The sequence below is a fragment of the Lactuca saligna genome, chromosome 9 (assembly GCF_052625555.1).
Source record: "Lactuca saligna cultivar CGN05327 chromosome 9, ASM5262555v1, whole genome shotgun sequence".
Lineage (NCBI taxonomy): Eukaryota > Viridiplantae > Streptophyta > Magnoliopsida > Asterales > Asteraceae > Lactuca > Lactuca saligna.
In genome coordinates, this window is record NC_136425.1 from 169,670,406 (window position 1) to 169,742,494 (window position 72,089).

The 72,089-nt window shown below is 40.1% G+C and overlaps 1 long non-coding RNA gene across 5 annotated transcripts; it reads left to right on the forward strand.

Moving 5' to 3' along the window:
* Window positions 1-7,722: 7,722 nt before the first annotated feature.
* On the forward strand, window positions 7,723-13,146 carry LOC145013984 (uncharacterized). 5 transcript variants are annotated; one of them, XR_013665365.1, is made up of 12 exons: window positions 7,723-8,370; window positions 8,453-8,494; window positions 8,614-8,744; window positions 8,991-9,153; window positions 9,269-9,442; window positions 9,701-9,792; window positions 10,109-10,940; window positions 11,176-11,335; window positions 11,444-11,485; window positions 12,227-12,623; window positions 12,763-12,826; window positions 12,908-13,146. It is a non-coding gene; the product is annotated as an uncharacterized LOC145013984 (long non-coding RNA). The 5 variants fall into 5 exon arrangements; XR_013665367.1 differs by having other exon boundaries at window positions 7,723-8,343; XR_013665363.1 differs by having other exon boundaries at window positions 7,723-8,494.
* Window positions 13,147-72,089: the final 58,943 nt, after the last annotated feature.

A 72,089-nucleotide genomic window follows, 5' to 3' on the forward strand; every position in this document is an offset into this window, starting at 1 on the left:
GTGGAGTTTGCTTTCAAATTTCAGTGGATTTTGAATATGTGTGTTGCTTAGTATGTTACCAAAATAAGAAAATAGTTATATGTACTCTATGTATTATGTCAGAATTTATTCTATGTATTCTGTCAGAATGTATTCTATGTATTCTATCATATTTTATGTATTATTCCAAAATATATTAAGTGACAGGGATTGCAAGTAACATGCATTTAACCATTCTTAGTCTTTGTTTTATTTGTGATAGGAATGGTTGGAAGAATGGGTTGAAGAATTACGTTCTTACGATAATACATCACATCTTCGTAAGAATAGTTGGAATCAAGTCGATTATGTGGACCATTGAAGAAGATTAAGTGCATTTGTTTAATAACTGTTTGACAAGATGAATGGGGCTACATTAGTTGCTATCATTGCGTTGAAGACCTAATAGGAATAACTTGAAGAAATGAATAATGTTTAATCATATTCACAATTTTAGAATGTTGATAATTTTTATGAATTATATTCATTTTTATTGATATTCTTTTACAATATGTATAATTATATTAAAATGTATAAGACTTTTAATCAGTAAAATATGTATGAATTTGTATTTAACTTCGAATATATAAGAATATATATTAGAATGTTGTTATTTTTCAACTTCGGATTCAAGAAGGTAGTCATTATTCAATAATATTCTAATAGAATAAAACTATGAAAGAACATCATTCTAACAAAAAAAATATTCTAATAGAATGAAATTGGTTATGAATAAAAACCACGTTAGAATTAAAATTGAATTAATTAAAAAAAATTCAGATTTTTAAAATTAGGAGAATTAATCATTCTTAAAAATCCGAAAATTTCATTTTATAAATGTAGTTAATTGTCCAAAATACCGTTTTGCAAAAATTTGTATGATTATATAGTACATATTATCCCATTGTAATATCATACACCCTCAAAATATGTTCATTAACTAATTTCATCCATTGGTCAAGATTTGTGCATTCTAACAAACAATAATTTGTAAAAACAAAATAACCTAAGCCTATATATATATATATATATATATATATATATATATATATATATATATATATATATATATATATATATATATATATATATATATATATATATGTTCGTTAGGAAGAGTAAAGTTGTATGGTTTTTGTTAATTTTGTCATTTATTCTTTTTCCATTTTGACAGTTTTGATATTTGCAATCAAAACTTTTACGATTTTTGGAACCTTTTAATATTTAAAATTTGATCAAAAAACTTTAGCGAATTGATAACTTTAGTTTATTTTCTAAAAACTTGTTAATTCCAACCCCTTTAATTCTTTAGCTATTTTGACAATTTTGGTCTTTACAGTTAAAACTTTACATCATGTTTTTTGTCAACTTTGCCTCTCATTCTTTAGCCGTTTTGATATTTTTTTGTCATTGCAATCAAAATTTTTTAATTTTTTCAGAACCTTCTAATATTCAAACTTTTGTTACAAACTTTAAGGAATTGAAAACTTTGGTCCATTTTCTTAAAACTTGCTAATCCCAACCCCTGTAATTCTTTAGCCTTTTTGATACTATTAATCATCGCCATCAAAACTTTTATATCTTTTCATAAAAAACAAAAAAAATTGCCCCTAGGCAAAGCCTAAGTTTTTTTCGCTAAAAGAGTCAACGAGTTAGGAATAGTGAAACTCACGTTTTTTTGATTGTTTTCATCATTTTTGTATATTGGTCCTCATATTTTTCCCCCTGCCCACTATGTATCGGTCTCCGACTGTTTATCTGTATGAAAATAATCCAAAATCAATTAAAAAAATCAACAACAACGCCTATTAATCTATAACAAAAACGAAACTCAAATCAAATTCACACCGCCCATGCAGAGCATGGGCCAACATATCTTGTTTTAGTGGTTAATTTTATACTAGTAACACCAATTTTTAATATTTAGGTAAATTAAAGGTTTACGAATACTAATTAAGGCCTCATTTTGTTCAAAATATATAACTGACGAAAGCTCTATTTCAAACTAGAACATCGCAAATATTATAAACTTGTTACATATTATATCTATTTACGAAAATTAAAATTTATCTGATTTAGATAAAAGTATATATTTTATTTCATATTTTGTAAACGAAAGATACAAAATATATCCTATAAATAATATATAGCTTTTTGGTAGTTTCATAAGGCGTCTACCCTGTGCTTCGTGCAGTCGGGAATTAAGATGACTCGATCTATAAATTTGCGTGCTACGTGCAGTCGGGAATGAAGATGACTCGAGCTTTTTGGTACCTATATTTGGTTAGATTTTTAATTTTGGTCTAACATTTAAAAATGGACAAGACACATACTTTAAAATATTCATATTAAAAATACTCGTTTACCCTTACTAATATACTTTTTTTTCTTTTTTCATATTTATTTATTTTTATCTTTTAATAATAGAAAATCAATAAGTCCCACCTCACCCCACCCCTAACCTTCATCAACGATCACACACACACACACACACACACACTCTCTCTCTCTCTCTCTCTCTCTCTCTCTCTCTCTCTTTGTGTGTGTGTGTAAACACTCGATAAGTATACCCACGTGAAGTTTCTCAAATACAAGATTGTTTCACAAATATTCATCATGAGATCAAAGAAAATCCTCCACAATTGTTTAATAAATCAACACAAGATTATTTCTCTCCTCATCCATCAAATTTTTGATGAGATTTTAAGAAGCATATACCATTGTGGATATGTGAATGACTTAGATTATGTTCATCGTATAAAAGGGATACACTCACAAATATTAGTGGGGTTTTAAAGGGGATCCACCATATGTGTTGCTCTTAACAATCAATGAATCTTGTGGGTTAAAAAGCATCCATATCGTTGTATTATACAATTGTAAAGGTAGGCAATGCATCAAGAAAAAGAGTTATACAACCTTAAGATCATATAGTTAATCAACCATTAGAAAATTGACTTTAACATCAATTCTAAAGGTAAACATTGTACCTATAGGTTCTATTTCATAATAATCAAAATTAAACCCTAAAACATCCATGGTAGTTGCTTCGTCAAAGCTCATCCTCCTCTAAGTTGCGCTTATGGAGATACTATTGTTGGTTGCCGAAAATTCAGAACTAGAAGAAAGCTTTGCAATTGAGATATGAGTTTCCAAAGTTGTTTGTGGGTATGTGTTAATTTGTGTATATTAGTAGGTTAAAGAAAAAGATAATATGACAAAGGTGGAGAGATAGAGATAGATAGATAGATAGATAGATAGATAGATAGATAGATAGATAGAGAGAGAGAGAAAGAAAGAAAGAGAGGGGAGAGATAGTGGCGTTTATGAGTATGGGTGGTTATGCTACGCTTCTCTCTCGATATTGCTTCTTTTAATCTATGGATTAAAACAAAAGATGTTAGGAGTGATACCACTGTTTCCCACGATATTACTCTCCGATGCTTAAGTTAGATATGAGTTGCATGTTGCCTATATTATCATTAACGACCATTTTTGGTTGCATAGAGTGATTCTAACCTTCCTTCTTTGATAATGCCTTGCTTTTATAAGCTCTTGAGGAACAACTGGGATAAGCCTATTAACCGGTCTCTTGCAAGATTCGGGGTAAAACAAGTTGTCACTTGTACTCCTCGTGATTTGTTTATTACGAGTATTTGTACCTTGATTTTTTCTCGGGATATGTTTGCTTGAATTTATTGCTTGATGTATATTGCTATGTATCTGAGTATATAATTCTGTTCGGGGAAATAATGGTTCATGTTATTGCATTTGGTTACCCGAGTGGGTACTATTATGTCGACATGGGTACACCATTAAGTCTTTAGTCTAAAGGATAAAAATGGGAGCCTTTTTTCATATGGACTAAGATCACTGCTAAAAATCGAAGTGTCACATGTGCATTGGTTTCCTTTGTAAAAATGTTTCTCAATTTTGACTAGTCACATTTATTACTACTAAATCTAATATCATCTTTCAAACCAATGATCCTAGCTTGTTGATTATGCTTAACCCTACCCAGAGCCTTTGTAAGAGGATATGTCGGATTGTCTTCTGATGACACTCTATTTACTATGAGATTATCTTCTTGAACTCTATGTTTGATATAATGGTATTTTTTGTTGATATGTATGGATTTACCATGATCTCTTGGTTCTTTGGTAAAAGCAACCACTCCTTCATTATCGTAGAAAAGTTCCATTGGCTCCTGAATGGTCGGACTACTCCGAGATCGTTGATGAAGTTCTTCATCCAATCCACTTCCTTTTATGCTTCACTTGCTGCTATGTACTCTGATTCACAAGTAGAATCAGCCACTGTGTCCTGCTTGAAAATTTTCCAAGTGACTACTCCTCCATTTAGTAAGAGCACCCAACCAGATTGAGTCCGAAGGTTGTCTCTGCACATTTGAAAACCAACGTCAGTATACCAACTCACGCTCAACGTATCACTGCCACCAAGGATTAGAACCAATTCATTTGTCCTTCACAGGTGCTTGACAGTATTCTTCACTGCTATCCAATAAGGTATGCCAGGATTTCCCTATAAATGACTAACCATGTTCAAAGCAAAAGACACATCAGGGCAACTACATGTCATAGGCGTACATGATCGATCCTACAACCGAAGCATATGGGACTCGACTCATTTTTGTTATCTCTTCATCTGTACTAGGGCTTTGAGTCTTACTCAATTTGTCATTGCCCTGAATATGTAGCTCTCTTTTCTTGGAATTTTCCATACTAAAACATTTTATTACCTTGTCCAAGTATCTACTCTGATTAAGACCAATTAGTCTTTTCTTTCTATCCCTTAAAATTTTTATCCAGAGAATATAGGCTGCGTCTCCTAGATCCTTCATAGCAAAACACTTTCCAATCCAAGACTTTACTTCTTGTAGAGTTCGAATGTCGTTTCCCATAATGAGTATGTCATTAATATACAATACTAGAAAGGTTATTATACTCCTACTATCCTTGACGTACACACATGACTCATTCTCACTCTTAGAGAAATCAAATTCTTTAACATTCTCATGGAAGCAAAGATTCAAGCTGCGAGATGCCTGTTTTAATCCATAAATGGATTTCTCAAGCTAACACAATCTATTAAGAAACTTTGCATCTACAAAACCTTATGGCTAACTCATGTAAACATTTTCAACCAACTTCCCATTAAGGAAGGTGGTTTTGACATCTATCTGCCATATTTCATAGTCATGAAAGGAAGCTATGTCGAGCATTATCCTCATAGATTTTATCTTAGCCACTGGTGAGAAGGTTTCATCATAATCAGTCCCTATGGTTTCAGTAAAGCCCTTCACAACCAGTCGTGCCTTGAAAGTGTGAACCTTTCCATCCATGTTAGTCTTCTTCTTGATGATCCATTTCTAACTCACTATCTTTCGACCAAGTTCTTGATCAACAAAATTCCAAACATGGTTATCATACATGGACTTGATCTCACTGTCCATTGCCTCTTTCTACTTGGTATCTTTAGGGTCTGCCATCGCTTCCTCATAGTTAGCTGACTCATCCACATTTACAAGTGTACGATCATTAACAAACGTGTCACCATCTGTAGTTATATGAAAACCATAGAACTCAGGCAGTACGCTAACTCTACTAGAACGTCAAAGAGGTAATGACTAGTTAATTGGTTCAACCTGAGTCTCATCCTCTGGTTGAGTGTCAATATATTCTTAGGTTCCTTCACAGGATGACTCTTAAATCTCTTCAAGGTCAAGTGTACTCCCATTATTCTCTTTGTATATGAGCTCTATCCTGCGAAAGACTCACATTCATGATATAAAGACCACATTCTCACTAGGTTTGTAGAACAAATATCCAAAAGACTATTATGGGTAACAAATGAAAATACATCTCACTTCTAGGTTCTAACTTCTCATAAGTATCTCGTCTAACGAAAGATTCACAACCCCAGACCTTGATGTGTGTTATCAAGGGAACATTAGATGTCTAGATCTCATGAGGTGTTTTGGCAACCTTCTTGGTAGGGATAAGATTGAGGATATGTGCGGCTGTCTCTAAGGTATTCCCTTAGAAAGAAATATGAAGAGAACCTCGACTCATTAGTCATCATGGAACGAATCATGTCTAATAAGGTCTAATAATCCCTATCAGCCACACCATTAAATGGTAGTGTCCTGGGAGGAGTCAGCTTTGAATTTATTCAACATTCCTTGAGATAGTCGCGTAACTTGATACTAAGATACTCTCCACCTCTATTAGATCGGAGCCACTTTATCTTCCTGCCTAATTGATTCTCAGCGTCATGTTTAAACCTTTTGAAAATTTCAAAGGTCTCTGATTTATATTTGATTAAGTAGATATAACCTTATCTGCTATAATCATCTGTAAATGTTACATAAAATCGATTAGCATCCCTTGTGGTGGATCTGAAGGTTCCACACACTTATGTATGTATGACATCCAATAATCCTTTAACTCTTTCACAAGATCCAGTGAAAGGTGATTTTGTCATTTTTCCCAAAAGACATGATTAACATTCATCATCTAGCCTTAAGTCAAATGATTCCACCACTCCATTCTTTTGGAGTTGGGCGACACATTTCTTTTTAATGTGCCTAAGATGACAATGTCACAAGCATGCCTTATCTATACCATTAGATGAATCAATATGGAATACACTATTATCTAATATATCAACACAAATCATAGCTTCATATACACCATTACAAGGTAAAGCTTCAAACGTAAAATTATCAGTTTTATAAACCAATATTGAATCATTCACATCATTAAATGAATATTGAAAACCTTGTATAAATAATGCATGAAAAGAAATAATGTTTCACATCATTTCTGATGAATAACAACATGCAACTAAATCTAATCTAACATCACCACCAAGCACAAGGCTTTAAATTCCAATCTTGGTAACATGAGAAGATTACCTATTGCCCATGATTAGATTCAACCTTCCATTCTCCACCTCCTCACTTTCTCTTAGCCCCTACAAATCAGAAATAATTTGAAAACCACGTCTTGTATCAAGGGCCCAAGAACGATTAGATTGTGAGTTACTAGTTTGAATAATGTAAATACCTACCGACAATGGCTTCAATTTTCCATCCTTGATATCATGCAAGTACTTGGGGAAGCTTCATTCCAAATGGTCCTTTTCATTGGAATAGAAGCGAGTAGTCTCTCTGGGATCACTAACATAAGGAATGTAAAAACTGGGATTTACTTTTGGGCCATTACTAGATGACCTAACATGGGCCTTGCCCTTCCAGTTCGTTTTAGGAGCACCTTTTGTCTTCTTTCCTTTGTTTTGCACAATGCAAAGGATAGGAGCACTAGTAGGAGTAGAGTTTTTATTTTTCTTTAAACCTGACTCACCCGTCTGCAATAGGTTGTGGAGTTCACTATAAGAAAAGAACCTTTTACGACGCGCAAACAACGACACTCATTGATTTATGTTACGCAAAAGAGAGTGACATTAAAAAAGCGTTGTCTCTTCAAAAAATTTAAGGATTTAGGTCACGCATTATTGCATGCCCTTAAATTAGTTTCTAAACAAAAAAAACGGAGGGCACCTATAATAAAATGTGTGTCGTCTAAAGACGTCGCTTTATAAATTTTAATGGAACGCGTGTTCCATCAGGGGCAAATGAAATCCTAAAAAATTAAAAAAAACCCATCTTTTTCTTCTTTCCCTCTTTCCCTAATTATCGACGCTCCTTCCTTTCCCTCTTGTCTCTCTCGGTCACTACCTAGGGTTTTTATTGAAAGCTTGAATCGATCGACTGATGTAACCAAAGGTTAAGCGAACCGGGAAAGGGTTTTCAGTGAAATATACTGTTACTCTTTGAAATCGGATCCAATCCTACCTTCACCCCATCTTTCTTGTCTCTATCAGTTGCTACCCAGGGTTTTTCGTGAAAGCTTGAATCGATCGACTATGGTAATTAAAGGGTAAGCGCATCGCGAAAGGGAAGCAATAAATCCAACACTCACTCTCAAATTGTTTCTACTAGACAAGGTTTCAATTTGGGGCCCTCTACATTCTCATTGATTCTACTTTCTTTCAAGATTACCTTGGTTTTTTTTGGTATCTAGTAACCGAATTTTACATTCTCATCGATTCCACTTTCTCTCTCTGAACAAAAACATCTCATATTCTCTAAAAGCCCTAAACCAGCCACCCCTGGCTACCACCTCCACCATTGTTGATGTCGTCCTACTTCCCAGATGGTATGTGTGTGTGCACGGAAAGACTAAACAAAAAATGGGAAAGAAAAGAAAAAATGAGCAAAAAGAGAGAGAAGAGAGTTTAAGGGTGAGAGGAGGATGCATCGGAGTTGTGGTGCTGTTCTTAACGTCTTTTGAAAATACAGTAACCTTATTATGGGCTTGAAGAAAAAATGATCGTTTCCTTTGTTTTGCAGTTCTAGATGGTATGGGTTCACCCAGATATACTTTAGAGAAGTGTACGTTCATCTCTGAAGATCATAATCATACATACCTTATTTTGAATTTTGCTCTCTCTATCTCTTTCAACATTTCCTCTCTTCTTTCTTTCTAAAACCCTAGCCTATCATCATTGTAGATGAATTTTTGTGTTGTTTTCCACCATATGTGCTGGACCAGACCAGTTTTCACTTGACCAAGCTTTGAGTTGGAAAAAACGAATTGTGGTATTCATGGTGTGTTCTTAACAAAAGTTGCGAAATTATTAAGGTAAGCTGATTCTCATTGATAAATTCGAGGTATATATATATATATATGATAAGTATAATAAATGAAATGATAATATGATTATACATGTGTTATAAGTTCGATTTTGAGTTATAGATTGACAAGAGGCGGAATGCAAAACCATGATTTTGACCTAAAATAGTCAACTATGTGAATTGTTCATTATAGATTGGATGGTTAAATTAATCGTTTTTGATGATGTATTAACATTGAATGTCTTGTAACTAGGCTGTAGCCTTAGAAAGAATCCAACACAAATGTAGCTATTCCTGGAATACGTTTTAAAGTTCTATCAGACGGCCAACCAGCGGATCCAGAGCACCGCAAAGTCATGAGGATGGTGGAAGGTAAAGAAGTGAACAATCCTTATATTAAACCGCCTCTATACCAGGTGAGTAGTTAGTCACATCATGCAAATGTCTATTTAATTTAATTGTTTTGGCTGGCTTTCAGACATGTGTTTATTGTCTTCTTGTTCAAGTTTTTACTTTTTACTTTTTTCTCAGCTTTGGAGATTTAAAATTGCAAAACCCAGAGAACAAAGCTTTTGCACAACACTCCTAGAAGAACTATGCGGGAAAATTTCTAGAATGCCATCTCAACTTGTTGAATGCACTGCGTATTGGTGACTATCTACCTGATAGAGTTTCCAACCTTATTTTGCAATACATGAGCAACAGGTCTGTTTCATTTCATGTAATCCATGATTTAATACTTTCCTTTCCTTTTCTTATCATATTCCTTTTGAAATCATCAACTTTTGTCCATCAGTCTTTCCAAGACTACAATGTACTATCTGCTCCAACCAACACTTGATGTTGTTCTGTTTGAGATTATCTTTCCACTTATGTGCTTCAATGATAATGATCAATCCCTTTAGGAGGAATGTCCTTCTTACATATCCATAAAAAAATGAGATTTTTTTTGTTCTGTTGCAGGTTCTCGATGGGGACGATGAACAATGTCCTTCTTACTTATCCATATTCTTCTTCTTTCAATCTCGAGCCTGAAATTGAAAACGAAGCAGCAGGTGGGTCAAAGTATCAATAGTGATGGTGTTTGGAACCAAAAAACAAAGAACAATAGCAAGTATCGAAGATTAACATTTGATATGATGCTTGCTTGGGAAATTCCAGATTCTGCTAGCCAGCAAACCATAAATTTATGTTCTTTTGTACTGTTGTACATTCATTATATAATGATGATATCCCCAACACATGTATAGTTAGAAAATAGCTTTTTATCAGTTTACATGTTTCTAAAGCTTCTCAGACTTATAATTTCAGTTTTTCATTCATTCACAGTTAAGGTAGACCTTTGATTGAACAATTTGGATCACTGTGCAGATAGATGAGGATCCAACAGTAGGGAGAGAGGCCTTTTCCAGTTGAGCTCCATATGTGCCTATTATTGTAAATGTGATTGTCAGAAGTTACATTATTGAGTTTCTTACTACATCCACTGGAGGCTGGCTTCAGTATTCTACATATGAGAAATATCTTTCTGCATTGGAATGTACTCAAAATACTTCTGCAATATGCTCTTATATTTGCATTAAAGATCTCGTGTTCCATGTTCTTGGGAACGTTGTGAATGTAACAAGATTGACCATTCAACATGTTTATTAAAAAACTTAAATCACAAATAGAATTATCTCTGCTTTCATCTCAACGAGCTAAAAGAGGGGAAAGGATTCTTGAAGTGGATGGAACAATGACCACACAACCTGTTCTTGGGTTCTTGAAAGGAGATGCAACCGGTTTTGTTTTCGGAGTTGGTTGAGGTGGTCTTGGCTTAAAGTGAAACAGGGGTATTTGGGGTGGTCACGTTTGTAGAGAAGGTGGTGTAAACGGAGAAAGGAGGCTATCCGGTTCTCCTTTTTTTTTGTTGTTACAGGTCAAGAGGATGATTAATAATGAAGAACAGATACACATTATACACTTACATCGTATATTACAGTAGACTTCACTTGTTATCACCAAGAACGTATAAACCAGTTCCATCAAACCACCTTAAAACCTCATGCATGAAGAACACGTAACACCCAAGACTATTCATCATCTTCCTCATAAACCTAACCCCCTTATACCTCCATTTTACCCACCATAAACTCTTCATCTGTTAGCACAACATGTTTTCCCCGAGTTTGCCAGTCCTGTTGGTCATCTCAAAGCAAAGGTGAGCTAAGTTTCATAATACTTTATTTTCTATTTTTTCTTTCCTTTCCACTTCATTATATTATATTAATATTAATAAACAATAAAAACAGAAAGTTTCGTTGCTGCGTGGAAACTTTAAAAAGTTATTTAATGTTGTGTGTGTGTATGTTGGTTGATGCTTGATGGTCATTATCTTGTTGTATCCCTATTTGATGGAAACTTTAAATCTAAAAAAAATTATTTTCAAATGTTAGGCTGCGTGGGTTGCAGGACAATATGCCTATAGAAGTTTCTCTAACCCAGATAATTTCCGAAAAACACTACAAAGTGTCATTGCTGGGATGCATGACCCTGAGCTTCCAGTTCGTGCTGATTCTGTTTTTGCATTGCATTCTTTTGTTGAATCCTGCAATGGTAAAATGCACAACTAGTTTAACTGATCTTCTTTTATATTATGATTTCTTTCTTTCTTTCACACATATACAATTTAATAAGCCTGGAAAATATTTCTCTAATTTGCAGATGTTAGCGAAATAAGGCCAATTCTTCCACACCTACTTGATGGTATCCTACTTTTGTTTCTTCCCATTACAGCATTGTACCTTTCAGTTTTCACTGCTATATTTGGATAGATTTTGTATTTCCTAATAAGAAAAATATTGAATGTACAATGCGATAATTAGGTAAATTATATGAAGTACAATCTCTTAGAGCACCCACGGTAGTTAACCTTTCTTATTTTTTCCCCATAATATTTTCACCAACTTTATTTAAAAAATACCTATCTTTACATATCATCTCCAATGCAAAACCTTTTTTTAACAATTACATGTGTATCCGCATCTATTTGAAATATTGTTTAAAGACCCTTATCTAATTTGTTGTTTTTGAGCACATGCCATTTGATATTGATCATCTATGTAGTTCCAATACAAAAAATGTTCAATTTTATTTTGCATATTTAACAAAATAGATTTATTAGTCAAATATAACAAAGTTTAAAAAATGACTAAAATGGTTGGATAAAATACCAAAAAAAACATTTTCCACTCCAATGGTCAACAAAGACTTGTTGAAATAGCAATAAGCTATAAAATAACCTTCCATTGGAGATGCTCATAACAAAAATATTGGAAGTAGAATCCTGTATGTACTAAAAAGTTGTGAAAGTAGCTACCAATGTAGGATGTTATAATAAATAAATATATAAATGGAAACATGTTGCTACATAATCAGTCGTATATATGCAGAAAAAGAAGTTGTACTGATTCATGGCTTACATTACAACACATGGTTTGTTTTCAGATTTTTTTCAAGCTAATGGATGAAGTTGAAAACGCGGATCTGGTGTTTACACTTGATACAATTGTTGATAAGTTTGGAGAGGAGATGGCACCCTATACTATTGGCTTATGCCAGAGTCCGGTGATGTGTTTTTCTAATTGAAAATGTGAAGTTGCTCCTACCCATTATAACTTTAAAATTTTTTGATGTGAATTCAAGCTTCTGCATTTTGGATGTGTATCAATACTTCAGAAGCTAATGATGAAGCGGATGATCCTGGTGCTTTGGCAGTTGTGGGTTGTTTACGTGCCATTATTACCATTCTTGAATCACTGTGCAGGCTCCCTCACATTTTTTTCTCACATTGAGCCGATTCTACTACCAATAATGCTTCAAATGCTTACAACTGATGGGCAAGGTAATATTATTTGTTGCAGAAAAAGGCTTTAATTGCATTAGAAAATGTTGGGATTTTTACATCGGGTGGTTTGGTTAAAGACAAGGTAAAAAGTAAAAATAACATTCCTTGTTTGATATGTATATGTGCTTGTGTGTAGGTTGGTGTCAAAAAGCTTGCAAATGTTCACTTTTCCCTCATTTGACCACTAACATTTGGCACAGGTATTTGCAACTAACATTCCTTGTTTAATTCTTCTATTAATTATATTAGCATATTAATTTTTTTTACTTTTATTTGATCAGGTCACAAGAATTATCGGAGCAAGGGTTCATTAGTCTTAAAGAATTATGAAAGGCAAGATGCAACTCTACTTAATTGGAATTTGATGTTTATCATCTTTTTGTATATCTTTTTAGTTTGTATAGCTTTACTTTGAAGAAGGTGTCCCTTGATACGCAATGTAGTATTAGGTTATATAGTTAGGGAAAACCACTTAATAACAATGTACAATTAGACCCCTTAATATCAATGTATTACAATTTTTGGCATGATGTTATTTGATATAATTGATTGTTTTGGTATATATTTGTTTATAAGTTTTTATATTATGCGTAAATGAGTATCATAAAGATGCGTCACAAATGCATATCGTAAATGGTTATTGAAGTTTATGACATGCAAATGCGTGTCATCTTTATTTATGACAGGGGCTTCCTTGATACGCATTGCGTATCATAAACACACGCATCGTAAAAGTGTGTCGTCTCTTGTTATGACAGGGCCTTCCTTGACACGCATTTGCGCGTCGTAAAAGCTTGTTTTTCTAGTAGTGGTTGGGCCAATGTAGTTTCGGTATTGTTCATATGATAAGCTAATATAAATTGATGATATCAAGGTGGAAAGGAGTTAAGGACCATGTCAATGGCCAACTCCTTATCGAAATTCACATTAAGCCTTTCAAGGCGCTCTATATACCTTTGCATCCTTTGCATTTGGTTGCAGACGAACTCTCCTTCCTTCAACTTACAAGCCATGAGGGCCTTGACGGCCTCATACTTTTCTTAACGAGCTTTCTTATGATACTTTTCCACAAGATCCATGTTCATCTAATAGGTCCAGTAGTCCTCATAGAACCTTTGTAATCATGTAACCATGGTGGCGACCATGATGCAAGCAACCATTGTTACATCGTCGTAGTGTTTCTTATAGGAGAGAATTTCTTCAAGAGTAGCAATGTCCTCATCAATCTCAAAAAGTTGTTTTTCAAGGACATACTCTTTTCCATTGTATCGAAGAGCCATCTTGATGTTGCGCTCCCGATCATTGTAGTTGGTTCCATCCAATGTCACCTTGCACATAATCAAGAGCAGCAAGAAGTTGTGGGAAGAGTTTTGAGAAGCAGAAGAATCACCAAGAGTAGACATCTATAGAGAAAAAGTAGTTTTTGTTAGATGAGAATATATCCTTAATATTTTAAGCCATAATAAATATTTAAGGATAGGATTCCAAAATAACAATTTACAACTAAGAAGAGGGATGCGATAGTCTTATTGCGAAATTATGAAGGTATGTAAAGGCAATTTACCAATTTCAATCAAACTGAAATTCATAGATCTTTGGAGATTCATTGAATCTTATTAATGGCATGTTTAATCTCAGATTATGTTATTCTATTTGTCACTAGAATACCAAGGATCACAAACAAGATGTGAATAACCATGCAAATATGCTTGGCAACCTCAACGTCATTTATCATCTCTAATTAATGTGTCGGTTAACCACACGTGCTCCATTAAGAATGGTAATTTTTGATATGCCTATTACTACTCTTTATAGTCATTATTAGTATATCGGTTAGCCACACATACTCTACTAACTACATATAAAGCACAATGTCCAATTTCACGGATTAGCATATTTTTCACATTTGTCTGAAAGTAACTAAGAGTGAGATTTAAAAAAAATAGATACTTATATGATTATACTTACCAATGAGATTATGTCCTATCAAATCTGTTCGGCTAACGGCTCTCCGCCACACAGGAGATCGGTAGGTGAGAATTTGACACCCATTTAATGACCATTTTATAGGCCACTTCCTTATACCCTCTTTATAGCATGGTTTCGTGAATGAGGTGTACTAGCGATTTGACTGATTTTTCTTAGACATATAATATATTAATCCTTAAATAATATAAGTATAAGGTGTATTTTAAAATTTTTCTATAATACTAGGTTTAATTTAAATTTTCAAAAATTAATAAAAAAAGTAAATTAATTTAAAATATATGATTTAATCTTTATCTTTTAATCAACTATTAATTAAATTAATTTAAATCATATTAGGAATAAATGATTATTTACTATTAAACTATTAATTAAATAATTTAATTTAATCCTAATCCTTACCCTACTAGATTCTTGAAAATTAAGGGTATAGAGATTATCTAATTTTAATTATTTTATTTTAATCAATTAAAACAATAACTATCATATAAAGGAAACCCTAATATCCTTACCATATTTTCGAAAATTAAGGAGGAGGCTAGGGTTTCCAAAAACCCTAGCCCAAGTCGAAAATCCCTTCTTTTCAGGTTTAATTTCTATAAACCCTAATTTAATCTACTGAAATATTATGCATATCAATTGAAAACATTGTGTTCTGATGCCACCGATAGATTTTATAGTTTACAAAATCATGTGGTAGAAAATAACTTAACTCTTAAGTTCATATGCAACCTAATTGGATTTATGTTTTCACCATAAAATATGAACATCATACAATCCTATGGAAAATATAATATATTTGAAATACATAAATAAGTTAGGTTTTACATACCTTTTGATTATTCTTGTAAATAATCAATGAAATCATTCTTTAAATGCTCTTGGAATCTAGCACCAGAAATCTCGTGCTTGTGATGGTTCATACCCAAACCCTAGAAACAAATGAACTTAAAGAGAATGGAGAAGGGAGGTAAATTTTCGGCTATTCTCTTGGGAAAAGTGATGGCTGAAAATATGAAGGCTAAAGTCCATATTTATAAATGATATGAAAACCTTAGATAACCCTTACACTAATTCAAATAATTTTAATTCAAATGAGGTAATTATCCAGTTTCTCAATTATCCATATTATCTATATGGAATATTCTAGAAACCCTAAGATAACTCCTTAAAACCTTCTAATACCATGAAAGGTTCTGGAATCCATTTTGTTCAACTATTAAATAGTTACAGCTTAGGTTCTTGCACTTTTAATTAATCCCAATATTAATTCTAATTAATTTCTTATTAATACATAATAAAATAATATAATTTCTAATTAATATATTATTCTCATAATATATTAATAAATCATTTATTGCTATTTGTTAATTATATAATAAAAGAATAAATCAGTCTCTCTCTTCAAAATCATCCTATTCAATTACCAGGTTTGAGGGCAACTTGAAAGGACTTTGCTTATAACTCAAGTATATACCTATTTAGTTATTGGCTTAGATACCTAATCCAACGAAACTCACCTTACAGACAAAGAATAAAACCTTTACAACTTGACACACATAAAGGTAGGCACAACAACTACCTAAATAGGAATTCAAAGGTCAAACCTCACCTTATGACCTAAAACTCTAAAGTTTGACCTAAGATCAAACTTAGTCAAAACTCAATCATCAATTTGAACAGTCAAGTCGTTGGCGCTGTGGTCAGCACCATGGCCACACTTTGGTGGCTAAAAGATAAAATACATGTTTTACAACCTATCACTGCATCATGGTATATTCTTCGATGCGTCGTGGTAATGAGAGACAGATCAGATGCGAATCTTTCTCTCACCGCACCTTGGTCAACCCCTAGCCACTTAGCAGTTCACCCATAATACTTATTTCTTTATTAAGTTATTAATTCGTTAAGACCAACCCTAAAACTCTCCAAAAGGATTAATCATATGAAAATATGTCATAAAAATTATAAGTTTATTGACATACATAACCCATGTATGTTCTAAGCCATTTTAGGTAAAAATGGTAAAATATGTAACCTTTAACCTTTGCACGGCCCCAAATCACCCTTTAGCTCTGGATCTAAAATATAAAAGAATCTAAGGACAATCAAGGTTGATAAAGTTGAAAGCTTTATCTGGAGTTCTTCTCTAAACTCCCACAAAACCGTAAAAGGGACTCAAAATGTTAGATCTATGAAGTTTTGACCATCAAGCTAGGAACTTGAAGACTTAGAAAGATACAGAAGGTGAACAAGATGTTGGATCTCTTCAAGAAACACTCTCAAAATCCAATAGGGTGATGCTCTTCCTTCAGCAATACCAAAAAACACAAAAAGAGGCTAAGAGCAAGAAAGGGATGTTAGGATTTTGGAGGATACTATCTAGAGAGATAGAGGTTGTGGTTGGGGAAAATCCTAGCCCCATAATTCTTTAGAAAGGTCTCATGATCTAAGGTCTCAGGTTTTGATCCCAGAACGATGTTGTTTCGTGGTCTAATTAAATGTTATGTAGTGGTGACGAGGCATTACCATGCCATGGTAAGCCCATTACTACACTGCGGACTAGGCAAAACATGAAAACCCAACTCTCTTAACTTATCATACAAAGATTGAATTCATACATTGATTAGATGTCAAAAATCTCCATCTACTTAAATCAAGTTTCTTCTTGGATATTCACAGTGTTGAATAAATGTGGATAGTGCTCACGCATCTCCTCTTTGGGCTTATAAGTCCACTCAGAGCCCTTTCAGTTCCGCCACTTCACCTTCACTAAATCCACCTCCTTGTTGTGTAAGAAATTAGTCCTTCTATCTGAAATGGCTACTGGTCTCTCCACATAGTTCAGGTACTCATCAACTTGAATGTCGTCTAAAGGCACCACCAAAGAATTGTCTACTAAACACTTTTCAAGATGAGAAACATGGAAAGTGTTATGAATCTAACTTATCTCCTATGGTAATTCAACTGGTAGACCACTTTGCCCACCCTGGAAGTCACTTAATCAATCTAGATCCTAACTTGCCCCGCTTCCTGAAACGAATAACACCCCTTTATAGTGAAACCTTCAGCGATACCATATCTCCAACATGAAAATCCAAATCAGAACAACGGTTGTTAGCATAATTCTTCTGATAGCTTTGTGTTGTTTATATCCTATGTTTAACTTGCTTAATGAGCTATGCCGTCTTGAGCACCACCTCAGTGCTCCCCATGACTCTCTGTCCTGCCTCTCTGATATGTCCTTATTTAACTATATATTTTAGGCCATTATCTTAGTTAATTAATCTAAAATGTTATATTTTATGATATATGATACTTAGTGTATTTGAAATGTTCATATATAATTAAAGTCATAGATAGGACAAAAAAGGAAGAGAACGGAGCTGAAATGGATGAAAATCGAGCAAAAACCAAAAAAGATCCTAACTCGTTGACTAGATGTTAGTTTGGATGCGGAGTTTAAGTGGACTACTCGACGAGTCGAGATCTTGGACGAGTAGAGCTGCCAGGAGGAAACCTTAATCCTTAGGGTTTTCACCCTATTTAAGCATCATATCGGGCCTCCACCCCAGCCTCCATCACCTTCACACCCTACTCTCGAAACCCTAATCAACCCTTGAGTGTTCTTGAGCTTTTCCTTTCTTTTTGTGTGATTTGAAGCTAGAAGAAGGAAGGAAACCCTTGGTGATTCAAGAAGAGGCTATAGATCTAGAACTTGTGATGCATTTCTGACCCTTTTGAGGTATAAAGCTTATACCTTGGCTTCTTTTCACTTAGATCTTCTTCTAGGCTTGCATGATGTCACTTTTGGACCTTTTCCAAGGTCATTTCTAAGATTTGACCTCTTGGTGATGTAAGGACTTCATATTTGGGCACTCTTGAGCTCTAGAAGCTCAAAGTTGCAACCTTTATTCAGCCATGGCCCTATTCTATGATGTATACCTCCATTTTTCTTTGGTATTGATGTTTTAGCTTTATAACATAATGCATGAACGTAAAGTTGGCAACTTTACGTGTAATTCTAACCTAAGGAGTCCAAATATATGAGTTGGAAGTGTTGGAATTTATTAGAGTCGACTGTATGGATTTGTCATATGGGGGACTCAACAGTTTTCCGTGTTACTCGGCGAGTCGAGTCATGGTTCCCCCAACTTTCTCTGATTTTGAGTGAACCATTGAGTTTAGGAAGTGAATGAGCTAGATGGATGTGATTAAGGGTAGGAAACTAAAGAACTCAGTGAGTCTACGAAGGGACTCGACGAGTTGATTCTTTTTATCCCAATTCTAGACGAGTCTGTGAAGGGAATCAATGAGTTGACTTAATTTATCACGGGACAAGATTGTATAGAACTCGACGAGTTAGGGAATAACTCGATGACTTGGGTTGACTGGGAGTTGACCTTGACTTTAACTTTGACCAAGGGTAAAATGGTCATTTTACCGTGAGAAAGATTATTAGATCCTAACTAAGTATTATTGTGATATTGTTAGCCGGGGAGTCATTGGAGTAGCTACCAGATATTCCTCACCGCAAGATTTTGCAGACAACTGTGCGAGGTGAGCTTTCTCCTGTAGGAACAGGTCTAAGGCACCAAGGCCTGCCCATTTAGATAGTAGTACTTCCGGACTACGGTTCAATGTCGGGCGATGCCCAAATTTGATTTATATGCTTTTCCGGATCTTGATCTGATGTCGGGGCGATCCCGAGGAATGCTTGTATGCTTGTATACTTGATGTCTTTGTGATTCTTGCATCTTTTTGTTATGTGTTAGGGGTTTGGGTGTAACACCCGGATATCCAGGTATTACATTTTATATTCTTATGTTTTATTTTTGAGCTTAAAGGGGTGGACTCGACGAGTTGAAGCATAGACTCATCGAGTAGGGTTGCGTGTGATGACTGGATTAATGAAGGAACTCGACGAGTCGGAAGGGGGACTCGACGAGTCCGCTCCGTAAGATGAAACCCTAATTCCCCGGGCATTTTGCCCTATTTAAAGTACATTATAGCCCTTTTGTGCGGCTACCAGTCTACAGAGAGTGCCCCCTAAGAGCTTGAGCGAGTTAATAGAAGGATAAGGCTATATTGATTGATTTTGGTGTGTTCTAGCTAAGGAGAAGTTGTTCCAAGAAAGAGGAGGTCAAGGGAGCTGTAGATCTAGAGTTTTCAAGCCCAGATCTACACTATTGAGGTACCAAATCGAGTTCCTTTCTATTTTGTGTTAAGATCTATGACCTAGGATTTTCTATACCTTCTTTTGAGCTTGTTATGTTGATTTCATGGTCCCTTGTGGTGTTAGACTTCGGATCTGGACCCATAAAACTCCAGAGAGCTTTCCCCAACCTGCTTTATGTTGGGTTAAGGAATAAAAGAGTCTAGATTGCCATTATAGAAAGCCTTGTGGCCAAAATAGCCTGGTACACATTACATGTGGGTCAATTTTCGACCTTTACGTGGTTATTGGTCGTGGGGAAGCCAGATCTATAGCTTAGGGAAACAGATCTGACCTTAGGAGGTCATTTTAGTGTTTTCATGGGAGCAACTCACCGAGTTCATAAGAGGACTCGACGAGTCGAGTCGGGGTTATCCCGCGATTCGTTGCTGAGTAACCCGACGAGTGGAGAGGGAACTCATCGTGCCAAGTGAGGCTTAGAAGACTTCAGTGGACCACTGTGGACTCGCCGAGTCGCCTGAGTGCACTCGACGAGTCTGGTCAAAGCTTGACCGTTGACCAAAGTTGACTTCGTTGACTTTTAGGGCTTAGTCAATGTTTGGATTTATGAGCCATTAGAGGGGTAGAATGGTCTTTTACCCTTCTTAGAGAACTTATAGAGAGGGGTTAGCCTGTCCTTTAGGAGCTTTATTAATTAGAGTAATTATTTGTATGAATAGGCGGGGGCCAGAGCAGTATTTCAGAGTTCGAGGTTTACTGAGTATCCGAGGTGAGTCTTCTCACTATACTTTACATAGAGTGGTAATCAGAGTTATGTGACAGTGTATCTTGTATGCTATTTATGTTTTGTGATTTCTATGTGATATGTGATATGCATGATTCATAGTTTTCAGAGTTAGGACCAGTGGGTCCATAGAGTTATGAGACCAAGAGGGTCCCACAGAGATATTCGACCAGAGGTTCATCAGAGTTACCGCCTTGAGTGGCTGATATGTGTCTATGTGGTAATTTGGGTAACTCACTAAGCATTTTTGCTTACAGTGTTTTGTGTTATGTGTTTTAGGTACAGTGAGGATCGCGGGAAGGAGTCAGCATGATCAGTACACACACATGAGGGGATTTTATACATTACGATCTTTGGATGTATTTATGGATTGATATGCGAACAATGAAATTTTATATTATTAATGAATAAAAATATGTTTTAAAAATAAAATATGTTTCGAAATTACATTGTTACATCGGGACTTAGGTCCAATGTCGGGGAAAGCCCATGGAGTGTCTAGTTAATATGTTATGGTAGTATGTTTTCGGAATCCGGTTTGATGTCAGTGCGGTTCTCGAGGAATTTTAGTATGCTTCCGGATCTCGGTATGATGTTAGGCGGAGCCCGAGAAGTGTTTACATGTTAGTATGTGTGTATGTTATATGTTAGTTGATATATTCATATGTATGTCGAGATCTTCTCGATGAACAAGTAGCTATAATTCGATCAACAAGGATATTATTTACTATAAATCGTACTATTAATATGAGATATAGCAAATAGATTTCAAGAAATACCATTTTTCTTAAATAGACATCTACTTGAAGATATCCATATAGATTAGCCTAGATGTTTTCTTAATCCATGTTATCCTAACAAAATATATGAAGCTTGAGATCCACTTCTAGATATAAATAAAAAATCTCATGGTCGCAATCATAATTTTAACATAAAACACATGGTATGATTTTATATCAAAACGAATAGAACATGTGTTTTTACTAAGAACTAGTGGGAGCATAAGCATATTCCTAATCTTGTATGAATGAGACATACTTAATCTTTAGAAATTACATTTTGACCATGCCAAGCCTTTTCATATTGACTCGTAATGTGTTTCTTAGATGAAAGACTAAGGAAGGAAAATATACATTCTTGGAATGGAAAATCTATAGAGATAGATAAAATGAACTTTAAAAGTTATATATCTTCGTGCATATATTGATAACATCTTGAAAGAGATCTAGATAGATGATTCCTTTGGTGGAACCTTAGAATTGTCACATGATGCCTAGTTTAAGCCAACCTCAAAAGGTAGTAGCTCATAGGTTTGAACTAGCTGAAAGGATTTATATTCGATTTAATTGGAAAATGAATCCATCACTTATTCCATATTATGCATAAGACCTGGTATATTATCATGTTGTGAGCATGTAATAAGATACCAATTAGATACATTGTTAAGTCATAGGATAACTATGAGAACATTTTAATAGTATTTTAGAAAAAAAGAGAATATATACTAGATAATCATTTTAGAAAGGATCTTCATGTAAAGAGATACAAAAGATGTTGATTTCTAAACAAATATAGATAATTATGAATTATAATTGGATTATGACTTCATTATGGAATGAAGAATATGTTTAGTGGGAATGAGGTCCAAGTAAAATATTATGACACAATTTATTCCAAATTAAGAATACATTACTTTAGAAGTTGAAATCAAATATGATTGGATGAATAAGTTCATTAAAATCTATGTTCTTTTCTTCCATTCAAGGATCTCACAGAAATCTTTGTGACACAAAGAATATATTTAATCAAGCTAAGAAACTCAATGTCATGAAAGAACATCGATCATATTCTCCAAGATATTTAACTATAGTTATAGTAAAGTCAAATATGGAGATGATAGTATTCGCAAAATTCACATAAATTAAGTTTAGTCGAACCCATTAATAAAGTTCTTCTTTTGAGATAAGTATGAGTAGTCACAGTTTAGCTGTAAGACTTTATTGTTTTAGAAATGGATTTTGATTTGGATTTTGATTTGGTTTTTGGATATTGGAACATTGTAACAACAACTATTATATTATGTTTTGATATATTAGGATATAATCATAACGTCAATACTTGTTGTGCCATGTTTAATCCAAGAATAATTTTATTATTCTAAAGGTTTATAGTTGGTTATAATTGTGGGAGAAATTATAAAGTAAGCCTAATATGAATTGGATTGGTTGACTCTCACCAGATTAAAGTAAGCAAGTGGTTGTAACCAAGTTTCATATGTACATGTCAGAGAACTAGTATTGAACTTGTAACGTACCATATTTCAACCCATTTTTTTCAATTAAACATAAAGTGTTTATTTAATTTACAACAACAAGGATCTAGATAAATCCATTTGATTCAAACATTTATCTAATTATCGATAAATATTATCATGTGCAGAAATATTTAACGGATGCAATACAATCGATCCATACCCCACCTTTATATAAGAAAACTTTAAAATATTTAACTGTAAGCACAAAGCTTAGTGAGTTCCCCAAAATACAACATACAACACAACACCAAATAAACATTTATGGGTTATTAGCAACCCTAGAGAATACCCAAAGTCCCTGTGGACAAACATCATGTCCTATGGGTTATCAGCAACCCACGAGACTACTCGAAGTCTCAGCATACACAATATCTTATCTCTAAGTAATAGTAATTAAGACCCAGCTCATCAACACGTATATACTCCCACACAAAAAAGCATGAAAGACACACAAAGACAACAAGCATCCTACATACACAATTTAGTGGGCCAACATTGGTGCCTTCGACCTATGAGCATAGTGAGAAGATTCACCTGAATCGAAGAACTCTGAAATACTAATGTATGATCCTTTTTTGCGGTGCTTGCACCCACATATCCACTAACACTAGAACCAAATAAAATCTTAATTAATAGCCCAAAATCTTCAAGTTTGACCTAAAGTCAAACTTGGTCAATATGTTAATGGTCAATAGAAGTCAAAGTCAACAAGTCAAGAAGTCAAACTTCAGGATGAGTATACCCAACGAACTCAACTCGTACACATGGCTTACTCACCATCCAAAAATAGAACCCATACGAGTAAGTGCAGCATACTCAAAGGTATGCCAACATACTCGGTCAGATGACACTTTTCCATTAAGTGTTTATTCACTTAAGTCCTTTCATCCAACACTCAGAGCTAGACTCATAACTTCATTCTAAGTCATAAAGTTTCCACCTTTATGACTTTGCAAGCCTAAATAAGGTCCACAAGCCAAAACCCTAACTTATTAATCCATTAAGACATCATAACTCATGCATGGAAGGGATAGAAGGAGCAATATCACATTTTTAATGTTCCTTCTAGCTCCACAAATGATAAATTTTCCAACTTTATCCATTAGAATGGTCCAAACCACCCAGATCTATTCTTTAAGTCTCAAAGGGACCAAAAGTGCATCTTTTTTTTTCAAATTAATCCATTAAGTCCAAGTCTCCAACTTTTAGATCTAAACCAACAAGATGTTTAGATGGATTAAAGTTCCAACTTTATCCATTACAAGGCCACAAACTTTCAAGATCTAAACGTTATGCATTAAAGTGACCAAAAGTTCTCAATACCCAAGACTCGTTAGATCTAACAAATGAATCATCAAGATTGAAGCTTTATACCCCAGAAGAAAGATGAAGGTCAACAAGGCCTGGATCTACAAGCTCCAATAGCAACCAACACTTCTCCAATGAGTTCCTTCTACTCTAAGATACACCAAGCACAATCCAAAGCACTCAAAAAAAACTTCTTTAGCGAACAAGGCTCAAAATAGGGTTAGGATTTCATGGATGGATGTCTAAGGGATGGAGGTTCAAAATATAAAGGGTTTGGGCAGTTAAGGGGGTGAAATAGGGCTCAAAACACTAAAATTAGGGTTTTGGGTCTTATTGCGTACGCCCAACTTACCAAATGGCACGCCCAACGTACGCTCTTGAATACGTGTCTTGATCAGCTTGTACGCCCAACCTACTACTACTTCCATTACTAGATTCAAATTGCTATAAGCTCTTTGTTTCAACTCCGATTTTGGCTTTCTTAAAATCCACAGAAAGATCTTGAAGAGACCCACAATATTATCTAGATATCTTGGCCTAAAAACTTCTCGAACAAAAATCCATATTTCGTGAAAGGCTCCAACCTATGACTTTCCCTTTTCTACTCTTTGGCCCAAAACACAATTCAAAGGTTAGATCCCTCAACCATCATTAAGGACTAAAGCCTTTAGACAGTCGACTTCCAACCCACAAACCTGAACCATAGAATGATCCAAATAGGGTGTTAAATGTAACATCCCAAAACTACGGTCTAAAAATTTTGTTGAAAATCATTACTAAAACATAATCATCCATAATTAAAATGAAAACAAGTGTTGTGTGTCTCAAAATATCATATCGAACATTGTTTCAAAAACTGAATAAGAAATGATAAGAGTCAATACATCCTAGGAGAAAAGTTGTGGTATGTGTCGTGCCATCAACTCGAGCCCTTCCCTTTGCTAGCTGAAGTACCTGAAACCAAAACTAAAACTGTAAGTAGGAAGCTTAGTGAGCTCCCCCAAGCTACCACATACCATACACATATAACATGCAGTTAGGAGATACAGGCCTAACCCACACTTATGGAGATACGGGCCCCGCCCACACTCATTGAGATACGGGCCCCGCCCACACTCTGCTAACTCTGAGATACGGGCCCCACTCACACTCAGCTACTCGAGATAAGGGCCCCGCCCATACTCAGCTGCTATATGATATGGGCCCCACCTACACTTAGCTACTAGGTAGACATACAAGCATCACACAGACAACACGTATAACTAGATCTATAATTCAGATGTATATCATAATCAAACTTTGATCATAAGAGATACGGGACCCGCCCACTCTCATCTACTAATCATAACATACTACGGGTCGGCCCTGGTGCCTTAGACCCATTCTTACAGAAGGAAACTCACCTCATAAGGCTGACTGCTGAAATGCTGATCGGGAACTGTCTGACTACTCCTCCGGTAACTCCCTGACTACAATTCCCATAAAGACACTTATACAAACACATATAACTAATCTGAGGGTAAAATGATCATTTTACCCCTGGTCAAAGTCAATATCCTGGTCAAAGTCAACTTCCAGTTGACCTGACTCACCGAGTTGGGCCTCCAACTCATCGAGTCCCTATCCTTTCTTTTATCCTTCTATCCGACTCTACACGTCGAGTTTAACAAAGACTCGATGAGTTCCCCTTCTAGAATGACATCTAGTCAACCTTCATCTGACTCGTCGAGTTGTATGAACAACTCGTCGAGTCCTCCTTCATCATATGAACATGTTGAGACCATGACTCGCCGAGTTTTATGAACAGCTCGTCGAGTCTGTTTTTGTGGGTAAGGAGATTGCCTTGGACTCGCCGAGTGTGTTCTAACACTTTTCGAGTCCCATGGTTTCCAGATTATGGCTATGTCTCAATACGTCGAATCGCTCCTCTAGACTTGTCTAAATCCTTGCTATCACTCAGCTGGGTTCCTTTGAACCACAACATATTGGGGACTCAAGCCCTATACTCGCCGAGTTTCAAGAATAAATCGTCAAGTCGCCAATTGTTTAAGTCTATAACTCGATTTCTGGTGTACAACTCTCATCCAAAAGGTAGATCTAGGCTTCTAAGGTTGATCTAACACGTAAACATATGAACTTTACGTGCATGCATGTATCATTGGTGCTTAAAAGGCCAAAAATGGGGGTTTTAGCATGCATGGGGTTCTTCTGGCCCTAAAGATGGCACCATTATCCCAGGAGGACCCTTCAAGGTCCTAGATTCGATGGTGAATCCACTTGGGACTTCCAAATCCCAAGACTCAAACTTCTTAAACCAAGATAACCATAAGAAGATATAGGAAATCACAAGTCAATAGGGAAGGTTTATTAGCAGAAAGTGAAGAGAAACTGATGTTGGTCTTGGATCTACTTCTTCTCCCTTGATTCTTCTTCCTTCCATCTCTTTCACTAGCTACAAGATGCACCAATAACTCTCAAAATCACCAAGTAAGCTCAATCTCTCTTATGAGGAATTAGGGTTTCGAGATTAATGCTCTAGAGGTGATGGAGGTTGGACTAGAAACCCATAATGTTCCTTAAATATGGTGCAAATCCAAAATATTAGGGTTTCGCCCAGACTGGCTTGCTTGTCGAGTCAGGCATGGACTCAGCGAGTAGATCACTTAAAATCCGCGTCCACTCCTTGCATGCACTCAATGAGTTAGGGCTACTACTCATCGAGTTACTCTTATAAAAATGATATAAATACATTAAGTACGTACTAGGAATGGGGCGTTACAATTCTCCCATACTTATCTTAGACTTCTTCTTCGAAGTCTGATGCCCCTGAAAACAACTCTGGGTAGTGCTCTCTCATCTCCTCCTCGGGCTCCCACGTCTACTCCGAGCCCTTATGATGCTTCCATCGCACCTTAACTAACCTTACCCTATTGTTCCTCAACTCCTTTACCTTGCGATCCAAAATCGCCACTAGTCTCACAATATAGTTCAGGCTATCATCAACCTGAATGTCCTCAAGGAGTACCACCGCTGAATCATCCACTAAGAACTTCCGTAATTGAGAAACGTGGAAAGTGCTGTGGATATGGTTGACCTCTACTGGAAGATCTAGCCAATACAAAACCCAACCCACACAGGCCAAAACCCTAAAGGGACCAATGAACCTAGCGCCTAGCTTGCCCCTTTTCCAAAATCGGATGACACCCTTCCAGGGTGACACCTTCAAAAGGACTATATTGCCCACTTGGAACTCCAAGTTCGAGCGCCACTTATCGGCATAACTCTTATGCCGACTCTGGGTAGTCTGAAGCATGCTACGGACCTGCTATATCAACTTTGTGGTCTTGAGTACTACCTCCGTACTCCCCATGACTCTCTGACCAACCTCACCCCAATAGACTGGGGTCCTACACTTCCTCCCATAAAGCATCTCAAAATGAGGACGGTTAATACTAGCGTGGTAACTGTTGTTATACGAAAATGCCGCTAATACAAGATACATATCGTAACTTCCACAAAAATCTAGGACATATGCCCGAAGCATGTCTTCGAGAGTCCGAATCATCCTCTCGCTCTGCTCGTCTGACTGAGGTTGGAAAGTGGTGCTGAAATGAAGATGAGTACCCATCTCGTCATGAAACCGCTTCCAAAACCTGGAAGTGAACCAGACGTCTCAGTCTGACACCACTAAAACTGGCACTCCATGATGTGCCACTACCTCTCACAAATAAATATTGGCTAAATTCTCAGTTGAGATAATCTCCTGGATCGGTATAAAATGCACACTCTTGGTCAACCAATCCACGATGACCCAAATTGAGTCAACTCCACATGCCGTCTTGGGAAGCGTAGTAATGAAATCCATGGTGATATCCTCCCATTTCCACATGGGAATATCCAATAGATGCATCTTTTCGTGGGGTCTCTAGTGCTTTTCCTTGACCTTCCTGTAGGTCAGGCATCTCTCTATATACCATGCTACATCCCGCTTCATGCAGGGCCACCAATAATCGAATCGAAGATCTCTATGCATCTTCGTCGCCCTTGGATGGATGGAGAATCGAGACTTGTCGGCCTCGTTCATCAACACTTTCCGTACCCAGCCCTAGTACGGATCCTAGACCCTCCCATGCAGAGTCAACAATCCTCGATTGTCATAATCGAAAGAAGCTACTCGGCCTACAATTCTCTCACACTTTTGCCTTTCCTCCTTCAGGCCCACAATGTGGGCCTCCTTGATCTGCTCCAACAATGGAGTAATCATTATCATCCTCAGACATATATCTCTGATCAGGGCCGCCACTGCCTTGCAGCTCAGAGCATCGGCCACAATGTTGGCCTTGCCCAGATGGTAAAGGATCTCACAATCGTAATCCTTTACCACATCCAACCATCGATGCTGCCTCATGTTCAGATTTGGCTGATCTATAAGGTATCTCAGACTCTTGTGATCCGTGTAAATGGTACAACAGACCCCATAGAGGTAATGTCACCAAATCTTGAGGGCGAATACCACTTCCCCCAACTCTAAATCATGCTTCGGGTAGTTAGCCTCGTGAGGCTTCATCTGTCTAGAGGCATAAGTTATGACATGCCCCCTCTGCATCAACACTACTCCCATACTTGTGATCGAAGTGTCACAGTATAATACAAAGTCATCCACTCCCTCTGGAAAAGGTAAGAATCGGTGCCTCGCATAGTCGCTGCTTGAGCGTCTCAAATGTTGACTGCTTCTCAGAACCCCAGCGAAACGCCACTGACTTCTTAGTCAGTCAAGTGAGTGGTACTTCTATCTTGGAAAAGTCCTAAATGAATCTTTTATAATACACTGCTAGACCTAGGAAGCTCCAAATCTCAGATGAAGACCTCGGGACCTCCCACTGCATCACGACCTCTATCTTGGCCAGATTTACATGTATACCCTTCTGGTTGATGAGGTGTCCAAGGAATAGCACCTCGCGCAACCAAAACTCACTCTTAGAGAACTTCGTGAAAAGTTTCTCCCTCCTCAGTGTCTCTAGCACCTCTCTCCGGTGCTCCTCATTTTGATCCTGAGTCTTGGAATAAACCAAGATGTCATCGATGAACACTATCATAGACCGATCCAACATCAGCCTGCATACGCGGTTCATGAAATCCATGAACGCGGTTGGAGCATTGGAGAGCTCAAACAACATCACCGCAGACTCATAATGACCATAGCGGGTCCTAAAAGCAGTCTTATGTACAGATTCATCCTTGACCCGCATCTGGTGATATCCCAGCTGCAAATCAATGATGGAAAACAAAGATGCTCCCTGAAGTTGGTCAAACAGATCATCTATCCTCGGAAGTGGGTAACGGTTCTTCACTGTTACCTTGTTCAACTCCCGGTAGTCTATACACATGTGATGCGACCCATCCTTCTTCTTCACAAACAGGATCAGGGATCCCCACGGTGAACTGCTCAGCCTGATAAAAACCATGTATAGCAACTCCTGCAGCTGCGTAGACAACTCCTGCATCTCTGGAAGAGCCAACCGATATGGTGCCTTGGCTATCGGAGCCGCATCAGGAACCAAGTCAATCCTGAACTCAACCTGTCTCTCAGGAGGTATTCCAAGCAAATCATCTGGAAACACATCTGGGTACTCTCATACCACCGATACATCGTCAACTTTCGCCTTACCCTTCTCCTGGGCATCCATCTAGAAACACATCTGGGTACTCGGGATGTACCTCGCGCAACCCTGCTAATAGTAGCGCCTCACTCTCGCTGCAGAGCATAGAATTGGTCCGCGTTGTGGCCTCTCGCCCTGAATCACTAACTCTCCCCCACTAGGAGTGTGAACCCTCACTAACTGTAGCTCACAATTGATCACTGCCCCATTGGGGCTCAACCAATCCATACCTACTATAACCTTATTCCCTCGCATGGGAATAGGAACCAAATCCACGGAGAACATTTCATCAAATAACCGCAACATACATACTCTATGAACCCTCGCGACCGTGATGGTCCTGTCATCCGCTATCTCCACATCGAGTGGGCAGTCTAGCTCCCCTGGAGCTCTACTAAATCACTTTCTAGGTGCAAGCGACACAAATGATCAGGTAGCCCCCGAATCAAACATTACCATAGCTGAGTTGTCGTTCACTAAGAACGATCCTATAAACAACACAAAATATGAGCAATAATAAGAAATAAATAAGAGGTAATGGAGAAGGTACATACCTGTAACCAGATCAGGAGCTGCACATGCCTCCTCTGCAGTCAACTGGAAGGCTCTGCTCTTTGCCACTGGCATCTCAGCCCGGCCCTGACGGCCGTCTGTAATCCTCAATGTAGCAGGGGCGGGTGCCATCACCGTCCATGTTGTCGCGAAACTCGGATACTGGGATCTCTTATGGACCCTTTGATTGGACTGAAAGCAAATTAGATCAGATAATGTGGTGGTAGTAGTAGTAGTAGAAGCAGCAATACAAGCTCTGCTCACATGTCCTGTTTGGCTGCACTTGAAACTCTTTGCCCTACACGTACCCTCGTACGACCTGCCACACTTGCTTCAGCGGCCTCGGCTCTGTTGGTCCTTCCCTTTGTAATCTGTCGTGGGATTCTTGCCTGAGCCCTCCGTGCCAGGTACCGACTCTAGCTTCCTCTTCCTCTCCATCTCAAGATCTCTCTCTCTCTCTCTTTCTCCCGATCCTATGCTATCATATCCTCTAGCATTTTACAGTTAGATTGTCTCACAAACTAGCGTATATCACTCCGTAACACCTCATGATATTGGGCCTTCTTCATCTCCTCACCCGCGGCATACTACTCAACAAGGAGAGCCCTTTCCCTAAACTTGGCGGTAGTCACCGCCACCATCGCTGTCGTCTGCTACAGATCCTGAAACTCCCTAGCATGTTGATGCACCTCAATGACGAGTGCAAACTCGATCCTGAACCAGGTAGTGAAATCACCCCAGGTCATCGCATCCAAGGTTGTGTCACCTCCAATGGCTCTCCCAACCCCCCCCCCCCCCCCGCCAGTCTCGTGCCCTGTCCTTCAGAAGACAGTATGCCAATCTGACCTTCTCCCCCTCGGGACATTTGCTGGTGCGAAAGGCGTTGGCAACATCTGCCAACCATCCGATACTAGTAATGGGGTCTCGGGCCCCATTGTAATTGGGAGCTCCACAGGCTCTGAACTCCCTGAAGGTGAGCGTGTGTAACCCCAACGTGGCCGCCATCTCAGAGCGAAAGACACTCAATCTCTCATCCATGAGCTCCAGGATACCCTCCTTGATTGAACCAAAGATCACAGGAGTCTGCTTGTGTATAGTGTCTGTGATCTCTGAGGAGAGAAACTCCCTAATCTGCTCATATATCTACTCGGCCCCCGAGCCCAAGCCTGATCCCTCACCTGAACTGCCAACCGCTAGTCTAGGGTGTAGCACCACCATTCTGAAAACACGTAGTGACAACTTTCAGAAATATTGACATATCTGGAGGGATCACATCTACTACAAGTTCCTTGGCCATGTCTCAACCTTCCATGATTCAATTATGGATCCTCTGATTTCAGTAGTATGGGCCCATACTACCTTCCACATCTATCCATACATTCCTCAAGAACTGCCTTGACTCCTCCAAGTCCCTTTTACTGCTACTGTCCTCTGTTACTCTTATCCTAGGCTTGCCCTAGGGTAATCACTACCTCTCTCTCTCTCTCTCTCTACCATCAGCTGCATAAGAAGTCCCTGCTTTCTTCCCCTGACTAGCTCGCGAATTCTATTACATATTACTCAGACTAGATAATTTTTCGAATGAGAGATCCTACTCTACAATGGTTGGACTCAAACAAGAGCTGCAAAATAGAGTTAGACCTAATGCTCTTAAAATATTTAGTCCTTTCAATGTGTAACTTAACTTATTCATTTACTAGTTAGTTGAAGACAACTAGAACACCTAAATGCACAAAGCAAGCATCATTCGGGAAATGAGTACACATAATCAAACATATACTACTCAGACTAACATCTTGACTAATCTGTACTAGCATGCAATTTTCATAGAGCTGAAACACATATAACAGGCACATAAGGCATCCTTCCTAGATCCTTAGTCCTTATCTAGAATGATGTTCTAATAAAGTTGATAATCATAACATAGCATAAACTTGTATGGGTAACTTGGAAGTACTTACATGAACTTGGCTGATCGCAGGCACCACACCCTTTTCTCTTATTCAAAAAGTCTTTCCTTTTGAAATATTTATACCACTTCCTTAGTTTGAGTTCAAACACACTTAGAAGTGCGCCCGAATCCCTCAAACCAAGGCTCTGATACCAACTTGTAACATCCCAAAAATACGGTCTAAAAATTTTGTTGAAAAGCATTACTAAAACATAATCATCCATAATTAAAATGAAAACAAGTGTTGTGTGTCTCAAAATATCATATCGAACATTGTTTCAAAAACTGAATAAGAAAATATTTGAGTCAATACATCCCAGGAGACAACCTGTGGTGTGTGCCATGCCATCAACTTGAGCCCTTCCCTTTGCTAGTTGAAGAACCTGAAACCAAAACTGAAACTGTAAGCACGAACATTAGTGAGATCCCCCAAGCTACCAAAAACCATATACATATAACATGCAGCTATGAGATACGGGCCCTGCCCACACTCTGCTAACTTTGAGATACGGGCCCCGCCCAAACTTAGCTACTAGGTAGACATATAAGTATCACACAAACATCAAGTATAAATAGATCTATCATTCAGATGTATATCATAATCAAACTCTGCTAATGGGAGATACGGGCCCCACCCACTCTCATATACTAATCATAACATACTACGGTCCAGCCTTGGTGCCTAAGACCCGTTCTTACTGAAGGAAACTCACCTCATAAGGCTGACTGCTGACATGCTGATCGGGAACTGTCTGACAGCTTCTTCGGTAACTCCTCGGCAATAATTCCCATGAAGACACATAATCAAACACTGATAACTCATCTTAGGGTAAAATGACCATTTTACCCATGTTCAAAGACAATATCCTAGTTAAGGTTAACTTCCAGTTGACCTGACTCACCCAGTTGTGCCTCCAACTCGTCGAGTCCCTATCCTTTCTTTTATCTTTCTATCCCACTCTACTCGTCGAGTTTAGCAAAGACTCGACGAGTTAGCCTTCTATAATGACATCTAGTAAACCTTCATCTGACTCGCCGAGTTGTATGAACAACTCTTCGAGTCCTCCTTCATCATATGAACACGTCCAGACTATGACTCGCCGAGTTGTATGAACAGCTCGTCGAGTCTGTTCTTGTGGGTAAGGAAATTGCCTTGGACTCACCGAGTGTGTTCTAACACTCGTCGAGTCACATGGTTTCTAGATTATAGCTATGTCTCAATACGTCGAATTGCTTTGGTGGAGTTGTCTAAATCCTTGCTATCACTCAGTTTAGCTCCTTTGAACTACAACAGATTGGGGACTCAAGCCCCGGACTCGCCGAGTTCCAAGAACAACTCGTCGAGTCGCCTATTTTCCAAGTCCATAACTCGATTTCTGGTGCACAACTCTCATCCAAAAGGTAGATCTAGGCTTCTATGGTTGATCTAACACGTAAAGTTATGAACTTTACGTGCATGCATGTATCATTGCTGCTTAAAATGCCTAAAATGGGGGTTTTATCATGCATGGCGTTCGCATGGCGCTAAAGATTGCACCTTTATTCCATGAGGACCCTTCAAGGTTCTAGAGCTGGTGGTGAATCGACTTAGGATGTCCAAATCCCATGTGTTAAGCTTCTTAGACCAAGATAACCACAAGAAGATATAGGAAATCAGAAGTCAATAGGGAAGGTTTATTAGCAGAAAGTGAAGAGAAACTGATGTTGGTCTTGGATCTACTTCTTCTCCCTTGATTCTTCTTCCTTCCAACTCTTTCACTAGCTACAAGATGCACTAATAACTCTCAAAATCACCAAGTAAGCTCAATATCTCTTATGGGGAATTAGGGTTTCGAGATTAATGCTCTGGAGGTGATGGAGGTTGGACTAGAAACCAATAATGTTCCTTAAATAGGGTGCAAATCCCAAATATTAGGGTTTCGCCCAGACTGGCTTGCTTGTCGAGTCAGGCATGGACTCGGCGAGTAGATCACTTAAAACCCACATCCACTCGTTGCATCTACTCGATGAGTTAGGGCTTTTACTCGTCGAGTTACCGTTATAAAAATGATATAAATAGATTAAGTTCATACTCGGAATGGGGCATCACATTAAAACTCTCCCCCACTTAAACTAAAACTTGTCCTCAAAATCATTCCTTACTATCTCCTATGTCAAACCAAAGGATTCTTATTGACCTGAATTCTGAATAAGGCTAGAGAAGTCATCTCACTCTGATGACTGCCCCCTCATTTTTGTCGAACCAAAATTAACCGAAATAACCGTTGAGGTATGAATTCTTGTCCAATATGGAGCACTTATAATCAAGTGGAGCACTTGGATGCAACATTTTGAGTTCATTTGGAGCACTTAGAACTCAATGGAGTACTTGGGGTTCATGGAACATGTGAAAAACGAATGGATCATCTAAGAAGGGAATGGATCGTCTGTGAAAGGAACGGATCAAGTGCCAAAGGAACGGATCATATAAAAGGGGGTTGGAGCGCCTGGAAGAGGCTTGGAGAGCTTGGGAGTGACATGGAGCAAAAAGGGGACCTTGTTACACCATATATTAAAGGGATGGGCCAAAAAGGATTTTGCGCCATAATCATTACTTCTTGCATGATAATGCTCCCTCTTGCACCATGAGGGTTTCCTCTTGCACCATGAGGTATGTTCTTGCGCCATGCATGTTCCTGTTATGCCATGGTGGTGTTTATGCTCCGATATTGATGCTTTTGCGCCACACTTGAAGCCTATTGTGCCATCCTTGGACATGTTGCACCATCATGGTGCAAGATAGGCTATTTTGGTTCCTTGATTATCCATCATATCCCTGATGACAAGAGTATTTTATGAACTCCACTATGATTCTCAAGATCATTCAAGAATGCTTAGAAGTTGGTATTGCTCAAGGATTACACCGTGTTGTGCCACCATGATGGATGTTCGGCTATTATTGTTTATGATGCGCCACTTGTATGTCATGATGATTCACTATGGAAAAAGGTGCTCCATCATTTTTGTTGTTGGTGCTCATAGGTTGTATGACATGGAAGAATGTTCCAGAAGACGTTGCATGGTAGGATATAATTGGTTGTCACCATTCATGGGCCTATGGGAAAATAGGATTGGCCTATTAGGGTTTTAGATTTGATCCCTCAAGTGTAAATAGACTCATAGCTCCATCATCATATGTCTACAAAAATTTCAAGAGAGGAATCACTGTGAGGTTGATAGCACTCCTTTGGAGTGGTTATTAAGCAAGACAAATTCTTTGTTTTTGAGAGCTCAAGTGAGGTGTAACCTTTGTGTGTAATTGTATTTGTTCGTGGAAGTTAATAAAAAACATCTCTCTGTCCGTTTCTCGTGGATGTAGGTCACCCAGGCCGAACCATATTGTGTTCACTTGATTTACATTTTCAAAATTTTTATTTCTGCAAGTTCACCGAAGTTTGTTTTGATATTTGTCTAAAGTACTAAACTTGCTTTGTTTTCAGCCAACAAACTGGTATCAGAGATATGGATGAAGATGGGAGAGTTAAGATCGACAAATTCATTGGACATGATTTCGGTTTCTAGAAAATGCAAATCAAAGACTACCTCTACTAGAAAAACTTACATGAACCATTGTCCCAAAGTAAACCTGAATAAATGAAGTGGGAGGAATAGGAATTGTTATATCAAAAGGAACTTGGTGTGGTGAGATTACCTTTCGCAAAGAAGGTAACATACAAAAATGTCAATGTGAAGACTACTCATGAGTTGATCAAGGCACTATCTAACACGCATGAAAAACCTTCAGTAGCACACACGCTTCACTTAATTCAATAATTTGTAAATCTGAAGATGAAGGAGAGTGGCTTAGTGACTGATCATGTTAATGAATTTAATTCGATCCTATCAAGGTTGATGTCAGTTGATATTAAATTTGAAGATGAAGTCATGGAATTGCTATTATTATTATCTTTGCCTGCTAGTTGCTCCAGTACAGTGAGAACAGTTAGCAGCTTAGATGGGACGCTAAACTAAAATTCAAAGGCATTTGTGATTTAATCCTTAGTGAGTATGTATGCAGAAAAAGTGTTGTAGAAGCCTCCAATAGTCTTTTGAGTACTGAGGACAGAGGAAGGGGTTCAATAGAGGATGTGGGGGTAGTGGAAAATCAAATTCGAGAAGGAGAGGTGGACCGAACAACAGAAGGGATGTGACCTGTTGGAACTGCAAAGAGAGTGGTCATGTCAAAAGTCATTACCCAATGCTCATGGCAAATAAAGGCCACAAGGAGATGAATATGGCCGAAGATTTTGAAGGTGACATGCTCCTTTTTTCAATTGAAAATTCAATAGAATCCTAGGTCTTGGATTTTGGTGCATCATTTCATGCTAGCCATTCCAAAGGTGTGATGCATAAATTTAGGCATTACCAAGGGAAGGTCAGGCTAGCAGATAAAAAGTTTCTGGATATCATGGATGTCAGAGATGTGGTTCTCAAGATGACTTTGGGTATGAATTTACTTTGAAGAATGTTAATTTCATTCCAGATCTAAAGAGGATGTTGATATCAGTTGGACAACTTGATAGTGAAGGTCATTATGTTACATTTGGTGATCACTAGTGGAAAGTGAAAAATGGAAACTTGATCATTGCTAAGGGTTAGAAACATGGTACACTATACATGGTGGAAGTTACCGATTTTAACGCACATGCGGTTGAAGAATTTGGGGCATCCACTCTATGCCACAAAAAAATTGTTCATAAGAGTGACAAGGGAATGAGGAAGCTTGTATCCAGTGGTAGGATGCTAGATTCTAAGAATGTGAAAGATGCTTTTAAGCCATGTTCTATCGGCAGACAGAAGAAAGTTAGTTTTGTGAAGATAGGAAATCTGCCTAAGTTTGGGAAGTCGGGTTCAGTTTATTCTGGTGTTTACAGTCTAACTTTAGATTCTTCAGTGGGAGGATCTCAGAATCATGCAAAACCAATATTTGGTCAAAGGATAAGAAAATTATCAAGAAGCAATGGGAGCTCTGATAAACTTGGAAATACTGGGAGCTCTAGTGATAATGGTTATAATGGTGGAGTTATAGGTGTTTCAAAGATCAAACCACATATCATCTAGAGGACCACGAAGAAAAGTACTTTAGTAAGGTATTATCCATCAAAAAATAATACGTTGACATGTGAGAATGGGTCAAAACCAGAGACCTTGAGGATTAACTCCATATAGTGGTTAAAGACTATGGATGATAAGTTAAGCGGACTACCGAACAGTAAGATGTTTCAGGTTAAGGATAAGATGGATGGAGGTAAAACTTGCAATGGAAGATTGGCCATCAAGGGAATACAATAGAAGGGGAGGACGATTATCTAGTTGCGAAGATGACTACAATTACTTCTATGAGGAATGCAGTTGCCTCTAAAAATCTCCATCTAGAGAACCTAGATGTGAATACAACTAATCTCCTTTATGATAACTTGGAAGGATACATCTTGATGGCCCAACCAGAATTTTCTATTACAGCTGGTAAGCAAATGTGATGTTCAAGAAGAAAGAAAACTTGTATGGCATGAAGCAAACTTCTTAGAAGTGGTACTTAAAGTTTGATAACTTAAAGAGGAGGAGTGGGTTTAGAATGCATGAGGTTGATCATAGTTGTTATTTGAAGAAGTTAATATCCTCATACATTATCCTCGTATTGAATGTTGATGTCGTGTTGATTACTAGTCCTAACATGCAGAAGATTAATAATCTTATGATGCGGCTGACTAGAGAGTACAAGACAATAAACCAAGGGGCTACTAAGTTGGTCAAAGTCCTTAGCATGGAGAACTCAGAAGATGAATTTACTAAGGTGTTTATCAATAAAAAGTTGAAGCCAAGCATGGCTTCATCTGCCCTTACAAGATTTTGAGGATGGGGTTGGCATAGAGAGAGAGAAAGATATATATATATATATATATATATATATATATATATATATATATATATAGATAGATAGATAGATTGAGAGAATGATGAAGACTTTGAATGGCAAATGAAGTTGTTCAAGCCTTCAAGTGAGAGATTGTTGAGGTATGAAGTCTTGTGCAACATGGAACACTTAGAATTAAGTGGAACACTTGGATGGACATTTTAAGTTCATTTGGAGCACTTAGAACACAATGGAGCACTTCAGGTTCATAGAGCATGTGAAAAAGGAACGAATCATCTGAGAAAGGAATGGATCATCTGACAAAGGAATGGATCAAGTGCCAAAGAATAGATCATATAAAAGGGGTTTGGAGCACCTGTAAGAGGTTTGGTGAACTTGGGAGTGACATCAAGCAATGATGGGACCTTTTTGCACCATATGTTAAACGCATGGGCCAAGAAGGATGTTGTTGTGCCATAAGCATTTCTTCTTGTGCCATAATGCTCCCTCTTGCGCCATGAGGGGTTCCTCTTATTCCATGACCATCCCCTTGCACCATGAGGTATGTTATTACGCCATGCATTGCCATGTTACTCCATGCATGTTCATGTTGATCCATAGTGGTGTTATTGCTCCAATCTTGATGTTCTTGTGCCATACTTGAAGCATGTTGCACCATCCTTGCACATGTTTTGCCATCATGGTGAAATATGAGTCATTTTGGTTCTCTGATGATCCATGGTATCCTTGATGAGCAAAGTATGATATGAAGTTCCCTATGATCCTCAAGATCATTTAAGGATGCTCAGAAGTTGCTATTGCTCAAGGATTACACCATCTTGTGACCATGATGGATGTTAGGCCATTAGTGTTCATGGTACGCCACTTGTACATCATGATTCTCCACTATGGCTAAAGGCTCTCCATCATATTTGTTCTTGATGCTCATGGATTGGATAACAAGGAAGAATGTTCTAGAAGATGCTGCATGCAAGGATATGATTGGTTGTCACCATTCATGGGCCAATGGGCTTAGCCCATTAGGGTTTTAGGTGTTATCCCTCAAGTGTAAATAGAATCATATTTCCATCATTGTATGTGAGGTTGAGGTTGAGAGCACTCCTTTAGAGAAGTTAGTAAGCAAGAATGATTATTTGTTTTTGAGAGCTCAAGTGAGGTGTAAACTTTTTGTGTGATTGTATTTGTTCTTGGAAGTTAATAAAAATCCTCTGTCTCTGTCTCTGTCTCTGTCTCTCTCTCTTTCTCTCTCTCTCTCTCTCTCACACTCTCACTCTCTCTCGTTTTCCCCCATGGATGTAGGTCACCTTGACCGAACCACATTAAATATTGTCTTCACTTGATTTACATTTTCATAAGTTTTATTTCCGCAAGTTCACCGAATTTTGTTTTGAAATTTATCTGAAGTGCTTAACTTGTTAGTTGCCAACCAACAATCACAATCCCTAACAAAAAATGAGCCTAAACTTTGCCCTAGGTCAACGAGTGTCCAACCGCTACGCTTGAAACTAAAAACCCTAATTGATGTCTGAATCTCATACAAACATAACCTTTCGAAAACATTCCCACAATGACTCAACTTCATAACTCGAACAACACAAACCTATCGGTTCTAAACAAATTTAAGGATACCAAAAACATAAACACCACAACCACTTACCGGTACTGAAAATCCTGATCGAAAACAATATCATATCTAGACTCCAAAATTGAACAAGTACGGGAGGTCCTAACCTATCTGCCAACACGAATTCATAAGCCATTCACTCTGGATGAAGTACAAGTCAATCAACCATTGCACGAATGATTACCATGTCCTCTTTACCCCATTGATCACTACAAACTGAACCGAGTTCTCACGTCACATTCATCACCAACCTAGCCTATGATTTTACTAAGTATTACAAATGTTGAGCCCCACTCAAGACCCTTCACCCAAACTTCTAATGATCTAAATCATCCTAGAGAATGCCATGAACCAAGTTATAGACTTCTATCACTCTTACAACCACCTACGCACCTAGTGACTGCTACAACTACTCTACAGTCTTACAACACTTCCACAACCACATTCTATCCTAGTAAATTATATGGCTACTCTGTAGTCTTACATCATTTCCACAAATACATACTAAATGAAAACACTGCGAGTTAAAAACTCTTCCTACCGAACTTTATCGTGTGATTGGGTCATGCTTTAGACCCCAAAGCCTTAACCAGACAAGAACATGCACAAATGTCCTAACACAACCCTCAACCCATACCTAGCCATGAATCCATATCATTTTCTCCGATGCTCACCACTGACCAAAGAAACCTATTCCTTGATTAATCCTAAACTCTCTCACAACCATAACTAGCTCTCTAGTTGACTTGGGATGATAACATGTTGGCTATCCTTCCAAGTTAATCCTTAATAAAAAATATCTTATCTGCACCACCCGATTAGCCATTCAAGGTCCCGCCGACCAAACAGTAGTATTTTCGACACTCATAGTCCTGACCTATCTTGGATTCATAATAACATCAAGGAAACCTGGCGCTCCCTCTAGATATACCAATCCAAATCCATGACATGGGCACAAATTCTAAAATGGCTCACAATTGGAACTATCTCGACAATCCTTAGTGACCATCCCTCACTTGGATTCGTCTCTACCCTGATAACCTCTTAATCACTAGATTACATAGCCATCACAAAATATTCCTCCCCAATCACCATCACACTGAGCTTAATGGACTAAGATCACAAGAGCAAACGATATTGGGTGCCCACGCCCCAAACCAAATTAAGCACTTTACTACTCTTGATGAAAGATTTCTGTATCCAAAGTACCTTCCCTTGATACAATTCCACATCCTTTTACAATCCCAATTGATGACAAGGAAACCAAAATACCCACAATTTGAAATAGATAGATATTTACTTCATTGCTCTAATTACTATTGTATCAAACCCGAGTATGCTATAAACAATAATTCCATAATCGAGCAAATTAAGGCAAACGTACCTTGAAGCCATGATATACCATAAACAGATTATGATGATAAGTTTTTGTGTCCATTGGACTCCAACGTATGCGGATCATCAACTTTGAAGCATCCCAACTATTGACAATGAACGAGGAAAATCAATGATCGAGAATGTACTGATAATAACCAAGTGATCCAATGTTTTTTCCACTAAACTGAACCCATGCAGAACTACCTATACCCAAACCAAATGTTGATTGACAGATCAACCACTGCTTATCTTGGACTATAGTAGCAATTTATAACTCGAGCTAACAAATCCTTCAATAGTTGATGCTTGACCAGAGGGACCTAACCACCTATTGAATAGTTCATCGGCTTTCCCGAAAGGGACCACTGGCTACAATGAGCTCCTTGACCAATAGTGTCCTGGCGTGAAGACAACTCATGTAATTCCAAGCACATTTAATCTGATGACAACTTGCTCTGCACTCTCATCTTGAATTAAAGTCTCACATATCTGGTTCTGCTCCACTTGGGTTTAAACTATCACCAATTGACGTTGCAAACAACTACACTTTAAAACAGATAAGCCAGATACTGTTGCGATATGTCGGAGAGGATATGTGCGGAACTGCAGGAAGGATCCTTATGAGTATCTTCTCCTGTTATCATAATACTAAATAGAGAAACGACCGTTAATTAATGTTCAGGAGGAGTTCCCGGGATGAAGCTCTGACGATCAAGTCTGTATGAGATCTAAGAAAGATGGTAGAACATTACAGGAAAGAGAGAATTCCGTTCCCTTCCTAATAAGGAAGAAGGATCCTTTTATACCTGTATTTTGGGACGTCTTTTCAACCGATTATTTTGAAGATTCCCTCTTCAGGTGCAACGTGGCGGATCCATATTGGCAGGTCCTTCGTCACATCTTTTGCCTCATTCCTTCATTGTCTGGGAGGGGATCTTATAAATGTTTATGAAGATCATGGATATCGTCTAATGGACGTGTGGGACTCTATGATTGGTCCCACATTTACTGGGTTGTAACTTCCTGGGAAGGGGTTAAGGCGCGGTTCTGCACCTTAACCACCAGACCAGCACTCTTCGCGTTGGCGAAGGACCGGACTTGGCTTTAGACTAGGTTCTGACCAGGCAAAGACCGGTGTTAGTTTGACTTATTTCTTGACATTCCCCTAAGGGATACGTTAACAAGTCCCTTAGACTCGTAGGTATATGCGTTAGTTTGACAGTGTCTCCATTCGAGTTTATATCTCAACATGGGCATGCCCGTGATTAGTTTTATCATTTGACAGGCTTTAGGTAGCGCCGTTAATGTTTGTCAGTACCATTGAGAGATGGTTCTTGATGCCGATTTCACCTTTAAAACCTACTTTTTTCTCCCATACTCTTCATCCTCACATCCCTATTTTAGATTTGTTGTATCAATCCGGATATCTTGTTAATTTTCTCTTCGATTGTTCATCCTTTTTCTTGAAAATGGACTGTTACGGTAAAGTCCCTACTGCTAAGGAGTTCACATTTTTGCAAGATCGCTTCGGTTTCTTAGCAGAGCATGGAGTAATAATTCTGGCAAATGGGGTGTCAATCTACGGTCTCCCTCAAGAGAAGGTAGGGGTTTCGATCCCCCTATTTAAGGCGGGGTTGCGCTTGCCGACATCCGATTTCTTCAACATGATCGTGGACCACTTTGGTCTTTTCGTCAATGAGTTGACCCCGAGCGCTATTAATAAAATCATCGGTTTTGAAATCATTTGTCGCTCTCTGGGTTATATACCAACTTTTGGGGTTTTCAGTTACATATAATGTTCAATTATGAATTTTGGGGTCCGCACTTTAGCAAAGAGAAGAGGCATTTGTCAGTTGATCTTTGAACAAGACGCTCCGAAAAAAATTGGTAACATCAGTGGCTTCAGGTTAATCAAAACCTTATGGGGCGGAGGTCTCGTAGAACCCAAAACTTTTATGATCATCTCCCCAAGTTGTTTGGGTGCAATCTAACTCTCTGCAAGTATCTAGGAAACATCACTATCGTTAGGAGGAACTGGGAAGATATCATTCTTGTAGAGGTCGGTGTGAGTGTTATCTGGAGGGCTCACTGGATTATGGCACAAATGTTCATCGTGAGATGTGGTATAAACTCATCTCCTTCTCCCCCCATCCATTTTTGAAATCAGAGTGAGGATAAGATATATTTTTGGCTTGTGGGATCTTACTGTTGGTGTTTGTTTTCACAGGTGCTGAGGTCGAGATTTCATTGGAGATGGCCCGGCGTGGTCACTATCAGTGAAAGCTTTGACATCGTGAGATCGATCTTATAGAGACTCTTACTCCTCATGTATCTGAAAGATGCATGAGAGAGCTTGTTGGACTGCCCTTGGTGGAAAAGGGAAATGTAGGTTCTAGCGGGCCTATGATGCCTACCCAGCCGACCATTGATTCCCCAGTTCGTTTCGAATTTCCGTTCCTTTTGGTTTCCCTATGGGAGCACAATTAGGAAGATATAGTGCTCATATTTAAAAGAGGCATAGTTTGCGTGTGGTGTCCTCATCGGGTGAGAAGATAGAATCCAATGATGCGAGTCTTCGCCCTCGTAAAGCCCGTAGGACTGTATCTGTGGCCAGGCTTCTTGGCGATAATGGAGGTATTCTCAAGGGTCAATTTTCTATGCTTGGGCAGAAAGAGATAGTGGTGGTGCCTAGCTCTCCGAGGGCGTCACCATCACGAATCGTTGGTTCTTCCTTGGTTATTCCTGATTTTAGCTCTATGCATGGGGGTGCATCAGGTTCACCTGAAGATTCCTGTCAACGTAGGAAGCCTTCTATGATCGATGGAACTAGGAATTCATCTCACTCCCTATCTTTTGAGGGCTAGACTCTGAGACGGTCGATTACCATAGATTCCTTGCTGTCGGAGGACACTACTTCCCATTAGTGGAGTAGGTGAGCTCAAACTCCATCCACATTGAGTTCGCTTGCGGTTCAATCAAGTGCTCACATGGCTGGTGACCTTTGTTACACTGTGGCCTCGACTTCTTCCCTTATGGTTATTGCTGTCGATCGGGTTCACCATCATGGTGTGAATCAGAGGTAGTTGAAAGTATTACAGGGTGCCTTGGTAGGCATGAAGGAGGCGGAGCGCCAAGTTCTTGCTGAACCGAACTGCATTGTAATCGGCAAGAAGGCCGCTTTAGAGTATTAAGTGGCCACCTTGGGGACTGATCTGAGCGACTCGAGGACCAAGTGAGTTCTCTTATCCGGGAGAAAGACGTACTAGCGAGTAAATTAGCTAGGTTCCAACATCAACTCACCCGTGCTCGTGTGGATGGACTAGTTGCGTGAGGTAATTTATAGTGGATGCTTGAGAAGGGGGTGGTTCACATAATTAATAAGGTCATTGAGAGCACATAACTCGCCAGTAGGATTCGGGGTGTTTGTGAGGCGCATGAAGCCGTTACGTTTGCAAAGGGAAATGACTGGGTGGTCTCTCTGCAAGTGTCGGGGAACCTGAAGTCCCAAGTTCTGGCCGTGTTACAAGAAGAGTTGAAAAGGTGGATGTTGTCGTATTGTCCCTGGCTGAGACGAATTTTGTGGGCCTATTTTGCTTGGGGGAGCTGGATTATAATGACTTCTACCAGCTTTGTGGAAGGCCAAATCCGGGAGGTTCTTCCTCATATTTTGAGGGTTGACATTTGTAGTTGCCTTCGTAATTTTTATGTGTATAGTAAAGAATGTCAGCCGCTGTAAACTCTGTACTTTATTTTGTACTTTGTATGGAAGTGTTCTCTTCCATTTCCTTTTTGTATTTATACACATTGTTGTGGCAAGTTAACACATATATTATGATTTGTCCTGTGATTTCATTAAGGACATGCTATTATATTGCACACTCCCTTGTTCTAGGGTTTGTGTGCTTCTGACGTTGCATAGTCCTTATTATTGAGCTATTCTCTGTTGGCTCATGTGTTTAATTAAGCTTAATGAGTTATGTTGTGCAATGTTAGTTGTTGCTGAGGACTGTATTTTATGGTGTAGCTACCAATACATAGTCTGAGGTCGTCACCTCAAGACCTTGCTAATACATAGGTTGAGGTCGTCACCTCAAGACCTATTATTATTGTGATATCAGGGGAAAGGTTATGAATCTTCTAGAACCCCTTTGATGCAGCGCAAAAAAACAACACAAAGATAACCAAGAATGAACCTGTTGATTCTAAAAAAATAGCCAGGACAAGCTCTTCAAAACCACGTTGATTCTACGAATACCGTGGGATTGGCTTCAAACTCTGGGTTAACACACAGAATTTGGGAGAAAATCGAAAGTTCATAAAATTGATGATCGACCATCCAAATTACATCAAAAACAGTTAAATAAGAAGCAGAAATTAAAATGAAACCCTAAAAGTCCATGGGCCAAAAACAAACCCAAAAATTAAGGAAAAATAACAAAATTGTTCATAACTCCATTTAGAAAGCGATTTCTGGACTCAAAAATGGGTAAGTCCCCTTTAGGAACTTATCTAGACGTGCTCCTTGCTCCAAGCTTCGATTTGACTGGTTGTAGGCCCGAAACAGAGATTCGTAGCCAAAGTTATGGCCATTTCCGTGAAGCCCCTTTAGTCACACGATCGTGGGCCTCTAGGAACGCAAGGGCCCGATCCTCCAAACTAGGGCCCACGTCATCCCCTCTTGGGTAGACAAAATTTGACTTTGAATGTGCACCATGGTCATCATCAGAAGAATCCCCATAATAAGGAAGCAAATGCTTTACATTGAAAACATCAGAACAACGAACGTGGCTTGGCAACTGTAGACGGTAAGCATTGGAATTAATCTTCTCCACAATCCCCACTGGTCTAATCTTCTTAGCTGACATCTTGTTGTACTCACCAACCGAAAAATGATCTTTAGACAAAACAGCCCAAACAAAGTCACCTACTTCAAAATCAACTTGTCTGCGTTTTTTATCTGCATCTTGCTTGTACTTGGAGTTAGCTCGGACCAATTTGTCATGAACAACCTTATCAACATCATGCAGTCCTCCAACAAAATCCTGCACTTTCTTTGGAATAACCCTAGAAACAGGCAGTGACATCAAATCTAGTGGTCCCCGTGGCTGAACAGAATAGACCACCTGGAATGGACTATATCCAGTACTTCGGTTGATAACCTGATTATGAGAAAACTCAGCTTGACAAAGCTTCTGATCCCAGGTCTTCACATGATCACCCACTAAACACCGCAAAATATTACCAAGGGATCGATTGCCAACCTCTGTTTGGCTATCCGTTTATGGATGATATGAACTACTAAAATTGAGCTGAGTGTTCACCATTTTCCATAGGCTGTACCAAAAATGACTCAAAAACCTAGTGTCTCGATCTGATACAATAGAAGATGGCAATCCATGCAAACGGTAGACGTCTCGAAAGAACTACTGGGCCACATTAACTGCATCTGTCGTCTTTTTGCAAAGAATAAAGTGGACCATCTTAGAAAAACAATCAACAACCACAAATATTGAATCATTTCTCCATTGAGTACGTGGTAAACCCAACACAAAATCCATGTTGATGTCTACTCAAGGTTGTGATGGAATAGGAAAAGGATATAGAGTCCTGCATTGGTAGATGTGCCCTTTGAGACCTGATACATTCGACACCGTTTAACATATCTATCCACCTCCTTGCGCATTGTAGGCCAAAAATAAGATGATTGTACCAATTGTAAAGTGCGATCTCAGCTGACATGCCCTTCACCATGCAACTCCCTAATGATTTGAAGGCGGAGACTAGAGTCAGGGATGCACAATTGATTGCCTTTGAAAAGAAAACCTTCATGCAGTAGAAAATCAGATGTCTGTCCAGATTGTATACCCTGCAGAACAACAGAAAAATAAGGATCAACCGTTAGCTGCTTCGTGAGGACATCCATCCCCGGCACACCAACCCTCATGGAAACTAGCAAATTACTCCTCCGACTCAATGCATCTGCCACCCGATTTGATATCCCAGACTTGTGTTTCACCACGAAAGTGATTTTTTTTCAAGAACGACATTCACCTCCCATGTTTGTGTGACACCTTATCTTGACTGTGAATATGTCTTAATGAATCATGATCTTTGAACAAAACAAATTCCTTATGAAATAGATAATGGCGCCAATGCTTTACAGCTTGGACCACTGCATAGAACTCAACATTATAAGTGCTATAACGCAGTTTTGGCCCCGTCAACTTCTCACTAAAATAGGCAACCGGTCGTCCTCCTTGACTTAGAACTGCTCAAATCCCAACCTTGGAAGCATCCATGTGTAATTAAAACACTTGAGAAAAGTATGGCAATACAAGAATCGGTGATGTAGTAAGCTTCTCTTTTACTAATTGGAAAGCTAATTTTGCTGCTTCGGTCCAGGTAAAGGTCTTCCCTTTCATACAATTAGTCACCAGTGCCACAATAGAACTAAAGTTTGGAATAAACCTCCTATAGAATGAAGCAAGGACAGGAAAGCTTCAAACTTCAGTGATGGTAGTTGGACTTGGCCATTGTCTCACAGCTGCTACTTTACACTCGTCCACCTGTATTCCTTCCCCAGAAACAACGTACCCCAAGAACAAGACTTTAGGAACCATAAACACACATTTCTTCATAGCTGCATACAAACCATCCCGTCGAAGTACATGTCACACCCCAAAACCATGAATGATGGAAACATTCTGGGGCGGAGGATGTCATGTACAGTATCACAACAATGAATAGTAGTAAACAAGCAACAACATCATCCATTGCATTAATAAAATAATTTCATACATGTGTTGTAACAGCCCGAATCCCCAGGTATCTTCATTTCATATATTTTTGTCATTCTGTGAGGGGACTCGGCGAGTTGACCTTTGACTCGCCGAGTCGGGTCACGTTTTTGAGCGGGGGTTCGCATCCGAACTCGGCGAGTCCAAGGGATGGACTCGGCGAGTCCGCGCTGTTTGATGAAACCCTAATTTCCCGGTCCTAAGCCCTATTTAAAGGACCTTATGGCCCTTATATGCGGCCACCTTGAACCCTAAGAGCCTCCATACGTCTGTAAGCCCTTGTGAGTGTGTTTGAAGGCCTTTTGTTCATCATTTTGTGTGATATTGCAAGGAAAGGAGGGAGAGGAGCAAGCTTGAAGTGTTGGGGAGCTTAGATCTGTTGCTATTTCATCAAGGGGGTCTTCTTGAGGTAATTTTCTGAGCCAATCTTCGTGTTTTGTGTTGATGGGCCAAATCTAGGGTTTCTTCTTGCATTTCTTGGCTTGAATAAGAAGTATGAGAGGCCCCATGGAGACATGGAACCTAGATCTGGACTTAAGCAGGTCCAGGAGACCCCTCATGACAAGCTTTATGTCCATTCCTTTGAGTTAGAAGCTAAACTTGCCAAATAAGTGGTTGTTTCTTCAAAGTAAGCCTTGTATGCATTGCATGGCAACCAAGACTAAGACTTTACGTGACAAATAAGCTTGGGAAGGCCAGATCTATGTATGTATGGAACGGATCTGACCGCAAAAGCCAGTTTTAGCTGGTGCATGGCATGGACTCGCCGAGTCTGAAGAACAGACTCGACGAGTCGCTTGAAGATTGTCCTTGAGACCATCCTGTGTGTAGTCCGGACCGAGTTGTGGGCGACTCAGTGAGTCGCAGAGAGTTGGAAAGGATTTGACAGGTGGACCGAGTCAGGTTGGGACTCGCCGAGTTGACCTTCGACTCGGCGAGTTGAGTCGCGGTGGCCCTGCGATTCAGGTCCAGATGGAACTCGTCGAGTCGGGGGAGTACTCGTCGAGTCAAAGGGAAAATTCTTGAGAGTTGGTAAAAACGCGTAGACTCGCCGAGTTGCTATTGTGCACTCGCCGAGTCTGGTCCAAATTGTCTAAAGACTGCTGACCAAGTCAACCTGTGTTGACTTGATATGGATGGTCCACCTTAGTGGTACAAGTAATAATTATAGATTTATAATATCATAGGAGGATTGCAGCTCGAGGGTTCGAGCCCGAGTGATTCCAGGATTCACGATTAGCGACTTAGCGAGGCATACGAGGTGAGTCTTCTCACTATACTGTACCCGGAAGGGTTTTGACTGTGTGATTGGAAGGTCGAATATGATATGAAATATATGCCTTATGTGTGTTAAGTTATTTGCTATATGTGTCATGTATGATATGTTTGATATGGGCCGGAAGGCGTGGTCATATGGACTATAAGGGTTGACGTGGGTAGGACCGGAAGGTTTACCCAGTCGGGACGGAAGTCCCCTGAGACACATGGACCGGAAGGTCAAGGCCTGGAAAGGCGTATGTGCGTATGTTGTATTTTGGGAACTCACTAAGCTTTATGCTTACATTTGTTGCATTATGTGTTTCAGGTACGAGTGAGGACCGTGGGAAGGCGCCAGCGTGACCGTACACACACTCGGGGAAAACTATTTCATCTTTTGTTATGTAATCGGTTGTGACTACATTGTTACTTTGGAATCTAAACTTATTACTCATGTTTTGATGGTTGTAAAAATGAAAATTTTTGGTTGGAAATTTTATGACGTTACATGTGTGTTCTGTCAAAGTTATAGACACCAAAAATATACATATCCAAAATAAAAGATGAGTCTTGAACGAACTCCATCTTCTAAAAAGCGTAACACCCGTACCTGTCTAGTGGTGACCTGAGAATACAAGTTATTATGAAAATGAGTATCAGCTTAATGCTGGTGAGATCATAAGTATATTAATGTCTGAGTTTGTATGAAAATGTTTGTAAGATGTTTATGTAAGATGTTTTGTACAATGTTTTGTATAATGTTTGAACTCTCCTAGCAAACCCTATGTTTCCTACTAACTGTAGCCTTATACCAAGGCATCTCGTGTCTGTGTGTATGTCTCTTGTTAGAGTGTGTGTTTTCCACTATATTACCATGCATCGTGTGAATATTCATGAAGTGAATGTAATGGGAAAATATTATCGTACCGTAGTATTTGTAATAAGTGACTACCGTGGTACTAACTACCTTAAAACAAAAGGTGTTCCAAGTAACATGTGATCGACCTGTATCCTGCTACTGACTCTAGTAAAACGACGATGTAAGACGTCGTAAGAAATGACATTTGGCACCCGTAGACTTGCAAGTCCCACTGTAGCAAGCAGCAAGGTGTAGGATAGTCAATCAAGTATAGATCTATACGCAAACTCATACGCTCCCCAATTAAGGAGATTCGGGATACAAGAGCGGTCATGGAAGGAAGTGCCATGACCCGCTCAATGGTTCACATAACTGCATGAATGTATATGTAATGAGTGTGCTAACTGAAAGTGTACTCTTTAACTGTCTAGCTTGTATGTACTGAAATGTTCTGCGTGTGCTAGCTGTAATGTAAGTTCTCTCTATCTAGCATGTATAGTAATGTACTGTGTGTACTAGCTGTAATGTATGTTATCTCTTTATCTAGCATGTACAGTAATGTACTTTGAGTACTACTCGAACCGACTCATGAATGAAATGACTCGTTGTATGTTTCATTGTTCTAGTAATAGTATTAGTATCCTCCTATGCTACCCCTATGGTAACTTACTAGTGATGTAACTGGTACGTATGAACATGGAAGTATACCCTTGCTATCCAAGGGTACTGAATGAACTAGAAGAACCTTTATGACTATATATGTACACATGATATATAACTAATATTTAAACAACTTCGGACGGGTACCCGATATCACACCAGACCACATCTCAACGACAAAAAGGAAATAGGGTGGGCAGGCCTTCCTAAGTCTTTTAAACATTGCTTATACAACTATACATACATAGACATGAAATTGATAATAAATATAACAGAGCTTAAGTAAATGTATTTGATAAGTATAAAAATTGGTAAAACAGTTTGAAGCGAAATAGTTTGATAAACAGTTTGAACGGTAAGAAAATCAATAGTTTTGTAGTTATTAATCACATGTGATTGATGTAATAACCATAAGTATTTAACTTGTCCCCCCCCCCTAAAAGCATTTAAAAACATTTAAATCATTTATTAAGGGGTATGAACTCACCTATAGTGAGTGGCTTGAATGAACAAATTGTATAGGATGATAGGTGTCAAGTGAAGGCTTGAACACACATGCAGATCCTATTTAACATATATGACATATATATGAACACAATTAGTGTTTAAAACAACTAATTATTGAGTTGGCACCACCTTAGGGACTAGTAAACACTTATATTGAAGTGTTACAACCATAAATGATTACATATAAGGGGCATTTGGCTACACAATTGAGTGTGCAGCCAATACACACACTATGAGTGTGTGTGCGGCTAGGAGGCGTGTGCGGCAATCGTGTGCGGCCAGCATGTGTGTGAGGCCGTACACACATAGTGTTCTTGGCTAAATATGCTACCTTTTATGAATATCCTCAAGGAGATTGGGATGATACTTGAGAGGATTTCGGGTCCTAGCTTTAAAGAAGTGTAGAAAAGTGTTCCAAATGGCTAAGTGTTGAATATATAGGAAGGAGTGTGCAGTTGGGATGGGTGTGTGGCCGCACACTCTTGTGTGCGGCCGCACACACCTTGTGTTGGTGTGATTAGCTCAAATCCAAGGAGATACACTCATAATGCTTATCCCACAACTCCTACCCTACTTATACTAGGATTTAAACACTTTATTTGACTCCAAAAAGTGCTAAAAACGAGTTTAACTTTGATAAGAATGAAGAATGTAAGCTAGAAGTTTTCGGGTTGTCACATCATCCGCTCGTTAGAGGGAATTTCATCCCGAAATTAGAGTTTAAGCAACTAAGTTATTAAAAATAATTAAGTAAAAAGATGAGGATATTTCAGTTTCATCTGATCCTCTCGCTCCCAAGTGAATTCAGGTCCTCGCTTGGCGTTCCAGTGAACCTTCACTATCAGGATACAGCTTTGTTTCATTTCTTGACCTCTCGGTCCATGATTTCTACTGGTTCTTCCACGAAGTTGAGGCTCTCGTTGATCTCGATCTCATCGAGTGGGATAACAAGAGTCTCATCGGATAGACACTTTTTCAAGTTAGATACGTGGAATGTAGAATGTACGTTGCTGAGTTTGTGCGGTAAGTTAAGTTTGTAAGCTACAGGGCCGATTCTTGCGATAATCTCGAAAGGCCCAATGTACCTTGGATTTAGCTTTCCATGCTTTCCGAAGCGTATCAAGCCCTTCTAGGGTAAGACCTTCAATAGAACACGGTCACCCACCTGGATTTCCAACGGTTTCCTACGTTTATCAGCGTAGCTTTTCTGTCGGTCTCTGGAGCCTTTCAATCGTTCGTGGATCTGAACGATCTTCTCCGTCGTTTCATGTATGATTTCCGGACCTGTGAGAGTTTATTAGGAACTCGTCCTTTAGCTAACTGGGTATCACCCACCTTAGCCCAACACATAGGGAATCTACACTTTCAGCCACAGAGGGCCTCGAATGGAGCATCTTTTATGCTTGTGTGATAATTGTTGTTGTAGGGAAATTTGACAAGGGGTAAACGAGTATCCCATGCTTTCCCAAAGTCGATCACATAGGCTCGCAACATATCTTCCAAGGTTTGGATAGTTCTCTCACTTTGTCCGTCTGTTTGTGGATGGTAGGCTGTACTCATGTCTAGCCTAGTTCCTAAGGAACTTTGTAGCGACTGCCAAAACCTCGAAGTGAATCTACTATCTCTGTCCGAGATAATGGATAAGGGAACACCGTGCATTCGTACAATCTCCCCAATGTAAGTTCTTGTAAGATTCTTCACTTGTCTGTTTCTTTGATCGGCAGGAAGTGTGTAGACTTGGTCAATCTATCGATGATGACCCATATGGTATCAAGTCCACCCGTTGTCTTGGGCAACTTGGTTATGAAATCCATAGTAATCCGCTCCCACTTCCATTCTGGTATCTCTGGCAGTTGTAGTAGGCCAGAGGGTTTCTGGTATTCGACCTTGACCTTGGCACAAGTAAGGCATTTACTCACGAAGGTAGCAATTTCTGCTTTCATGTTAGGCTACCATTATAACTTTTTAAGATCTAGATACATCGTATCTCTGAGTGTTGTGTGCCTTGTTCTTGACCAAGTCTCTGAAACCACCTAGCTTCGGGCTCCAGATCCAGTCCATGAAATAATGAGCTCCGCCACCCTTAACCTCCAAGTTCTTATCCATCCCTCTCAGGGAGTCACCTGCCACATTTTCAAGCTTCAAAACGTCGAGCTGAGCCGCCTTAATTTGTGTGGATAAGTGTGAATGGATAGTCATAGTCAATGATTTGACTCTACGACCAGAATATTCTTTCTGACTTACGGCATCAGCTACTACATTGTCTTTACCCGGATGATAACGAATTTTGCATTCATAGTCACTAAGTAGCTCGACCCACCGTCGTTGTCTCATGTTGAGCTCCTTATGATCGAATATGTGTTGTAAGCTGTTGTGGTCTATAAATATAGTGGTTTCCGTTCCGTACAAATAATTTCTTTAGATCTTCAGAGCAAACACAACTGCTCCTAGTTCAAGATCGTGGGTCGTGTAGTTGACCTCATGTGTGTTTAGTTGTCTCAAGGCATATGCGATGACCTTACTCGTTGCATCAGAACACATCCGAGTTCTTGATTCGACGCATCGAAATAGACGGCAAAGTCTTCTATTCCTTCGGGAAGGATAGTATTGGTGCGGTGCACAGGGCTCGTTTGAGCGTTTGGAATGCTCTCTCCTACTTCTTCTCCCAGTCAAAGGCCACGCCCTTCTGGGTCAGTGTTGTAAGAGGTTTCGCTATGTGGGAGAAGTTTTGAATGAACCTTCGGTAGTAGCCAGCGAGGCCTAGAAATTGATGAATTTTTGTAGGCGTCTTCGGTGCTGACCAGTTCTCAATGGCTTTGATTTAGGAAGGGCCCACGTGTATTCCCTCTTCTCTAACCACGTATCCTAAGAATTCGACTCATCGGATCCAAAATTCGCATTTCGAGAACTTCACGTAGAGCTTCTCCGACCGTAACGTTTCGAGGACTTGTAGCAGATGTTGACTATGCTCCTCCTTACTACGAGAGTAGATAAGTATGTCATCAATGAAAACGACAACGAACTGATCCAAGTAAGGACGACACACCTAATTCATTAAGTCCATGAATACTGCGGGTGCGTTTGTCAATCCGAACGGCATCACTACGAATTCGTAGTGCCCATAACGAGTTCGAAAGGATGTCTTCGGAACATCCTCCCCTAGCACTCGTAGTTGGTGATATCCGGATCTCAAGTCGATTTTTGAAAAGAAGTTCGCCTCTTGAACATGGTCAAACAAATCGTCGATCCGAGGAAAAGGATAATGATTTTTGACAGTCAGCTTGTTGAGCTCCCTGTAGTCGATGCACATATGAAACGATCCGTCTTTCTTCTTGACCAACAAGATTGGAGCTCCCTAGGGTGAGAAGCTTGGTCTAATAAAGCCCTTGTTGAGCAGTTTGTTAAGTTGACCAGACAGTTCTTGCATCTCTGCAGGTGCTAGACGATAGGGAAATTTGGCTACGGGGGTAGCCCCTGGAACTAAGTCGATTCGGAACTCGACTTGACGTTGCGGAGATAATCCCGGGAGTTCTTCTGGAAATATGTCGGGAAAGTCGTGTAATACTGGAATATTGTGAATGTCTTTCGTTTCTTGGCTCACATCAACCAAATGAGCAAGGAATGCTCGACATTCCTTTCGCAAGAATTTCTGAGCTTGAATGCTCGAGATGATACGAAGGTTTGTGTCGGGTTTATCTCCGTATACTATTAGGGTTTCGCCAGACGGTAGATTTAGGTAAACAACCTTTTTGTAACACATGATGTCGGCATGAATAGAACTTAACCAATCCATGTCGATAATGACATCAAAACTTTTAATTGAGACAGGCATGAGGTCTATCGAAAATGAAAGGTTATCCAATGTTAGGGTACACCCTATGAATATACTGTTAGTGCTCTCTGTCTTGCCATTAGCCATTTCTACAGTGAACAGTTCTTTAAGTGCTCATGATTTTTGCTTAAGTAATTGAGCAAATTTTTGGTTCACGAAACTTCTCTTCGTTCCACTATCAAATAGAATGCATGAATAAGCGTTATCGAGGATAAATGTACCAGTGACCACTATGGGGTCGGCAACCGCTTCCTCATGGCCTATGGTTAGAACTCTTGCCGCTCCACTGTCAAACCTTACCTTCGGGCAGTTTCTTTTGAAGTGGCCTACCTCGCCACATTCGTAGCAAGTTTGGCCCACTCCAACGTCGAGGACTTAGTTGATTGGCTTCGCCGGAGCTTTACAGAAATAGGCTGTGTGCCCCTTTCCATTGCAGTTCAGACACTGCATCACCCGGCAGGCGCCGACGTGATGGAAGTTGCATTTGTTGCACTTGGGCAAACTTCCAAAATACTGCTTCACCGGAGCAGCAACGGCATGTGCTATTGCAGCATGCACTGCCACGACCTGCTGCTTTTTGGCAGCCTTTGCTTTCTTCTTGTCATCCCAAAACTTCTTCTTAGAGTCAGTGGTTCTTGCAGGTTCTGAGATGGCCAGGGTAGTTGTTGTGGACGGGGTACGAACCCCATGGTCTATGATTCGTTGTGCCAATTGCTTGGCACTATCAAATGTAGTGGGGTGTGATGCCAAAACATTTCCCTGGTATGGGGGCACCAGTCCCCATATGTATCTCTCGATCTTCTTTCCCTCTGAAGGAATTATGTTGGGACAGAGGGCCACCAGTTCACAGAACCTGGCGGTGTAGGCGATTACATTGGAGTCTTCATGGTTAGGCTCCAAAGCTCTTCTTCCAGCTTTTAGATCTCGCCCCTCAGGCAGTATTCCTCAATCATGAGGTCTTTCAAAGTTTCCCAGCCCATCGCATTAGCCACTATAATAGATAGTGACTTAACATGGCCATTCCACCATATTAGGGCTTTAGTTTCGAAGCTGCAAGCAGCATACTTCACCTTACTCTCCTTGGGACAAGAGCAGATTTCGAAAACCGATTTGGTTTTCTCGGACCATTGCGAGAGGGCAATGACTCTGCCAGTACCTTTGAAGGACAATGGCTTGCAGTTGGTGAAGTCCTTATAGGAGCACTTTCTCGAGCGCACAGGAGTTTCAACCTGAATAGACTGAACAGGGGTTCCTCCTCTAGTGGAACCAGATGAATGATACTAAGCCATGACTGTAGCCACAGCCGCAGCTACGACAACATTTAGAGCTGTCGTGTCGAACTGAGGGTAGGTGGTTAAGGAGGTGGAGGAGGTGGTGTTTCGTTAGTAGGGTTTCTCCTTGGATTTCTGCGAGGCGGCATCTTTGATCTATAAGTTTATGAAGATGAAATCATTGATAAGAATTTAATGGAAGAATTGATGAGAATGACCTCATGGACTAACTCCTCATAGCTCAACAATACAATTGAAGGTAGATCTAGAACTAATAGATGATCACATATGGATAACAATTCACATAAGATTAGGTACCTGCCAATATTACTGGCATTATAGATGTAATAAGTTCGGGAAAAACGGCCTACCATAGGAGGCCTTACATCAACCACAATGGGAAAATTTAGACAGAATTACAACCTAACAAAGACCTAACAGGCCTATGATTTACAAAGATAGGGAATTAGACCAAAGTTTTACATAACTAGGTTATATCCAAAAGAGAGAAGTTGATGAGAATCTATTAGCAACGAGAACCACCAGAGTGAGTTCTTGATCCCGCCAGGAGATGTTCCATGTCCCTCATACACCTATCAGCTCTTGCTTGCTGAGCTTGAAGTTCTCTAACTTCAGCTCGGGTTTCAGCGAGTTCCCTCCGAAGAGCTGCATTGTGAACCGAAGTCCTTTCATGAGCAGACTCTAGTTGGCGAATGCGAATAATGTTAATGCCATAGTTGGCATCAATCTCCAAGACTCGATTGATGGTTGATTGACCCAGTATCGTGTTGCGAGAAATCCTACGAACCATGACAGGTAGGACCCTGTCAGAAGAACCTCCCTCAGTGAGGTTGTAGAAACTTTTGTCTCCATTATAGGGAATGGGTTGACCCTGTTACTGGCTCCATGTATTCAAGTTTGTTGCCCACAGGGGTGTGGGTCCTACAAATACAGGTCGGGGGTTGTTATTAGGGACTTGCCCTACTTGAGGTAGGTTGTTGACTTCGGGCTCGGAGTAAGACCATCCGAGAAGCCTTCTGCTTGATGATCATCCAAAAGGATTTGATGCTCATCATCGGACTCTGCTTCAAGCCATCCAGCATTGCCATTCGGTGGAAAGTACGAGTCATCATGATGATGGAATCCAGCCATGATATCTATGCGAGAAAAGGGGTAAGGAAATAAATTAATAGACGAGCTAACTAGATAATTATAAGGTGATCTTTATCAGTTACTCCAATACCTGTCTAGAGCATACCAATAAAGACCTTTAGTTCTCAGATAAGTAATTATAGCAACACAAAATACTCCTATAGTATTTTAAATTTAATGTTATGTTCTACTGTTCTCATTGTGGTATTGTTGGTAAGATTTTAGACTTGTTGCAACCACACAACTACACTTAGGCACATGCTAGTCAACCCTCGGATAATATAGTTGATCGGGCTATATCTTCCCAGTTTTGACTATATGTCTCTAAGTCCACCTGTGTTACCCAACAATCGTAATTCTTTTGTACTATCATAGTGACACTGATTTTAGTATGAATGCAGGCATGTATACTTATTTAAATATTTTATTATTTACAAGTATAAACTCTTTATCATAGTATTTTAATCCCGCTTGTGTTTATAGTTCGTATATCTTTTATGGGTTGATACACTCAATTCACTATAAACAATGCTCTGATACCAATCCATCACACCCCAAAACCATGAATGACGGAAACATTCTGGGGTGGAGGACGTCATGTACAGTATCACAACAATGAATGGTAGTAAACAAGCAACAACATCATCCATTGCATTAATAAAATAATTTCATAAATGTGTGTTCTGTCATAGTTATAGACACCAAAAATATACATATCCAAAATAAAAGATGAGTCTTGAACGAACTCCATCTTCACAAAAGCCTGGCACCTGTAGCTGTCTAGTGGTGACCTGAGAATACAAGTTATTTTGAAAGCGAGTATCACTTAATGCTGGTGAGATCATAAGTATATTTGTAACACCCAAAGTTTGGAAAGCCAAGAAAAGAAAGAAAACCTTAATTTTATGGGAGACTCGACGAGTCCAAGGATGAACTCAGCGAGTCCAAGCGGGATCCAGGTCGAGGAGTAAGTGACCGACTCATCGAGTTGGCCAAGGGGACTCGGTGAGTCTGGTATGTGCGACGAAAAACCTACAATCGGGACTTGGAGCCTATTTAAACGTCTCATTCTCTCCCCTAGGGTCTCTTTAATGCCTCTTTCACCCATAACACCAAACCCTAGTCACCTTAATCAATGATTGAGCCAATTGGAGCCTTGAAGAGTGCATTAAATCTTAGAGAAGGAAGAAGGATCTTGGAGGTGCAAAAAGGGGCTATAGATCTGGGATTGGGAAGATATTTATGAGCATTTGGAGGTAATAAACTAGTTCTTGGACTCCTTTGCACCTAGATCTATGTGTGTGTTTTGGGCATTCTTGGCATGATAGTAAGCATTCGAGCTAGGGGTTCAGATCTAAGGTTGCTACCTCATATCCATGCTTATTTTGGTCTAGAATCCCGTAAAGTATCAGCTCTTGGTATATTGGTGAAGCATGGTTGTCATGAACCCTAGTTTATGGTGTATTTTGCCTAGATCTCCTTCTCTACATGTAAAGTTTGCAACTTTACGTGAGGAATAGGCTTGGGAAGGGTAGATCTACAGTTTGGAGTCCATGCATGACTCAAAAGTCCTCTGCATGTAAGGAGATCTGAATGGACTCGGCGAGTCCTTTGAGTGGACTCGGCGAGTAGCATGAAGGTGCGGAGCAACTCGACGAGTGGGATGAACAGCTCGTCGAGTCAGATGAAGATCGCCTTGTACCCAGCGAGTCGGTTCTTGGACTTGGCAAGTCAAGTTGCGAAACCCCAAACCCTTCGAGTTGAGACTCGAATCAGTGAGTCGAGTGGAGTCAAGACACGAATGGAAGGAATCTGAACATTTGAACTCGGCGAGTCAGTAGGGTGACTCGGCGAGTAAGGTTGACTTTGACCAGGACTTTGACATTGACCAGAGTTGACTGGGTTGTCTTTTGAGGGTCAGTTAGGCTCAATGTTGCTTTGATAATGGTAGTTCGTGGAGCAAAGGGAGCAGGAGTTCAGTGAGTTGTCGGGCAGCAGCTAGTGAGATCATCAGCAAGTTCAGCTAGTGCAGGTGAGTTTCCCTTTGTGTGAATGGGTCTAAGGCCACAATGCCGGCCCATGTAGTTATGAGTAGAAGACCCGGGGGTTAGCCCTAGGCACACTATGCTAGTATGATTTTCAAGACGAGGTCCCTTAATAGCGGGCGGGTGCCCAAGGATTTGTTTATATGATAGTCTATACTTGTTGTCTGTGTGATACATGTATGTGCCTGGTAGGGAGGTGAGTGTGGGCGAGGTCCCGTATCTCACCAATAACAGAGTGTGGATAGTGTTCCACATCTCATTAGTAGCAGAACCGGGGCAAGGCCCAAGCTAGGGAAGGAGTGAGAGTGGGCTGGGCCCGTATCTCACTACTAGTAGGAGCGTGGACGGGATTCCATGACTCATCAGTAGCAGGACAAGGGCGAGGCCCAGGATAGGCGAGGTCTTAGGACAGTATCAGTCGTATGAGTTTAGCTTATGTGTTGTGATATGTTATATGATATTATTTGTTGGCGGGCGGGGTCCTGTGACAGGCGAGGCCTAAGTAAAACAGATCTGTATCTGAGCGGGGCTCGAAGCCAGGCGGGGCCGCTGTAGCGGGCGAGGCGCAAGATAGCAGGCGTGGCCCAGTATATGCAGTATGTTGTTATGCATGGTATGTGGTAGGGTGGGGAACTCACTAAGCTTCATGCTTACAGTTTTCAGTTTTGGTTTCAGGTGCTTCCGGTAGCGGAGGGAAGAGCTCGGGGTGATCGCACGGCACACACCATAGATTAGATAACCTGGGAATGTTTACTCTGATAATGAACATGTGTTTTGAGAACTTATACTCAGATTATGTTTTGGAATGATGACTTTGCTTAAAGTAATGTTTTATTAAAAGAAATTTTTGGTCTGAAATTTTGGGTCGTTACAAGTTGGTATTAGAGCCTTGGTTTGAGGGAATCGAACATGCTCTCGAGTGTGTCTGAACTCAAACTGAGGAATTGATATAGAAGTTTTCAAAATGAAAAGACAGTTTTGTAAAAAGAGACTTTTGAGAAAGAAAACAGTTTTAGAAAAGCAAAAAGAATTCAGAAAGAAAAGAACCTTGAATAGATAAAAGAGGTGTGGTGGATACAATCAACCGAGCTCAAGTAAGTACCCCCAAAATACCCATACAAGTCTGTGTTTTGATTATTCAGTTAATAAAACAGCATGCTAGATTAGGACTAAGGATCTAGGGATGATGCCTTATGTGCCTATTATATGTGCTTTTGATCGGCATGATAGTGCTGAATAGATAGTAGTAGGATAGCCTGTTTAGGTTATGCCCGAGTTTATGAGTTGTGTTGCATGCTAGTTCAGATTCTTGCTATGTGGATATGATTGCTTGAGTATGTGATGGTTAGATTTTCCCTTTGTCTGAATGCTGCTTGATTTGTGCATTCTGGGATTCTGAGTGATGGGAGTTAGCCATTAGGTGGATACGACACATCACATGTCATCAGGGTTGAATAATCTCAGAGTGTTGGATTTGGTCCTATTACGCAGTTCTTGTTTGAGTCCAACCGTTGTAGGAACGATTCCTCTACTTGAAGGATTATCTGAGCCTCGTCACATGTGATGGTATCCAGGTGATGGCTAATTGGCATCAAAAGGAGACCTGCAGCAGCTAAGGGCTGGTTTGAGTTGGGTCAGAGGTTTCCCTAGGGTAAGCCTAGGATGAGGTAGTGTTGGGAGCAGTAGGAGTAGAAAAGGGACCTGGTGGAGTCGAAGCAGTTATTGAGGAAAGTACGAATAGATGTGGAAGGTAGTACGGGCCCGTATTATTGAAAGCAGAGGATCCGTACTCGATTCGGGAAAGGCCAAGACAAGACTGGGAACCTGTTAGTGCGTATGTTTAGTCTCGCAGCAGTGAGGAGAATTCTGATAGTGGTTACGTTATATGTTTCAGTATGGTGACATTGCGAGAGAGACCAGCGGGTGGATCAGGCGCCGAAGAGGGATCGGGCTCGGGTTCAAGGGCCGAGTAGCTCGAGGAGCGGATCAGAGAGTTGATATCAGCTGAGGTTACGCGCAGTATTCTAGCTCAGACTCCTGTGATCTTTGGCACGGTCAAGGAGGGTATATTGGAGATTTTGGATGAGAGGCTGGGAGCCTTCTGTACTGAGATGATGGCATTGATGGGAGCGCGTACCTTGACATTTCGGGAGTTTAGAGCTTGTGGGGCACCTGATTATCATGGGGCTAGGGACTCCATCGCTAGCAGAAGATGGTTGGCTGATGTTGCAAACGCGTTCTGTACGAGCCGGTGTCCTGAGCAGGACAAGGTCAGACTCGCTTCCAGTCTTCTGATGGACAAAGCGAGGGATTGGTGGAAAGAGATTAGTCATGCTTTGGGTGATGATGCCACGTTGGACGCGATGACTTGGAGCGATTTCTCAGCTAGGTTCAGGGCGGAGTTTTCACCAATTATTGAGGTGCAGCACCTGGCCCGGGAGTTTCAGGATTTGACGCAGACTACTGAGACTGTGGCGGAGATCACCGCCAAGTTCAGGGAGAGGGCTCTTCTCGTACCGCAGTATGTCGCGGATGAGGAAATGAAGAAGGCCAAATATCACGAGATGCTGAGGGCTGACATAAGGGAGTTTGTGAGCAGGTCCGGTTGTAAGACGCAGGAAGATATGATTTCTCGGGCCAGGGAGAGGGAAATTGATTTGGAGCAGATCCGGAAGAGGAAGCCGAATGAGGTTCAGGTAGCCGCGAGTTCGGGCAAAAGGCCCAAGGGATCGGATTCTAGATCGAGGGATTATCAGGACCGCAGTCGATGCGGGAAGTGTGGCAGGGCGCATGGGGGCGCGTACAGGAGTGGTAGTGGTGGTGAGTCTGGCTACTTCAGGTGCGGTCTGGCTGGTCATTTTAGCAGGGATTGTACGGTTACCACCACTCAGGGATCAGACTTGATATGTTTTCACTGCAATCAGAGGGGCTACAAGAAGGCCCAGTGCCCCAGTTTGTTTTCAGCAGGACGGGTGATGGCACCTGCTCCTGCAACCTTGAGGATCACAGACGGCAGTCAGGGCCGTGCAGAGGCGCCTGCGGTAGGAGGCAGGGCTTTTTAGATGGCAACTTTGGAGACGCGAGCAGCGCCGGACATCGCAGGTATGCGATTTCCGTTTTCAGTTCTTTTGTTTGTGTATGATATTATATTGTTATGGTTCTGCATCATTATCGGTATGAGCATTTCATTTTGAACGGTTTGATTGTGATCGAGTTATATGCCATCTGCATACCTTGGATATTTGGATAGTAGTTAAGGTAGGGGTTCTATCGAAGAAGGTTACTTAGGGTGCAATAGCTGTAGCATGCGTTGGAGGTACTCGGTATGTCTTGCTAGTTCGGAGCCGTATAAGTTTTAGAAATGGATCGGTTAGATCCCTAGCTATGGTAAGCTTGGGGTTCCTTATCAGATTGATTATGGAATGGTAGCAAGGATGGGGATTTCTATTCATTGAGCAGCGAGGTGTAAGCAAGATCGAAGTGGGGTAGAATCCTCCGAATGTACAAGGGTAAGAGCACACAAATCCAGAACGAATACGTGATTTCTGAGAAGGAAAAGAGGTAGTTCAGCATTTGATGGATTGAGTAGTTCAGGGTTGGGAGTTTGAGAAACTCCCCATCAGTCCGTGCGTTCAAATGGTGATGGTGAGTATGTGGTTCCGATTCAGGTTGAAGGGTCCCCTGTAGGACTCGTGTGAGTCGGAATGAAGATCTTGAAGTCAGATAGCATGGGATGCTTTCGTGTTAGCAGTTAGTGGCAGAAGCAGCATGTAGAGCATGGAAGAGTGGTGGGAGAGCCTTAACTTTATTCAGCAGCAGTCAGTGGTGGAAAGTGATGTAAGACTACGGGGCAGCCGTAACATTCACTAGCAGTCAGTGGTGGGAAGTGTTGTCAGAATACGGGGTAGTTGTAGCATTCACTAGCAGATGGCGATAGAAGGTGATGTAAGACTACGGGTAAGCCGCAACATTCCATTGTGGCTTCATTGACGGAGTCGGGCCGAGGCCCTTATCTCCCAGAATTCAGATAGGGATCAGGAATGGGTACTGGATGAGAATGGTAAGGAGTTGCCTGTATAGCCCTTGAGAGGTGAGACCTTGGGAGAGGCCACTCTAGGATATAGTCGGGTGAGACCCGTGGGCGAGGCCCGTATGAGAATAGCAATATAGGTGAGACCTAAGAGCAGGGTTGCTCAATAGTATGGTTGGGTGAGATCCATGGGCGAGGCTCGTGCGAGAGTGGTTAGGTAATTTGGACTAGAAGGATAGGGGTGGGTGAGACTTGTGAGCGAGGTCCGTGAGTTTTAGCAGCACAGGTGGGACCTGGTAAGGATCTTAGTGTCCAGATAGGGGATCGGGGATCCCAGGAAATTGTAGTACCAGCATGGTAGAATAGATTGAGTAGTATGGGTGGTTGAAGTTTCTTCGAATGTCGCTGGGAGCGACTAGTGGTTGTGTTGGGTCAGCGATCGGTGGGAGCTGGTAATGCAGATATTGATAGGTTGGTAGGGACTAGGGTGGTCTCAGTTCATCTGGAAGCCCGATAAGGAATAGCAAAATTTCCAGACAGTAGCAGTGCGAGTGTGCAGCGTATGGTGGAATTCACTTAGTTGATCGCAAGGGTGCTCGACACCAAATGATAGTAGAAAGAATGCCAAGTGGATATTGGCAACGATGACCCGTACTGGGAGTAGCGGGAGTAATAGATTGGGTGAGGAAAGGGTCTTTGCAGTGGCAGAGGGGATAGATGGTTATGGAGCATTGCCTTGGGGAGGCAAGGAAATCGCGCAAGGAAAGAAGGGTTGAACCCCTATAGGGTCAATGCAGTATTTGGAGATTACCAAAAAGATTGTTGGTTGAGTAAGTTGTGTTTCCAGGATGTTCAGGGTCAGGATACACCCGAGATTATTGTCCGTAAGGATTGACGTTCTGAGCGGAAGGCCAGCGAAGGTAGGCAGCTGGTGTTAGAATGAATGGTGGGTTATTGGAGGCAGATCGCAGGTGGTGGATCATAGCAAACATCGAGGACGACGTTTAGTTTAAGTGGGGGAGAGTTGTAACACCCAAAGTTTGGAAGGCCAAGAAAAGAAAGAAAACCTTAATTTTAAGGGAGACTCGACGAGTCCAAGGATGAACTCGGCGAGTCCGAGCGGGATCCGGGTCGAGGAGTAAGTGACCGACTCGACGAGTCGGCCAAGGGGACTCGGCTAGTCTGGTCTGTGCGAGGAAAACCCTAAAATCGGGACTTGGAGCCTATTTAAACATCTCATTCTCTCCCCTAGGGTTCCTTTACTGCCTCTTTCACCTATAACACTAAACCCTAGTCGCCTTAATCATTGATTGAGCCAATTGGAGCCTTGAAGAGTGCGTTAAATCTTGGAGAAGGAAGAAGGATCTTGGAGGTGCAAGAAGGGGCTATAGATCTGGGATTGGGAAGATATTTCTGAGCATTTGGAGGTAATAAACTAGTTCTTGGACTCCTTTGCACCTAGATCTATGTGTGTGTTTTGGGCATTCTTGGCATGATAGTAAGCATTCGAGCTAGGGGTTCAGATTTGAGGTTGCTACCTTAGATCCATGCTTATTTTGGTCTAGAATCCCGTAAAGTATCAGCTCTTGGTATATTGGTGAAGCATGGTTGTTATAAACCCTAGTTTATGGTGTATTTTGCCTAGATCTCCTTCTCTACACGTAAAGTTTGCAACTTTACGTGAGGAATAGGCTTGGGAAGGGTAGATCTATAGTTTGGAGTCCATGCATGACTCAAAAGTCCTCTGCATGTAAGGAGATCTGAATGGACTCGGCGAGTCCTTTAAGTGGACTCGGCGAGTAGCATGAAGGTGGGGAGCAACTTGACAAGTGGGATGAACAGCTCGTCGAGTTAGATGAAGATTGCCTTGTACCCGGCGAGTCTTTTCTTAGACTCGGTGAGTCAAGTTGTGAAACCCCAAACCCTTCAAGTTAAGACTCGAATCAGTGAGTCGGGTGGAGACTCGGTGAGTTGGACAGGTCAGGACTTAGAAATTGGTAGACTCGGCGAGTCATGGACTGAGTCGGCGAGTCGAGATGCGAATGGAAGGAATCTGAACATTTGAACTCGGCGAGTCAGTAGGGTGACTCGGCGAGTAGGGTTGACCTGGAAGGTTGAATTTGACCAGGACTTTGACTTTGACCAGAGTTGACTAGGTTGTCTTTCGGGGGTCAGTTAGGCTCATTGTTGCTTTGATATTGGTAGTTCGGGGAGCAAGGGGAGCAGGAGTTCAGTGAGTTGTCGGGCAGCAGCTAGTGAGATCATCAGCAAGTTTAGCTAGTGTAGGTGAGTTTCCGTTTGTGTGAATGGGTCTAAGGCCATAATGCCGGCCCATGTAGTTATGAGTAGAAGACCTGGGAGTTAGCCCTAGGCACAGTATGCTAGTATGATTTTCAGGACGATGTCCCTTAATAGCGGGCGGGTGCTGAAGGATTTTTTTATATGATAGTCTATAGTTGTTGTCTGCGTGATACATGTATGTGCCTGGTAGGGAGGTGAGTGTGGGAGAGGTCCCATATCTCACAAATAGCAGAGTGTGGATGGTGTTCCACATCTCATTAGTAGCAGAACCGGGGCGAGGCCCAAGCTAGGGAAGGAGTAAGAGTAGGTTGGGCCCGTATCTCACTACCAGTAGGAGCGTGGACGGGGTTCCATGACTCATCAGTAGCAGGACAAGGGCGAGGCCCAGGATAGGTGAGGCCTTAGGACAGGATCAGTTGTATGAGTTTAGCTTATGTGTTGTGATATGTTATATGATATTATTTGTTGGCGGGGGGGGGGGGTCCTGTGATAGGCGCGGCCTAAGTAAAACAGATATGTATTCGAGCGGGGCTCGAAGCCAGGCCGGGCCTGGAGCGGCCGGGCCGCTATAGCGGGTGAGGCCCGAGGTAGGGGGCGAGGCCCAAGATAGCGGGTGTGGCCCAGTATGTGCAGTATGTGGTTGTGCATGGTATGTGGTAGGGTGGGGAACTCACTATGCTTCGTGCTTACGGTTTTCAGTTTTGGTTTCTGGTACTTCCGGTAGCGTAGGGAAGAGCTCAGGGTGATTGCACGGCACACACCATACATTAGATAACCTGGGAATGTTTACTCTGATAATGAACATGTGTTTTGGAAACTTATACTCAGATTATGTTTTGGAAAGATGACTTTGCTTAAAGTAATGTTTTATTAAAAGAACTTTTTGGTCTGAAATTTTGGGTCGTTACAATATTAATGTTTGACTTTATATGAAAATGTTTGTAAGATGTTTCTATAAGATGTTTTGTACAATGTTTTGTATAATGTTTTGTATAATGTTTGAACTCTCCTAGAAAACCCTATGTTTCCTACTAACTGTAGCCTTCTACCAAGGCATCTCGTGTCTGTGTGTATGTCTCTTGTTAAAGTGTGTGGTTTCCCAATTCTGACAATCATTAACCAAAAATATAGTTACTACATTACCGTGCATCTTGTGATTATTCACCAAGTGAATGTAATGGGAAAATATTATCATATTGTAGTATTTGTAATAAGTGACTACCGTAGTACTAACTATCCTAAAACAAAAGGTGTTCCAAGTAACATGTGCTCGACCTATATCCTGCTACCAACTCTAGTAAAACGAAGATGTAAGACGCCGTAAGAAATGACATTTGGCACCCGTAGACTTGCAAGTCCCACTGTAGCGAGCAGCAAGGTGTAGGATAGTCAATCCAGTATAGATCTATACGCAAACTCATAAGCTCCCCAATTAAGGAGATTTGGGATACAAGAACGGTCATGGCAGGAAGTGCCATGACCCGCTCAATGGTTCACATAACTGCATGAATGTATATGTAATGAATGTGCTAACTAAAAGTGTACACTTTCTCTGTCTAGCTTGTATGTACTGAAATGTTCTGCGTGTGCTAGTTGTAATGCATGTTCTCTCTATCTAGCATGTATAGTAATCTACTGTGTGTACTAGCTATAATGTATGTTATCTCTTTATATAGCATGTACAGTAATGTACTGTGAGTACTACTCGAACTGACTCATGATTGAAATGACTCGTTGTATGTTTCATTGTTCTAGTAATAGTATTAGTATCCTCCTGTGCTACCCCTATGGTAACTTACTAGTGATGTAACTGGTACGTATGAACATGGAAGTATACCCTTGCTACCCAAGGGTACTGAATGAACTAGAAGAACCTTTATGACTCTATATGTACACATGATATATAACTAATATTTAAACAACCTTCGGACGGGTACCCGATATCCCACCATACCACATCTCAACAGCAAAAAGGAAATGGGGTCGGCAGGCCTTCCTAAGTCTTTTAAACATTGCTTATATAACTATACATACATAGACATGTAATTGATAACAAATATAATAGAGCTTAAGTAAATGTATTTGATAAGTATAAAAATTGGTAAAAACAGTTTGAAGCGGAACAGTTTGATAAACAGTTTGAACGGTAAGAAAATCACTGGTTTTGTAGTTGTTAATCACATGTGATTGATGTAATAACTATAAGTATTTAACTTGTATCCCCCCCATAAAAGCATTTAAAAACATTTAAATCATTGATTAAGGGGGATGAACTCACCTATAGTGAGTAGTTTGAATGAACATATTTTACAGGATGATAGGTGTCAAGTGAAGGCTTAAACACACACGCGGATCCTATTTAACATATATGCACATATATGAATACAATTAGTGTTTAAAACAAATAATTATTGAGTTGGAACCACTTTAAGGACTAGTAAACACTTATATATAAGTGTTACAACCATAAATGATTGCATATAAGGGGTATTTGGCTACACAATGGAGTGTGCGGCCAATACACACACTATAAGTGTGTGTGCGGCCAGGAGATGTGCAGCCAGTGTGTGCGGCCAGCATGTGTGTGAGGTCGTACACACATAGTATTCTTGGTGTTCTTGCCTAAATATGCTACCATTTATGAAAATCCACAAGGAGATTTGGATGATACTTGAGAGGATTTCGGGTCCTAGCTTTGAAGAAGTGTAGAAAAGTGTTTTAAATGCTAAGTGTTGAATATAAAGGAAGGATTGTGTGGTTGGGATGGGTGTGTGCGGTTGGTATGGGTGTGTGGCCGCACACTCTTGTGTGAGGCCGCACACACCTTGTATTGGTGTGATTGGCTCAAATGCAAGGAGATACACCCATAATGCTTATCCCACAACTCCTACCCTGCGTATACTAGGCTTTAAACATTTTATTTGACTCCAAAAAGTGCTAAACACGAGTTTAGCTTTGATAAGAATGAAGAATGTAAGCTAGAAATTTCCGGGTTGTCACAGTATAGTCAAAACCTGCCTCACATGGTTTACATGCTCACCAAAAGTAGCACTGAAAATAAGTATGTCATCAAAATAAACAACTATAAATTTACCAATAAAGGGCCTAAACAACTGTTTCATCACACGCATAAATGTACTAGGAGCGTTTGATAAACCGAAAGGCATCACCAACCACTCATACAATCCTTCACGAGTCTTAAAGGCAGTCTTCCACTCATCCGCAGGCCTAAGTCGAATCTGATAGTACCCGCTCTTCAAGTCCAGTTTCGTAAACATAGAGGCACTGCTAATCTGGTCAAGTAGGTCATCAAATTGAGGAATTGGAAATTTGTACCTCACCGTGATCTAATTGATGGCGCGACTATCAACACACATACGCCAACTACCATCCTTTTTAGGAGTCAACCAAGTAGGAATAGCACACGGGCTCATGCTCTCTCAAACATGACCTTTTGAAATCAAGTCCTCCACCTGTCGTCGCAACTCCTCATGCTCTCCGGGACTCATTTTGTATTGTGGCCTACTAGGCAACTGAGCTCCTGGTTGTAAATCAATATGATGCTAGATGTCACGTAAAGGTGGCAAACCATCAAGTAATTCATTAGGGAAAACATCAGCGAATTCCTTGAGCAGAGGAACCATAGCCTCAAGAATATCAACCTCCTTACTGACTTCCTTCCCAAGCAATACAAAAATTTCACCTTCCGCCTCCAACTCGTATTTAAACTGATTAAGGGTCACTAGATTACCCGAAGGTGTCGGAACTAGCTCCTTTGGCTTACTGGGAACCAATGTTATCTTCACACCACCAAACAAGAAACTGTAAATATTAGTCCACTCGTTATGATCTATGTTACGATCATACTCCTAAGGTCTGCCCAGCAACAACTGACAAGCATCCATAGCAACCACATCACACCACACATCATCTTTATACGTGGTACCAACAGAAAATTGAACAAGGGCTCGTTTAGATACGTTGACCTCGCCCCCCTTCTTAAACCACTGTAGCTTGTAAGGCTTAGGGTGATTTTCTGTTTTCAAAGCCAACTTTTAAACTGCTTCTCCAGATATAAGGTTATCACAACTTCCTGAATCAATAACAAAAGTACAAACCTTTCCCAAAATAGTACATGTCGACTGAAAGATGTTGTGTGTGAGCCAATCATCACCAACAACTTTTGGTGTAAAACAGAACCGCCTTACCACGAAATTTACCCCCACATCTCCAGTTATGACTTCCTCTTCGCATTGATGCTCTTCTTCATACACAGGGGGATCTTTGTAATTTTCACCGGCATCATCATTTTTCCAATCATCTTGCTCAACAAACAAATGATGTTTCTCGACCTTCTTGCACTCTTATTGTCGATGACATGTCTCCCCATAACTAAAACACTTCAAGATGCTACTAACAGTTGTCCTAAGATTTGGTCCAACACGGGGTACCATACCACCCGTCCTGGAACTTCCTCCAATATTGGCAGTTGAAGATGAACCGCCCACCCGATGACTTTGTTTCTCAAAAGCCAACGTGTCACACCCCGAAAACCGAAGGCGGAAACATTTTCGGGGTTGAATCCACGTTGAGTATCAAATCCAATGCACATAGTAAGTAAAGTAAAACAACCATTACATTACATAAGAAAAGTTTTACAGTTGTTTCAAAAGTAAAGTTTGTACAGTTGTGATACATAGTATATATAAACAAAATGAAACAGGTCTTCATGTACTCCGTCTTCTGATCAAAAAGGGATCTTCGGGTACATGTTCTAATGCTGACCTGAGAACACAAGCGGCTTGAAAATCAGCATAAAGCTGGTGAGTTCATAAGCGGTTTTTGTTTGTGAAAATGTTTCAAGTTTCCTTTCTGTTTATGAAATGTTATGTATACCAAGAAAATCCCATATTTTCTTAAAAGTTGGTTGTTGTTTCACAAATGTAAAGTATAATAAGTTTGTACACTAAAAACATGTCTGCTCATGTGAAAATGTATAGTTTGGTTATCCAACTTGTTAAACTGTTCTGTTTACTTATCATTGTATTCCCAGGAAAGTCCGATACTTTCCTTATTGTATAATACCAAAGATGTAATGTTTTCTAGTTTGTTACTCTTTCTAGTTATGTAAGTGTTACCTAGGAAAGCCCCATGCTTTCCTGCTTGTTGGTTTTCAATGTGAACGATGTAAAAGATGTAAACGAGGTTAGGTCCCATGTTTTTCCCCAGGAAAGTCCCATACTTTCCTGAATGTTAGTTACCGTACGTGAAAGATGTAAAAGATGTAAAAGTTGTAACAGATGTAACAGATGTATACAGTGATTTGTTATTACTATAAGTAAATCTCTGTTATCCTAATTGCGAGTTCCATAACCATACGATAGACTGAAACCTGTGGCAATAAGTAGTCCACATGTGGCAATAAGTAGTCCACATACTTATGACTTTCGTCACCCTTGAACCATTTCGGTTCGGCTGTAGCTAGCAGCCAGGTGTGGGGTAGTCAACCCCGTATAGATCTATACACTCAAGTCACGCTCTCTAAATACCAGAGATTCTGGTTATGGGTGTAGTCCTCCACTCGCGTATCTTGGTGGAGTGTTCGCCGAGGACGTGTCTCCAATCATACAGGATTAACAAATTTACTATGATAGTCCTCCACTCGCGTATATGTGTGGAGTGTTACCGAGGACAAAACAGTGTACATGTATTATATTCAAATGTATAATGTCATGCTTTTAACTGATAAAATGTGGAAAACCATTTGTGAAATATATGCAAAACATAACAGTTTAAAGATCCATTTCACAAATATATGTTACGTGATCTGCATGTTCAAATAGTTATCAGCTGTAGTAATCAGTATTAAAAGCATATGGAATATGAAACACACATTTGAAAACATGTTTTGAGTACAAGAATTCCCTTGTACTTTTCTTGTGTTCCCCCCCCCCCCCTGAAAACAGTGAAAATAGTGAAAAGGGTAGGGGTATGAACTCACCGGACTCGGAAATGCGTCGGTTTTGGATACTAAACGTTGGTTCGGGGTTTGATTACTTGCGATGTTCCTATGTAAAATGAAATAATGTCCATATATATACAATTA